Genomic DNA, 72,089 nt, shown 5'->3' on the forward strand with positions numbered 1-72,089 from the left:
AAATCAATTCAATAAAAAATGCGATATGCACCTTCAAATGCATCCATTATCTGTCATCAGTAGTGGTCTGTTGAGGAACAGAGTTAGTGAGTGAATTGATTTTAACGCCTCTTTGAACATTATATCAGTTATATCATGGTGTGGCCGCCTCCGCGTTTTAGTGGTAGAGCGTCCGCCCGGAGAGCGGAAGGTCCGGGGTTGGATCCCCGGCCGCGTCATACCAAAAGACGTTAAAAGATGGTACTTGTTGTTGCCCTGTCTGGCGCTCGGCATTAGGAGGTTAAAACAAGGACTGGTCGGCTCGGAGTCAGTATACTGTGTCTGAGTGGGGTATCCAAGTTAAACTGCGGCATGGTATCTCAGTGAGCTAGCACTATAAATCGGCGTCAGTCTGGACTAGTACAAGCAGCCACGCAAACACGAACACGTACATGCACGTCGCTATATATATAAGTGCAATAATCTTGGACGCGCCGTCAAACCCCATTTCACCTATATCATATGATATGGGAGGAAAGCACGACGTGAGGTGAAATTGGGTTAGCGCCCCGTGCGTGCGTGTGCGTGCGTGTGCGTGCGTGCGGGCGGGCGTGCGGGCGTGCGGGCGTGTGCGTGTGAGAGAGACTACTTGTACTAGTCTAGAACGGGATTAGGGATGTGGCCTGTATAAGGGACGTAACTATGGAAGAACTAGTAAATGTGTTGGTGTTATATAGCGACGTGCATGCAACTCTCTCTCCCCCCCCCCCCCCTATCTCTCTCTCCCGCTCTCTCTTTCTGTGCTTGCACTAGTCTGAATTCACGCCGAGTTTATTGTTTAAAATGATACCCCACTCAGACACAGTATACTGACTCCGATCAGACCATTTCTTATTGTAGCCTCTCAATGAAGAGCGCCAGGCAGCGCTACAAGAAGTACCATCTTTTGACGTCTTTTGGTATGACACACCCGGAGGTCGTATCCCGAACCTATCTCTCTGACCTATATCACAGCTGACATCAGACGTCGCTGCTTAGGGTGTAGCGTCCTCATTCATGTCGGATACATACACAGGTATGTTGTGTGGGGAGAAACTATGTGCTGAAGGAGTATAATGGACGTTTACCTTGATCGCTGATTTATTTGTTCCTTGTCATTCTGGAAACAAATAATTAGCTTTGATTCATTTGGTATCATGTGGGTATTAACCATGAATACTTGTTTGCATATTGTAACAGGAAATGTCATAACCTCTCTGGCCAATATCCACATGGTCACGATAAAACTGATTTCGTGTAACAATGCATCTTTATTACATTGAACAGTTATGCATTTGTAATTTGCATCCGTTTACATAATGTCAAGGTAAGGCGTAATACTAGGTAGAAACCGTTGGCATGGTTACAGAACACAAAAATTGCCCGCCCACTGGGTGATAGTAATCTAAATTAGAAAGACATGTTTGTTAAATGATATTCAATACATTGAATGCCGATTCTTGGCCAGATATAATTAGTGGTTTTCAAGAAAAGTTCATTGTTCCCTTCCATTTATTTTATCTCTGTAATCAAAGAGTGAGCGTGGTTTTACGGCGTTTTTAGCAATATTCCAGCAAATGTCATTGTACCAATGTGGGGAATCGAACCCGGGAACCCACTACATATATAAAATGACGAACAAAAGAAACACAGTGACTGGCCAATCACAAATGAAGTATTTATGCAATAAGATTGAAAGGTGACTATGAAGACATATGTTTCAGTGTGAGTTGGCAGTTGATGATTTCTCAATTTTCCTGTGTGAATGTCGGAATGCTATACAAAGACTGCCTTATGTCAGTACTTCTCTGAGAATATTAAAAGAATAGTTGGAAAACTACCCTCCCAGTCAATATCAGAAGTTCAGGGGTCTTATACAGATCTTGGGGGAGAGGGCAACAGCTGTGAATTTTAAAGGGGGCTTTTTGAAGAAAGAGACAGAAAAGCGCATGACCCCATGTTTGGACAAAAAAACTATCAGAAAAGACGAGAACACGGGAAGCGCACTATCTGCGAACAAGACTAAGTTTACCTTGATCAGGTTAATACACATGAAACAGGGGATCAGACAGAGTGGCAGGTTGGAGTTTTTACGTCTATTATACCAGATCATTGCGAAAACCTTGTTTGTATTTGTGATCCCATGTGCATAATGACAAATGTCTTCTGACTTGCAGCATTATGAGAAGGTATAATTTCTACAGTTTTCTTGTTGTTAGAAAAATATTTTCTCTGCTAAGAACAACACAACAGCTTCTTTATTCTGTTTATTTCAACAGAAAACGAATATATTTATAAAGTGATTCATTGCAAATATAATTTGAATGATTCATGATTTACTGTACTGTGTTCTGTGTATTTCATATATTATAGTATTTGAGCGTGGCGCACAGCAATTCACATATGACGTTGTATTGGGAGCATTGTATTTGTTATTCCAATAGTGTTTTGTCACAATAAACTTTCACATCTGCTGACTGCTCACCATAGATCTGAGAAACTGTGTCACAGTGTACGAGATTCGCGTGTCACGTGATCACATACATTCTCCCCGATGGCTTGAACTTGTCACGTGATCATCAGTGCAAGCTGAGGCAACAACCAGGAAGTGAGAAACAGTCTTCCCCTGGTGCTCGTCCAAGTTGCGGTATCTGTGAAGGTAACACACTAGATCTCTGTTGGAATACAATTGGAATATGTTTTTTTCGGATTCATTGCACACAGACTCGTGTTAAAACCACTCATATATTTGAAATATAGTCGACATCAAGGTAAATTGAAGCTCAATAACGAAAGTAGCTTGAAAATTCCTCGAGTCCTGCCTTGCAGGCTGAAATAAGTGTAACATGTTAACATATGTTGAATGTACTGTGAGGTGTCTTCAAAACGACGCAGCCATATATCGCACGTGTTTGTGAGATCTAGAATCCAAGTGTGAACACAGTCATGCAGTGGTGACAGTTTATACTAACGTCGCACATTTGTACATGAATATTCGAGTTATGTCCCTTTATCAGTAGACCATTGTACTGGACACAGGACCCGTAGCTGAACATGGAATCAAAATGGTGTGTGTGTGTCTCTGTGTGTATATCTATATGTATTTATAAATGTATGTATGTATGTATGTATGTATGTATGTATGTATGTATGTATGTATGTATGTATGTATGTATGTATGTATGTATGTATGTATGTATGTATGTATGTATGTATGTACGTACGTACGTGTGTGTATGAGAGTATGTATGTGTGTGTATGTTTGATTATGCATGTATGTGTGTGTGTATGTGTGTGTTTTATTATGATCACTGCAAGAATAGATCATTGGAGATACTTAGCACCATGAAATATATTTTCATAAACTCGTACTGAAGACATAGCTAAGTCGGACTATTTCTCACCATCAGAAATGGCCACCGCAAAGAAATTGACGGACAACCATCTAACCTGTGTCATCTGTACAGAAGTGTTCACAGACCCTGCCACACTTCAGTGCAATCACACTTTCTGTAAGTCCTGTTTGCTGAAATACACCAAGACACAGCCTAAAGCAATTCAAGCCAAGTCTATTCCATGTCCCTCCTGTCGACATCTGACGAAGGTGGCCAACCCTGACAGTCCAGTAGAGAAGTGGGTCAGTCATCTGAAACCAAGCCACGTCATCCAGGGGCTGATGGACGATTTGGGGGAATCGTCAGGTAGGGAATTTTGAAACGTTTTCATGTCTTGCACGACAAGGTATTGGAAATGCAGTTTTTATATTTATTAAAGTGAGAAGGATTGAGTTCGAAGTGAGCTGGTTTGTATTGACATTTATACACCTAACAACTATGGCTCGTAAACATACAGTACGTATTAAAAGTTGTAGTATGTGGTTGTGTGTTCTAGAAATTGTATTTTTTGTAACACGCTGTGCTTTATGTTTAGATACGTGTAGCGTGTGCAAAGGAGATGGGGAGACAACTCCAGGAACAATGTACTGCACCATTTGTGACGATGTCTTTTGTGATGGGTGTCTCAAGTTACACAAGAAGATGCCCCTGTCACGTGACCATGAAGTGATTGACTTACGTATCCATAGTAACGAGAAACCAAAGGCACAGCGCTTTATGTGCAGAATTCACAAGGATGAGAAGATAAAACTGTTTTGTAAAGATTGCAGGATGGCAATTTGTACTGTATGCTGCAGTATCAAACACAGGAAGTGTGATGATGTTGAAACCATAGATACAATGACACCTCTTGTAAAAGAAAGTCTGATAACTGAAACTAGAAACCAAGAGAAAAAAATAAAAATTTACACTGATAATATTTCTTCAACAAATTCGAAAATTGAAAAGCTATCGACGAACACACAGGAGATGAAAGACCAAGTTCAGAAAGTACGCATGGCAGCTGTAGACGTTCTTCTGAGAAAAGAAAAGAAACTGCTGGATCGTATCGACCAACTCACTGAGACACGTGTAGAAGAATTGAAAGCCCACAGAAAGTCCCAGGAAATTGACCTCCAGATGCATCAGCAGCGGCATGAGTTCATAGACAAAGCCGTGAAGGCAAGCTGTGTAGCAGACATGTATGATATATATGAGACTGTTGCTGTAGCATCCAGAGATAAGGACACAAAAGAGAACAAGAGACCAATACCATCCACCATTGTCTTCACACATGACACAGATAAACTGAGGACATCTTTGGATGAGGTGCAGCTGGGAGAGGTCAAGGTTGTTCAGGGTGTGAGTGACCGGACGTCTTCTCCTGTTCTCCTGCAAACAATAGACTGTCGCAGACAGGGAGACACCTTCACCTTTCTCGATGGTTTATTTGATGTTGCAGTATTAGTTGTTGATGGTATCAAGGTAACTGTTGTGATAGATAGGTTTAATAGTAGACTTCATGCATGTTATACTTCAAACACAACACACATCCAGAAATGTCTCAAATTTCCCACTGGTCCAAGTCGAGTAGCTAAGGTGGGTGGAGCTCAGGCAGCTGTTACTCTGCCATACACACGACAAATAGCTTTCATCAACTTTGACCCTAAGCCTAAATTACTCTCAACTGTGAAGACAAAGAGGATGTATTATGGGTTAGCCTGTCTGAACTCTTCACAACTGGTAGCAGGTGGTGACGACAGTCGTGCCTCTGTTGACGTGCTGGATATGAAAGGGAATATACTGAAATCTATCAACACAGGTGTGATAAAGAACCCATCTTATATTCATGTCACGAGAAATAACAACTTGATAGTCAGTGATGAGGAAGTAAAATCCCTGGTATCTGTGACCAGTGATGGCGAAGTTGTTTTCACCTACACCCCTACAGGAGACAAAGCTCTGAAATATCCTCGGGGTGTCACAACAACCAGCACAGGAGACATCCTGCTTGTAGACAGAGACACCAAAAGGGTGATTCAGCTAACAGAGTCGGGGCAGTTTGTCAGAGATGTTCTCACACAACATGATGGCCTTGAGTGTCCTCGTGGTATCTGTGTGGATGATGATGGCTTGCTTTACGTTACATGCGATGAACATGTGAATATATTCACCTTTTGAAAGGATTGACTGAAATAGATAGACATGACTCTGTCATGTAGAAGCCAGCTGTGAGCCACACATACGCTGTATACAAGACCTAACTGATTGCAAATCGCCAAACTGGTTGTAAAACTGTGCTGAATGAACCGGACATGGGAGTGAAATACTTTTGGGGAAAACGACTGTGTGTTTGACGTGCGTTTAGATGGGTTGAGAACACACAGGGAGTGGTGGACAGGTACACTTGCATCTGATTGTTTCAACATCGCTTCACCCGATCCCTACATATAACTCCTGCGATAGGACTGCATCCGTGGTCTAGTGGTAGAGTGACCGTCCGGAGAGCGGAAGGTCCGGGATTCGATTCCCGGCCGCGTTATACCAAACGACGTCATAAGATAGTACTTCTTGTTACCCTGTCTGGCGCTCGACATTAAGGGGCGAAATATACAACAAGGACTGATCGGCTCTGAGTCAGTATACTGTGTCTGAGTGGAGCATTCATGTTTAACTGCGGCATGGTAACTCAGTGAGCTATCACTATAAATCGGCATCAGTCCGGACCAGTACAAGCAGACACACACATACGTGCATGTACGTTGCTATATTGCCTGCGATAGTTATTCAATCTGTCCAGAGGTTCGCATTTGGAAGACAAAATCACACTTGAAAGTGATGAAATGGTTGTAATGATATGTTATTTTGAAGAATTGAGAGTAAAAAGCGTCAACGCTGTATACTTTGGCGTACGCTCATCTGGGACAAAAGAAGGTATACCGATCGGTTTTTTTTTTGTAATTGAAAATGTAAAGAACTGTTGTTAATTTTGATCATTTCTATTTAACCATCACTCATTCCTGCAAAAGTGTGTGAAACGTCATCTGTGTCTGGGTAAATGTGTGTAAACAAATTCAGTGAAGACTGACGCAAGAAATGAATTTACAACCACATGTTTGAAATATTGTAAACAAGTTTATTGTTTTTCAAAGATGAGATGTCCGAGATACTCATAACCTCTTGTGTATTATGCGATTTCTTTTTTCAATTTTTAATTTTATTTCAAAAGTTTTAAATCAAATTATATCTAACACCAAAAAACATGTAGAAGTATATACTAGGTTGCTATTGCTCCTCAGTTCCGATGGCTAGTGCATGTATCGCTCCCACTATAAGTTGTTAGAAATTTCCTGTTATGCCAGTTATAGTTTAAATAGAAATTGATCAACATTTACATGAATTTCGAATGACATGGCCATGACTTGGAATACATGAACTTTGTTGTTTGCATTTGTAACTTTCGGTATTAATGACAATTAATCAATCAATTTAGAGACATTTGAGTATGATGGAACTACTTGTAAATAAACAAACCATTTATAAGTATTTTAAAATGTTTAAAGAGTCTTTTCAATCCTGTCTTTCCTTGTTATTTAAAATATGCGAGATATAAGTTTATAAATTTATTGCGACGCCTGTGTTTATTTAAGTGGACTCAGAAAGATATATTTCTGCATTTGATTAACAACATGCACGTATTTGTCCTTTTCATGTGTTTAGTTTACTCATGTAACACTTGATCAATTCCCGTGTGGTTACTAACTACCACTGCAAACATGAAGATGTCCTTTCTAGTGGTCATTGGACGAAATATGAAAATCAATTCAATAAAAAATGCAATAAGCATCTTCAAATGCATACATTATCGGTCATCAGTAGTGGCAGAGATTACTGTCTTGTTGAGGAACAGAGTTAGTGAGTTAATTGATTTTAACGCCTCTTTGAACATTATGTCAGTTATATCATGGTGGGACCGCCTCCGTGGTCTAGTGGTAGAGCATCCGCCCGGAGAGCGGAAGGTCCGGGGTTCGATCCCCGGCTGCGTCATACCAAAAGACGTTAAAAGATGGTACTTGTTGTTACCCTGTCTTGCGCTCGGCATTAAGGGGCTAAAACAAGGACTGGTCGGCTCGGAGTCAGTATACCCTGTTTGAGTGCGGCATGGTATCTCAGTGAGCTAGCACTATAAATCGGCATCAGTCTGGACTAGTACAAGCAGCCACACACACACACACACACACACACACACACACACTGCTATATAAGTGTAATAATCGTGAACGCGACGCTAAACCCAATTTCACCTCACCTCGTGCTTTCCTCCCATATCAAGCTGACTTACCATGATATAGGTGAAATGGAGTTTTAAGATTATTGCACTTATATAGCGACGTGCATGTACGTGTGTGTGTGTGTGTGTGTGTGTGTGTGTGTGTGTGTGTGTGTGTGTGTGTGTGTGTGGCTGCTTGTACTAGTCCATACTGATGCCGATTTATAGTGCTAGCTCACTGAGATAACATGCCGCAGTGAGGAAAGCACGAAATGAGACTGGAGAACTGATATCGTGCTGACAAACCGAGACAAGATATCAGGACGAACCGGGATTAGGGATGTGGCCTGTATAAGGGACGTAACTATGGAAGAACTAGTCAATGTGTTGGTGCTGACATGATGTGATGTGATGGAGTTTAAAACTGGTTATTGCAAATACAAGCTGTCTTCCTTTTTCCTAAGCATATTTTATGCGACACACACACTTTCATGATGTACCTGATTGTATTCAGCTGTTACCATAAAGCACTGTTGATTGTCTAGTCAGCAAGAACAGCTGATTATGTCGGTGTCGGTGTCATTCAGTGTAAAAGTGTTTACGAGTTGAGGTCAGGTGAAATTGGGTTCAACGTCGCGTTCAAGAATATTGCACTTATATTGCGACATGCGTGCAACTCTCCCCCCCTCTCTCTCTCTCCATCTCTCTCTCTCTCTGTGCTTGCACTAGTCTGAATTCAAGCCGAGTTTATAGTTTAAAATGAATATCCCACTCAGACACAGTATACCGACTCCGAGCAGACCATTACTTATTGTAGCCTCTCAATGCAGAGCGCCAGGCAGGGCAACAATAGGCACCATCCTTTGACGTCTTTTGGTATGACACATCCGGAGGTCGTATCCCGAACCTATCTCTCTAACCTATATAACAGCTGACATCAGACGTCGCTGCTTAAGGTGTAGCGTCTTCATTCATGTCGGATACATGCACAGGTATATTGTGTGGGGAGAAAATATGTGCTGAAGGAGTATAATGGACGTTTACCTTGATCGCTGAATTTATTTGTTCCTTGTTATTCTGGAAACAAATAATTGGCTTTGATTATTTTGGTATCATGTGGGTATTAACATTGAATACTTGTTGGCATATTGTAGCAGAAAATGGTATAACCTCTCTGGCCAATATACACATGGTCACGATAAAACTGATTTCGTGTAACAATGCATCTGTATTGTATTGAACAGTTATGCATTTGTAATTTGCATCCGTTCACATAATGTCAAGGTAAGGCGTAATATTAGGTACACCTATTATACACCTAACAACTATGGCTCATAAACATACAGTATGTATTAAAAGTTGTACATGTTTCTGGGGGAAAAAAGTTAGTAGTTAGTGAAGTAACAGTAAAATCAATTGTGTCAGTGACCAGAAAAGGCAAAACTGTTTTCACCTACACTCCCACAAGAGACAGAGCTCTGACATACCCGCAAGCTATCACAACAATCAGGACAGGAGACATCCTTCTTGTGGACAGAGATACCCACAGGGTGATTCAACTGACAAAGTCGGGGCAGTTTGTCAGAGATGTCCTCACACAAAAGGATGGCATGCATTATCCCCATAGTATCTGTCTGGATGATGACAGTGTGTTGTATGTAAATAACAGTCGCTACGTAAGAGTATACGGTTTTGAAAAACATTGAATTCATCAATATGAAAATTACTTTGATGAACAGTCTCTGTGTGGATCATGTGTACAAGACTGAAATAATGAGAACTGATCGCATAACCGCTACATATGAAATGTAACGAGAATAGGGTCTTCATAACTATTCAGCTTAATGTTCCTATTAGCAGCGATGGAAATAAACATATAGTTATACACAGTTTCCTGAAATTACGTGATTATGTGATTGGGTGTCCCCTATGACATTACATTGTCCAGACATGGACATTTACCGGCACTTTCGGAAACCGGTGTTTCCTTCAAGTCACTCAGTCACAGACTATTAAAAAAAGGGTTATTTCTCCCAGACATTAGACAGTGTTTTTTATCCGAAATAAATGGTGAACGTTTCATCCCCTTTCTTGATCATTGACTGAGCTTATGGTAGAAAGCTCTGATATCGAAGATTCATTCTGATGTTATTTGAAACGAGTCAAATATTCTACATCCATTAACTGGACGAGTCAGTTGGCGTAAACCATTCCATTATGAGTCGTCAATAGCAAGAGTCGCATTGAATGAATGGTAGATATATACAAGACCATTGAAGTGTGACGTCATGTGTTGTGACGGTGACTTAAGAGTACCCTGGAGCCTTCTGGTTAGCCACACACAGTGATACCATAAACTACGCAATCATGCATGTGTACATGTAGCTGCAATGATGGTAATCCAAATGCTGGACATCTTGATGTTGCTAACACACCGGATCAGTCAGTGATGGTTTTGTCGTTCAGTTTCTGTATTTTGGAAACAATTTGTCGGATGCCTCCGGTGGAGCAGGATATGCTGTACTTTTCACTGACACCTTGGATCATCACTATTTGATGGAGATTCATAAACGTATGCTTATGATATAGTGGATATGGTACAAGGGACTCTTTTGTCTTCTGTTCCCATGCATCAATACAGTCAGTTAGCCAAGCAGACTAGTGAAGGCTAATAAGAAACGATACAATGATGTCCAGACCAATTTATTCATGTATTAAATATTACAGTAACCTACAGTTGAGTGTAATATTTGTTTTTGTACCAGCATCAGTGATATCAGTGTGTTGAAAAACGCCAAAGCCACGTGGAAAAGCAACAACTAGGTCTCTTAACTACCAGTCAGAGGATCAACGGACAAATATGTACATGACAATATCACATGGTAAGTGAGATACCCTATATCTCTCAAGTACCGTTATCTGATAAAGCATAACTATCTGGTAAATGGTGGTATGCATCACCACGCTGATATTATCTGGACACAATATTAACCAATCTAGGGTGCATTACGTTGTGGCAATATTATAATCTTGTGTGAAAGCATATGCTGTTAGTTAAAAAATTCGATGTAATTCTCCTTGACAGAGCAAATGATGTCATAGTTTTGAAAGATTTTCCTTAACCGAGGCCTCTGACTGTATAAATATGTTGTCCGGTCGGTTTACTTTCCCAGCATACAGTAATAAATGATCGAGTTGTTTGAACATAAACTGTGGCATAAAAAACAACACTTTATCCACCATGGCCTGGCTGATATTGAAACACTATTCATGTTTATGCAAAAGGAAAGGGTTATACAACATAATAAGTTAACGTTGGTTGATAAATTCATTGGGTCTTTCTGGTCAAGAACATGCGAGCATACGTTGATTTCGCCTTAAGACTCAACTTATAAAAACATCCCTGAACTACCTATGTTCAAGTGCTATGTTAAAATAATTTTACCTAATCGTGTAAAACTAATTGTGGAAATGCAGTGGAGTTTGCTTTAGTCTGCTGGTTTCCGTGTGAACCTACTGTATTCTCTAACATTGGGAATACTGGCGGAGTGTGATAACATGATGCATATTGGTATAAAACTACTCAGAATATTAGTCAATGCACAAGGGGTAAAGAAATCAACAGCAATACTGTATGTCATGTATATTGGCAGTACCGAGAAAGGGTAATTGGTAAGCTGTAGTTGGAATACAGATTTGACATAATCGCTACACATCTTGCTTGCACTCATGAAACAATCACCAGGTTTCTGTCACGATAATGACAGACAGGGCCGACAGACCAAGGACAGACCGACCACGTGTCACTACACCCAATGACCTGTTAGCCTATGCTTCATTTGAGGAATCAACGTTTGGCTGTGACGTCATCAGCATGAACTGCCCGACGACATATCAGCTGTTTCACGGTATCCAGGCGTCCGCGTCACTGTGGCCTATCGAATTTTATGATGGTCATTGTTGACACGTAATAATCGACGTCAAAGACGTGTGCGTGCTCTGCACAACGATGACAGAACAGGAAGTGATTTTGTGTGTGAGCAGAGCAGGTTCCAGCTTCCCAGAGCATGTGGTAGAGCACATCTGTATCTTCATCGGGAAGAATTCCTGGCTCAGTGTTGTGGCAGCGGCAAGAATTTTAGCTTGGATTTGTGTTCAGAAAAAGTCTCAATTTGCTGTGTTCAATGCTAATCTCACAGCACAACATTACATCAAGCACGAGACATTGGGTCCCTTCCTACAACTAATATAAACACACGGATACTGTTCAACATGGCAACACAAGATCACAAACACCACCATCTGCTATTCAATAACGTCATTTCAACGTTTTGCCTTGGTCAGCTCGCCTCCTTGACGTGTCGCCACTTGAACACCACTGGGACTACATTGATCATTAGATTAGAACACGACCTGTCATCCTGCAAACTGACGTAGCTTAACACGGATGAAATAACTCGACGTCTGACGAGCTCTGTGCGGACGTGTCTTGAAGCCAACGGAGACACACGATATTGATAAATACAGATAACGAATTACTGTTAGGTGAGTAACTACAATTATATCTCATATGATTGTCATTGTTATACGACTGTCACTAAGGAGGAGGCATTATCTAGTCCTTGTGCTTGCTATTTTAATATATAAGTCATATAGTAAAACGTAAGTAAAAGGTAGTTTGAATCATGTATATTCCACACCAACTGAATAAATAGGTACAAAAGCCAGAATTCACAGTAGGGTTGTAACCAGTTTTGTTTTATTTGTTTGTTGTTTAACGCCGCACGCAAAATTCCAGCTATGTATGACGTCGGTCAGTACATAATCGAACCTGGACCAGACAATCCATGATGATATGCATCAAACAAGTCAGCAAGCCTGACGTCGTCGCCTTTTACAAGAAGAACGGCTTGCTGAAGACATATTCTCTACCCGGATCTTCACGAAGGATTGCAGTCAGTACTCCTACTATCTCACTCAGAGTAGGACAGTAGACTTATCACTTTAGGGCAGCTTTATAACATGTATGATATTTGATGTTTGTTTTATCATGGGCTTAAAATTCGCCTTTCGCCTTTCTGGACATAAATTATTTTCATTTTGCTGCATTAACATGAACGTAACATGTATCCCAGTATATGTATAGTTATTATTAATCACAGGAGTATTCTGAAGATTTCATCTAAAAAAAATATTTTCAGCAAAATGTCATGTAAGTCAATTCCATTATCGAATCCCTTCACTGTTATAGAACTTAGTTTGGGCATAAAGGTGTGACCGAGTTCCTTTCTCACAAAGCAACTATAACACAGTCTGTAGAAAATCGAATCTGAACCAAGCAAACGAGGGGTTAATATCATGAGCTACGATATACGTAGTCGGTGAACCGTTGCACAAAATTATCAACAACCAATCACCATTTAATCAGTTACGAGTACACCTGGGACCTATTTTACGTTGAAATTTCCACGGGTGTGTCAGACATGATTATCACTAACACGGGTCTCCCCGTAAACCCCCATGTATGTATCAATTTTAGTTCACGGCTATTGTTGCAGTGCTTGTGTGATTACTGTTCAAAATAACTTTATGAAACGTCAACCTAACTAAGGCATAAAAAGTCATTTAAATGATCCTCTGTCTCTGTCGATGTTGATATCCACATGCCAGTTGACAGTAGACAGGCGGCATTATAATCAGGCGTTGTAATAAGAGCAGCAAAATTCTATCCATTGTACGATAAGTATGTGTTTATTAATCACTATTAAGTAGTGCTGATACCAGGTGTTTGTGAAAAGATGAGCGTATCCTGCCCTACCTGTGTCACCCGTCACAAACACATACGAAGACATGTCAATTATTCGAAGACATTCAATTATTCCGACAGAGCACCTGTGGGATAAATTGGATAGACGGCTACGCCAACGTCAGCCACAACCTCTAGAGGTTGCAGCAGTTGGCTTTTGCGTTGAAGGCCGAGTGGGCTACCATTCCCAAGGATGTGATTCGCATACTCGTCTCTTCCATGGGTAGGAGATGTCAGGCCGCTATCGATTCCAACGGTGAACGTACGCGTTATTGATGGAAGCTGACCTTCACCTTTGACTTTCCCTATGTACCGATAACTGAGATGACTACAATCACCAAGTGTTCTCTCCACAACATTTTGGCTAAACACCCTGTACGGTTCCTCGTATAAATGTATTTTCCTACCTAACACAAATCTGGCTTGCATTTCCCTTTTGGAAGAGTCTTTTTTATTCAGGTTGACCGAAACATATGTCCATGTATTTGACAAACTGAATGAAAATGATTAAGATGGGCTTTTAATCATTACAATAGACAAATTGTGCAATGATTAGAAGCCAGAAGACACTGGGTGGTGAGATTATAATATAATAAATGGATCGATATTTCAATCAGTTTGGAAAAGTACTGAAATATTAAGACAGATTGTAAATTGCCTAGATGAAAATCTTAGTCATTTTACACATTGACTGTAACATCCATACCTAAGGGAGGTGAAATGGAGTTTAACGTCGGATCCACGATTACTGCACTAAAATAGCGACGTGCATGCACGTATGTTTGTGTATGTGTGGCTGCTTGTACAAGTCCGGATTAATGCCGATTTTATGTGCTAGCCCACAATGCCTGGGTTTAACATGAATACCCACACAGACACAGTATGCTGACTCAGAGCTTACCAGCCCCTGTCCCTTAATGCCGAGCGACAGGCATCGTAACAACAAGTACCATATTTTGACATGTTTTGGTATGACGCGGCCGTGGATCGAACCCCCGACCATCCGCTCTCCGAGTGGACGCTCTACCACTAGACTGCTAGACTACGGAGACGGTCCCATACATTTTGTCAATGATTCACATCCTTATGTAAAGGGTTTCAAATATATGAAAAAGACCAACTTATCCTCCATGCACAAGCTTATGGGTCAAGTTTGAACAAACTAGGCATCATTCACCGTTGGTTTGCAATGGAATCTACTTTTCGTTATATTATTGGTATGTAAACTAAGCGGCAAAAGAAAGTATAGGTTGGCAATTTGTAATTTTCCTAAAAACAGCGACAACTAGTGAAAAGAGGATATTGGGAAAATGACTGCCCAGGAACAGGTACCCAAAAAAACACTTCACCCGAACGCGCCACCTTGGACGGCGCTCATGCGGTGACACCTTGAGCTTACATTACCAGTGATTGCACAATTTTATTCAAACTGTGGTTGATCAATCATTTGTTACCCCTCCCTAGATTACATTATAATTCACAACAAAAACTCTTCTTGTTATTTTCTGTATCGATCATGGAACTCGACCTATACCTTCTTTTGCCGTCCAGTTTATTTAAATTTACAATAACTTTAATTATATTAGTTCGTTTGTTCGCGCTTTAGCTTAGATTTCGGTGTATCGCGAGTCGATCGTGATTTTTTATGGGTCTTGCACATAACAATATGATTTAGAATTGACCATTGCATAACATTTACCACCACCAACACACTATATCACTCGTGGCTATGGAGGATCAGCTTCTACAGATGTAATCTGAAGTACGCCCTCCATAATATCCAGCTGTGTTCATATCATGTGAACTGTAATCTTTGAGTCTTGATCGTCCGACTGTTGTGGTGAAGGTGGCGTTCTCTAGATCTAAGTAAGTAGAACATAGTTTGAATCATGCGTATGCCCTATCCAAATTCACAGATAGTTCAACATGTAGGACTCACAGTGAGGATGGAGTTAGTTCCAGACTGAGCGATACTCACATGGTCTCTCTTCAACATCAACACTGGCGTTTAAAACATGTATAGTATTTATATAAGTGTATAATTTTAAATAACATCAACTGATATATTGGTCATATAAACAGCCTGTTTTAGCTGTGGTATAGGCAATCTGGTGAAAAGGAATTAGGGGTTGTAGCCTGACGAGTCGTTTTGACGAAATTTTGATGACAATGCCCTTATTTGATTTAGTGCGACAGTACCTACATTGTCATATGAATGATAACTGATCTCCTTTCATGTCTTGTTGTTATGCACACAGGCAACACGACGAAATCCTTTACACAATCTAACTATTTCTATCCATAAAAAATGCGGACTGCTTATTAGTGACATTTATACAGACTCTTGTATCTATGTATATATACATGCTGCTAGCGCTTTGAACATATCCTAATTTCTGTGAGTTTAAGCGGTGTATACATGTCATTGTTATTGTTATTATTATTGACAGATTAAAATAAAAAATGCGGCAAAGAGGGTTTGGGTGATCCTGGCACAGTCAGACTGGTTAGGCTCAACATCAGCTCAGGGCCCTTGCCCCCTCTACACGAGCCCAGAAAGCGAATGGGACTTCTCCCAGGAAGCGCTGCCTAGTCAAACCCACCCAGAACTTTTCGGAGAATGTGAAGACTCCCCAACACTGCAGCCTTCTGCATTACCCAGATTATCAGAAGGGCTGTATTCCTGGTAGCGAATCCGCGTACTCTCCCAATGTCAGTCAACAGATTGGGAGGTACCAAACCTAAGGCACCGAGAACAATGGGGAGTCGGACAACTTGGTACTTGGGATGCAAGCGTGACATTTCGAAACATATTTGCCATGTTTTTCCTCAATCTTGTCAATCACATTAATGTCAAAGGGGACAGAAAATTTAATGATATAAATGATTTCATTGGATTTTAAAAAAAACCCAAGAAGATCAGGTTTTGAGGCTGTGTACAGGCATATTCCAAAGAATTTTGTATTTATCATTTTCCATGACGCCCTCTACATATTCCGGGTCGAACCATGGGTGGACCTCCATATCAAAATCACAAGCATGGCGAAGACGGTAATAAAATGATCGAGCTACACCATTATGTCGTTTAAGATACTGTGTTTGTGCCAAAGCTGGGCATCCACTGACAATGTGTTGGACAGTCTCATTAAATTCATTACATAATCTACATTTCATATTTACTTTTTGATGCAAAATCACCCATTGACGGTTTCGAGTGGGAAGTGACTGGTCCTGAGCAGCAAACACATAGCCTTCTGTTTCACTTTTCAGGCCATCCGACCTCATCCAAACTCTGTAGAGTTTCTGACCACCATCTCAACATACTGCACAAAAACTCGGTACAGTGGTCGTTGAAAAACTGAGTCTGGGCTGATTTGATATGGCACTTTGCTAGGTTGATACTCATTTCGGTACCGTCCAGCAGTAGAGAACCATCAACATAATCAACACTGACATTGAGATTATGTCCCACATCCTTGGCTCGTTTTAGAAAACTATGGAATGCCTTGTTTCCATCATAAGCTTGACATACTTCACAAGAGGATCATCAGACAAGTAAATGTGTGCAAAAGTGCACAAAACGATTCGATTCATTAAGAGCCTCCTCATTAATCAAACCACGCCCTCCCATCAAAATTGGTAAATATAAGCGATTGAGGGAAGAGCGAGAGTGGTTGGATCCATTATCTGCCGTGATTCTTCGTGTGAGGGTGTCAATACCCTGAATTTCTTGTTGCGTCCAATTAACAATACCAAAAGAATACGAAAGGACGGGCACAGCATAAGTATTTGTGGCTTTGACTTTATTGCGAGCGTTCAGCTCTGAACTCTCAGATTTTCTTAAGTCTGCATTTGTACTCTGCCCGAAGTTTTTCCTTGATATGGGCATTCTGAAGTTTTTTCCCCTAATCTACATCCCTAAGTACGTATAGGCCTGACCTTCAAAGAGATAACTCCTCCTCCAAGTAAACTGACTGTAATGATAATAATAATATTAATTATTAATTAATTAATTATTATTATCATTATTATTATTATCAGTAGTAGTAGTAGTAGTAGTAGTAGTAGTAGTAGTAGTAGTAGTTGTAGTAGTATTGAACCCATATCGTATTGAACCCATAACTTAATCAGACGACTTGCCATCACAAATGGACCCCACTGGACATACATGTTCAATTTGTATTTTTCATGTTCAGATATTTTGTACGTTATTCCAAAGAAGTATATGGTTAATGTTAACAATTATAACTGAAAAGGTAGTTTTCAGAGAAACGCGCGCGTTGTGTTCATATGAGAAGGTTTGTAAAGATAAATGTTTGTTTGCCAGTTATTGTGTTCTTTGACACATGTTTGAATTGCAGATGTTTGGTCACAAGTCCTTTCAAAGTTGTATAGTAGTCTATTTTTTCCAGCAGGAAATGAATATCTGGTGGTAAAAAACGGGGCATTGCTAATGTGTCTGATGACATCTCACAGCTTATCTGAGTATCGTGTCACGTGATCATCAGTGTGGGAGGCGTCAACCAGGCAGAGAGACGTTGTCTGTCCCCGGTGGTCGTGCATGAAGCAGTATCTAAAGGTAAAACGCTAATTCTCTGTTGAAAAATAACCTGAATCTTTTGTTGTCGTAATCATTCTTCCAAACACCGAATCATTCTTGACAAACACTCACAGATTTGCGAGATTGATATGATAGTCGACATGACGTCAATTGTACTTCATGTTCAAGTCGTGGCTTTGTTGAAATACATGTAAATGTTGAAATAAGTGTGAATGTTGAAATAAGTCTGCTGTGTGAAATGTACAAGTTTCTCTTTGGAAAACATCGTAACGATACTGTTGAATATCTCACGTGCTAGTGACGCCTTAAATCCGCATGTGAACAGTGTCTGCAGTGATGCTGGTGTTTATATTTGGGTTGTGGAGTATTTAATCTGTATTTCAGTATTTAGTCTGTATTTTACATGGCTTTCTCAGCTGTTTGCTGCATTCAAAACTCGCTCGCTTTGCGCGAGGTCTAAAAGCAGATGTCGCAACACGTTCTTTGTGAGGGCTTTTCAAACTTATTTACTTAACAATTAAAAGTTATTCAATCGAAATCTTAGTTATGTGAGTTGACTAGCATGTTTCAGGTCGATTGTATCTAACAAAGGTAGGCTTTGTAAACAAATGTATATTTTTGGTGAAGTTTAATATATTAATATTGTGATAGTATTACAATATAATATAATTTACTGCAGTCAATCTATAACAAGTATGACTCTTACAACTGTAACATAGACTCTGAACTGAACTTTGATCTCATGTGCATAATGACAATTTGATGATTTGGGGTATGATGAGAAGATACAATTACAGTCTGGCTATTTTATCTGCTAAGAAGAACAAATATAGCAATTGTACCCAAACATGAGTAATGATGAAAGAAAACATAGGAGAGATGATGACGATTTCATGAGTACTGATGGTCGAGCAGAGGCTATGATTAGAAAGGGGGCAGAGAAAGGCCTTCAGTACGGCACGGATTCGAAAGAAGACAATATACATGTACGTGGTAGTAGTTAAAGCTGGTAGAAGAACATACAGATTCTCTGTGTGGTGAAGATGATTACACTTAGGTAGAAAGTGCACAGAGAGTCTGGCCATTTACAAATGAAGTATTTATGCAATCGAAGGGTGACTATGAAGACATATGTTTCAGTGTGAGTTGGCACTTGATGATTTCTCAATTTTCCTGTGTGAATGTCAGAATGCTATACAAAGAATGCCTTAAGTTAGAGAACTTCTCTGAGAATATTAACAGAATAGTTGGAAAACTACCCTCCCAGTCAATATCAGAAGTTCAGGGGTCTATACAGACCTTGGGGGAGAGGAAGACAGGTGTGAATTTTGACAGTCTAGTGGACGTTGTGAATAAAGAGACCAGAAAAGCGCATGTCCCCTTGTTTGGACAAGAAGCTCTCAGAAATGACGAGAACACGGGAAAGTGCACTATCTGCGAACAAGACTAATTTTACCTTTGCTGCTGATCAGGTTAATACAATTTAAACAAGGGATCAAACAGAGTGACAGGTTGGAGTTTTTACCTCTATTATACCAGATCATTGCCAAAATCTTGTTTGTATTTGTGATCCCATGTGCATTATGACAAATGTCTTCTGACTTGGAGCGCGCATTATAAGAAGGTATAATTTCTACAGTTTTCTTGTTGTTAGAATTGACATTTTCTCTGCTAAGAACAACGCAACAGATTGTTTATTCTTTTTATTTCAACAGAAAACAAATATTTATCATATGATTCATTGCAAATATAATTTGAATGATTCATGATTGATTGTTCTGTGTATTTCATATATTATAGTATTTGAACATTGCGCACAATACTTCACATATGACATTGTATTGGGACCATTGTATTTGTTTTTCCAAAATGTTTCGTCACAATAAACACTCACAACATGATATATCTGCTGACAGCTCACAATCGATCTGAGAAACCGTAACACAGTTTACAGGTATCGCGTGTAACGTGATCACATACATTCTCCCCGATGGCTTGAACATGTCAAGTGATCATCAGTGTGGCTGAGGCAACGACCAGGAAGTGAAAAACAGTCTACCCCGGGTGCTCGACCAAGTTGCGTATCGGTGAAGATAACACGATAGATGTCTGTTAAAATGTAACTGGAGTATGTTGCTTTCGGATTCATTGCACACAGGCTCCTGTTAAAACCACCCATATATTTGAAATATAGTCGACATCAAGGTAAATTGAAGTTCAATAACGAAAGTAGCTTGAACATTCCTCGAGTCCTGAATTGCAGGTTAAAATAAATGTAACATTTTAACATATGTTGAATGTACTGTTAAGTGTCTTCAAAACGACGTAACCATATGTCGCACGTGTTTGTGAGATCTAGATTCCAAGTGTGAACAGATTTATGTATGTATGTATGTATGTATGTATGTATGTATGTATGTATGTATGTATGTATGTATGTATGTATGTATGTATGTACGTACGTGTGTGTGTAATTATGCACGTATGTGTGTGTTTGTGTGTGTGTTTTATTATGATCACTGCAAGAATAGATCATTGGAGATACTTAGCTCCATGAAATATATTTTCATAAACTCGTACTGAAGACATAGCTAAGTCGGACTATTTCTTTCCATCAGAAATGGCCACCGCAAAGAAATTGACGGACAACCATCTGACCTGTGTCATCTGTACAGAAGTGTTCACAGACCCTGCCACACTTCAGTGCAATCACACTTTATGTAAGTCGTGTCTGCTGAAATACACCAAAACACAGCCTAAAGCAATTCAAGCTAGGTCTATTCCATGTGCCTACTGTCGACAACTGACGAAGGTGACCAACCCTGACAGTCCAGTAGAGAAGTGGGTCAGTCAACTGAAACCAAGCCACGTCATCCAGGGGCTGATGGACGATTTGGGGGAATCGTCAGGTAGGGAATTTTGAAACGTTTTCATGTCTTGCACACCAAGGTATTGAAAATGCAGTTTTTATATTTATTAAAGTGAGAAGGATTGAGTTCGAAGTGAGCTGGTTTATATTGACATTTATACACCTAACAACTATGGCGCGTAAACATACAGTATGTATTAAAAGTTGTGGAATGTGGTTGTGTGTTCTAGAAATTGTATTTTTTGTAACATGCTGTACTTTATGTTCAGATACCTGTAGCGTGTGCAAAGAAGATGGGGAGACAACTCCAGGTACAGTGTGGTGCACCATTTGTGACGATGTCTTCTGTGATGGATGTCTCAAGTTACACAAGAAGATGCCCCTGTCACGTGACCATGAAGTGATTGACTTACGTATCCATAGTAACGAGAAACCAAAGGCACATCGCTTTATGTGCAGAATTCACAAGGATGAGAAGATAAAACTGTTTTGTTAAGATTGCAGGATGGCAATTTGTACTGTGTGCTGCAGTATCAAACACAGGAAGTGTGATGATGTTGAAACCATAGATGCAATGACGCCTCTTGTAAAAGAAAGTCTGATAACTGAAACTAGAAACCATGAGAAAAAAATTAAAACTTACACTGATAATATTTCTTCAACAAATTCGAAAATTGAAAAGCTATCGACGAACGCACAGGAGATGAAAGACCAAGTTCAGAAAGTACGCATGGCAGCTGTAGACGTTCTTCTGAGAAAAGAAAAGAAACTGCTGGATCGTATCGACCAACTCACTGAGACACGTGTACAAGAATTGAAAGCCCACAGAAAGTCCCAGGAGATTGAGCTCCAGATGCATCAGCAGCGGCGTGAGTTCATAGACAAAGCCGTGACGTCACACTGTGTAGCAGACATGTATGATATATATGAGACTGTGACCGTAGCACCCAGAGATAAGGACACAAGTAAGGACAAGAGACCAATACAATCCACCATCGTCTTCACACATGACACAGATAAACTGAGGAGATATGTAGCTGAGGTGCAGCTGGGAGAGGTCAAGGTTGTTCAGGGTGTGAGTGATCGGACGTCTTCTCCTGTTCTCTTCCAAACGATAGTATGTCGCAGACAGGGAGACATCTTTGCCTTTCTCTATAGTTTATTTGATGTTGCAGTATTAGTTGTTGATGGTATCAAGGTAACTGTTGTGATAGATATGTTTAATAGTAGATTTCATGCATGTTATACTTCAAACACAACACTCATCCAGAAATGTCTCCAGCTTCCTACTCGTCCAAGCCGACTGGCTAAGGTGGGCAGAGCTCGGGCAGCTGTTACTCTGCCAGACACAAAACAAATAGCTTTCATCAACTTTAACCCTGAACCTTCTTTACTGTCAACTGTGAAGACAAAGAGGATGTATTATGGGTTAGCCTGTCTGAACTCTTCACAACTGGTAGCAGGTGGTACTGAGAGTCGTGCCTCTGTTGACGTGCTTGATATGAAAGGGAATGTTCTGAAATCTATCAACACAGGTGTGATAAAGAACCCATCCTATATTCATGTCACGAGAAAAAACAACTTGATAGTCAGTGATGAGGCAGTAAAATCCCTGGTATCTGTTACCAGTGATGGCGAAGTTGTTTTCACCTACACCCCTACAGGAGACAAAGCTCTGGTATATCCTCGGGGTGTCACAACAACCAGCACAGGAGACATCCTGCTTGTAGACAGATGCAGGGTGATTCAGCTGACAGAGTCGGGGCAGTTTGTCAGAGATGTTCTCACACAACATGATGGCCTTGAGTGGCCTCGTGGTATCTGTCTGGATGATGATGGTTTGCTTTACGTTTCCAGCCTTCATCATGTGACAGTATTCACCTTTGTAAAGGACTGACTGAAATAGATAGACATTACTCTGTCGTGTAGAAGCTAGCTGTGAGCCATACATACGCTGTATACAAGACCTAATTGAATGCAAATAGCCAAACTGCTTGTAAAACTGTGCTGAATGAACCGGACATGGGAGTGAAATACTTTTGGGGAAAACGACTGTGTGTTTGACGTGCGTTTAGATGGGTTGAGAACACACAGGGAGTGGTGGACAGGTACACTTGAAACTGATTGTTTCAACATCGCTTCATCCGATCCCTACATATAACTCTTGCGATAGGACCGCATCCGTGGTCTAGTGGTAGAGTGACCGCCCGGAAAGCGGAAGGTCCGTTGTTCGATCCCCGGCCGTGTTATACCAAACGACGTCAAAAGATGGTACCTCTTATTACCCTGTCTGGCGCTCGACATTAAGGGGCTAAATATAAAACAAGGACTGGTCGGGTCGGAGTCAGTATATTGTGTCTGAGTGGGGTATTCATGTTAAACTGTGGAATGGTATCTCAGTGAACTAGCACTATAAATCAGCATCAGTCTAGACTAGTACAAGCAGACACACACGTACGTGCATGTACGTTGCTATATTGCCTGCGATAGTTGTCCAATCTGTCCAGAGGTTCGCATTTGGAAGACAAAATCACACTTGAAAGTGATGAAATGGTTGTTATGATATGTTATTTTGAAGAATTGAGGGTAAAAAGCGTCAACGCTGTATACTTTGGTGTACGCTTAGCTGGGATGAATAATAATCACAGGGACAAAAGAAGGTATACCGATCGGGGTTGTTTTGTAATTGAAAATGTAAAGAACTGTTGTTAATTTTGATCATTTCTATTTAACCATCACTCATTCCTGCAAAAGTGTGTGAAACGTCATCTGTGTCTGGGTAAATGTGTGTAAACAAATTCAGTGAAGACTGACGCAAGAAATGAATTTGCAACCACATGGCCCCTACCATGTTTGAAATGTTGTAAACAAATTTATTGTTTTTCAAAGATGAGATGTCCGAGATACTCATAACCTCTTGTGTATTATGCGATTTCATTTTTCAATTTTTTATTTCATTTTAAAAGTTTTAAATCATATTATATTTAATACCAAAACACATGTAGACGTATATAATAGGTTTCTATTGCTCCTCAGTTCAGATGGCTTCTGCATGTATCGCTCCCACTACAAATTTCCTTTAATGCCAGTGCTTATAGTTCAAATAGAAACTGATCAACATTTACATGAATTTCGAATGACATGGCCATGACTTGGAATACATGAACTTCGTTGTTTGCATTTGTAACTTTCGGTATTAATGACAATTAATCAATCAATTTAGAGACATGTGAGTATGATGGAACTACTTGTAAATAAACGAACCATTTATAAGTAATTTAAAATGTTTAATGAGATTTTTTAATCCTGTCTTTCCTTGTTAATTAAAATGTCTAAGTTTAAACATTTATTGCGACGCCTGTGTTTATTTAAGTGGACCCAGAAATATATACTTCTGCATTTGATTAACAACATGCACGTATTTGTCCTTTTCATGTGTTTAGTTTACTCATGTAACACTTGATCAATTCCCGTGTGGTTACTGACTAAAGTACTCACGGAAATGGAAAAAAACCTGTTTTTTCGACCTCAGATCTTAAATAATTGCAGTTAATATACAAAATATGTAAATATTCAAACAACTAAATTAGTACAAGTTTTATTTTTGAATGTTGAAAGTGCCGACAAATTACCTCCTGTAAAGTACATTTTGTATTGTTCACTGAGATCAAACTAGCAAATCCAGACTAGTACTTTTCGAGTTGTTTTGTTATTTCGTATTTACAGCTACATAACACTTTGTGTCGATTTTTAAATTGAGAAAAACAGTTTTTTTTCATTTCCGTGAGTACTTTACCACTGCAAACAGGAAGACGTCGTTTGTGGTGGTCATTGGACGAAACGTGAAAATCAATTCAATAAAAAATGCAATACGCATCGTCAAATGCATCCATTATCTCTCATCAGTAGTGTTCTGTTGAGCAACAGAGTTAGTGAGTGAATTGATTTTAACGCCACTTTGAACATTATGTCAGTTATATCATGGTGGGACCGCCTCCGCGTTCTAGTGGTAGAGCGTCCGCCCGGAGAGCGGAAGGTCCGGGGTTGGATCCCCGGCCGCGTCATACCAAAAGACGTTAAAAGATGGTACTTGTTGTTGCCCTGTCTGGCGCTCGGCATTAGGAGGTTAAAACAAGGACTGGTCGGCTCGGAGTCAGTATACTGTGTCTGAGTGGGGTATCCAAGTTAAACTGCGGCATGGTATCTCAGTGAGCTATCACTATAAATCGGCGTCAGTCTGGACTAGTACAAGCAGCCACACAAACACACACACGTACATGCACGTCGCTATATATATAAGTGCAATAATCTTGGACGCGCCGTCAAACCCCATTTCACCTATATCATATGATATGGGAGGAAAGCACGAGGTGAGGTGAAATTGGGTTAGCGCCCCGTGCGTGCGTGCGTGCGTGCGGGCGTGCGGGCGTGCGGGCGTGCGGGCGTGTGTGTGTGAGACAGACTACTTGTACTAGTCTAGAACGGGATTAGGGATGTGGCCTGCATAAGGGACGTAACTATGGAAGAACTAGTAAATGTGTTGTTGTTTACATGAGAAATGTAAGGGAGTTTAAAACTGATTATTCCAAATAACAGGGTAGTTTCTTTGTTCTACAATTCCAAGCTGTCTTCCTTCTTTCTAAGCATATTTTACGCGACACACACACATTCATGATGTAACCATAACGGCACTGTGTTTGTCTGGTCAGTATTAATTCAACGTCCGTGCATTAACAGCTGATATGTCGGTGTCGGTGTCATTCAGTGTGAAAGTGTTTATGAGTTTCGGTCAGGTGAAATGGGGTTCAACGTCGAGTTCAAGATTATTGCACTTATATGCAACTCTCTCTTCCCCCCCCCCCCCCTCTCTCTCCATCTCTCTTTCTCTCTCTCTCTGTGTGCTTGTGCTAGTCTGAATTCATGCCGAGTTTATAGTTTAACATGAATACCCCACTTAGACACAGCATACTGACTCCGTGCAGACCAGTCCGCTTTGTAGCCGCTCAATGCAGAGCGCCAGGCAGGGCAACAAGAATTGCCATCTTTTGACGTCTTTAAGTATGACACATCCGGAGGTCGTATCCCGAACCTATCTCTCTGACCTATATCACAGCTGACATCAGACGTTGCTGCTTAGGGTGTGGCGTCTTCATTCATGTCGGATACATACACATGTATATTGTGTGGGGAGAAACTATGTGCTGAAGGAGTATAATGGACGTTTACCTTGATCGCTGAATTTATTTGTTCCTTGTCATTCTGGAAACAAATAATTAGCTTTGATTCTTTTGGTATCATGTGGGTTTTAACCTTGAATACTTGTTTGCATATTGTAACAGAAAATGTCATAACCTCTCTGGCCAATATACACATGGTCACGATAAAACTGATTTCGTGTAACAATGCATCTTTATTATATTGAACATATAACTAATGTTATATTTGGGATAACACTTTCTTAGTAAAGTACAGATTCTAGTACTTTTTTGTGGCATTGTGTATTTATATTTAACAGTTATGCATTTGTAATTTGCATCCATTTACATAATGTCAAGGTAAGGCGTAATATTAGGTAGAAACCGTTGGCATGGTTACAGAACACAAAAATTGCACGCCCACTGGGTGATAGTAATCTAAATTAGAAAGACATGTTTGTTAAATGATATTCAATATATTGAATGCCGATTCTTGGTCAGATTTAATTAACAAAACGGTATCGGGGAATTTGGTGGTTTTCAAGAAAAGTTCATTGTTCCCTTCCATTTAATGTAGCTCTGTTATCAAAGAGTGAGTGTTGTTTAACGCCGTTTTTAGCAATATTCCAGCAATGTCACGGCTTGGGACAACAGGAATGGGCTAAACACAGTGTACCAATGTGGGGAATCGAACCCGGGAACCACTACATATATATAATGACGAACAAAAGAAACCAAGTATCATCTAAAATGGCAAAAAATGAAGCAAAACACAGATGATAACATTGTACAGTATATTTGAACAATAATCTAAATATTGTGTGAGAACGTGATTAAGAAAACAACCAAGATGATGTTACATACAGAAACGTCCAAGGCACGTAAACAACTGAGGGGTCAAAAAGTGAATTTACATGCGAAATAATCTAGCGAGTTCATAAATCCTAGAGTGGATAGATCAAACCAAACTACAAAATATGGTCTCAGGCAAACATCCACCGTCTCATTGCTGACATTTGTCTCCTGGTGACGCCATTTTGGATCTGGCTTCACTTTACCACTGGGACACGTTCAAGCTCAGTCAGAGCTGTGGGATGCTGGAGCTATTCTCTGATCTGCCTGTCAAAGGGATCCAAGAGATGTTCAATTGACGATGGATCCGATGGAGTGGACTGGCCAAGTAAAAACCGGTTACGATCCACGATCGTGATTACCAGGAATCTTGCGTCAGATGGGCAGTATGGCCTTAGCATGATATTGCTGGAACAAACACCCTGAGACTGCTGGCGGAGAAGGGGGGGTGAGAACAGGTTGAAGGATTTCATCCCTACCTCTGGGCTTTTAAGTTTCCATGGATAACACGACATGTTTTCATATCACTGCATATCTCCCCAAACCATAATGCTTCCCCCACTAAAGGGCTGTTCCTCCTGGACGCATCCTGTAGCTGATCTCTCTCCTCTTCGTCGGTTCGCCCGGATTCTTCCATCTGCATTGAACGGGTGGATCTGACTCATCATTGACGAGCACCCGTTGCCAATGACGTCGCTACCATCGACTGGGTCGGGGTCATGCCACCGTAAGGTCTGTAGGCCCGAATCCCAGCAGCACGTTGTCTTCTTGTCACAGTGTATTGGCTGATGCTGCGGCCTAAAACTCACCGTCAGGAAACGGTTGCGAAGATACAAAGGTCACAGATAGCGGTCATCTCGGGGGATCATGACACATGGTCTACCACTCCTTGGCCTGTCCCCGGTGTGTCCTCCCTGGTTGTACCGATGCATGAGTCCTGCCACTGTCATCGGATGGACGCCAAATGTTGGCCCTGCGAAGCGCCCATATTCGCCATTCCAATGTCTCTCGGCATTTGCGTCTCTTCGGGGCCGAAATATTATTGGGTTGATGTTACGCTATGTACTTCCTTTAGGATATTCCCTGAAAACAGTTTGTTTACACATTTAGAATGGGTGATCGGTTCTTTATCATCCAAAACTGGCTCCCACAGGAGATATCGCTTGGATCAAGCGATATCTACACTGCAATAAAATTACATCACAATGCTTTGCAGACCATTGTGACGTCACTGGTTACCATGACGTCACAATCAAATGACATCACTAATGGCTCTGCTACTGAAGCTCTTTTCAGTACTTTTTACAATGAAGACACTGCTAATTACTGTCTACAAATTGAAAAAGTTGAAAGAATGATGTTGGATGATAAATAAAATCTCACCCTCGCGTCTTTTGATTTCAAATATATCAACACTCGTTGATAAAAGTGGCAAAAATTCTCGGCAAGCCTCGGAATTTTTCCACTTTTATCAACTCGTGTTGATATATTTGATATCAAAAGACGTGAGTTGATATAAGTGGCAAAAATCCTCGACAAGCCTCGGAATTTTTCCACTTTTATCAACTCGTGTTGATATATTTGATATCAAAAGACACTCGGGTGAGATTCTCTATATGTATCATGTGGTTTCAGGGTAAGTTGTTCAAGTATCCGGTCTATCTTGCTCTTTTCAGAAAATCAATAATTTTACTGTATCCTCTTGTCAATAAAGTGGTTCCTTGATACTACTGGTGACTTACAAGTTAACTGAACTTAGCATACCCACTCAGTACTCATTTCCCGTATCGCGAGATGATGATCACTCCACCATTTACATCTGTTTGACAGAGAAACTCGAGTGAGTGAGTGAGTGAGTGAGTGAGTGAGTGAGTGAGTGAGTGAGTGAGTGGGTGAGTGGGTGAGTGAGTGAGTGAGTGAGTGAGTGAGTGAGTGAGTGAGTGAGTGGGTGAGTGGGTGAGTGAGTGAGTGAGTGAGTGAGTGAGTGAGTGAGTGAGTGAGTGAGTGGGTGAGTGAGTGGGTGAGTGAGTGGGTGAGTGGGTGAGTGAGTGAGTGAGTGAGTGAGTGAGTGAGTGAGTGAGTGGGTGAGTGAGTGGGTGAGTGAGTGAGTGAGTGAGTGGGTGAGTGAGTGAGTGAGTGAGTGAGTGAGTGAGTGAGTGGGTGAGTGGGTGAGTGGGTGAGTGAGTGAGTTATGGGTTTACAAAAAGGATATCACGGCTATATCATAGCAACAACAACAAAATCAAATAATAATCCATTTGTATGCAGATGGCCACCTCCAGACCCCCGCCCTCTGGATCATCCACAAAATCTACACCTTTCGTCTGTTTTACTTTAAAGGACCCCCATTTAAGTATCTACCATTTTTATATTATTGCTTTACTTTCTATCTGTGCTCACGTGACATCATGATCTGACAACTTTCACATTTGTTGTCTTATGTTTAGCTGTCGTTTAGATACATCTTAAACGCACATTGTAGATCAAAGGTTTACACTCCTACATTCAATATGAATAATCTACCGTAGGGTGACAACGCTATTGACAGGTCTTAACTGATAACGTCAGGTTACATGTGTCACGTGATCACATACCTCTTCCCCTTTAGAAACTCCGTGTTGCGTGATCATGATCAGTGTTGGGTGGCCTCAACCAGGAAGTGAGTCCCTGTATACCCCGTGTGCTCACTCATGTTGCAGTAAAGGTAAAACGCGAGATCACTGTCGAAAAATATCTTAAATATTTTTATTTCGCATTCAATCTACAATGAATCGTGTTGAGAATTTCATAGATTTGAAATATAGTCCACGTCAAGGCAAATTGCCCTTCATAAGCCGTGACTTGAATGTTGAAGTAAGTGTGACATGTGAAACATATTAAACTGCAGGGTAAGCATGCACTAATGATTGATGACGGCTAAACGGGAAACAAACAAGAAAGAATTATTCGATGGTGATTTGTTTGATACGGGTGTCACAGTTGTGTTTTCGACCTTAAGTTTGCAGTGTTTAGTCGTCTGTTTTCAGCCTATTAACATTCTGATAATCCATTGTTTTTCATATGTAAATTTTCTTTTGCCTGGCCGTTTATCAGGTCTTTTCAAAACATTTAAACAACATTGTTGTATGTTTGGCATTGTTGTGTACCCTAAAACCACTTGAACAGAGATACAATGTATGCAGTGGCCGTGCATGTAGTGTTATTACTGGGGTCGCGGACTTAGCAGATCAATATTAGAGTTATGTCCCTTTATTTGTTCCACATAACATCACATAGGACACAAGAACTCGTATATGTATTTAAATGTAAAATGCTCTACGTATAAGCATGTCTGAAAATGTTCTTTGAAAATATAATCAGGTGCTTTCTTTCAGTTGATATATTAAATCCAGCATTTCAGCGACACAATTATTTAGTACCAATGACAGCAAGAGGCAATGATATATTGCACAAAATACACTGACATATTGTAAATTCTTTTTTATGTATTCACAAGTATAACTTAACACACAGAAAGACAGATAGATAGACAGACAGACAGGCAGACGCTTTAAGCAGCATGCAAAATTAGATTGGGTTGTAAATACAGACGAGGAACGGTGTCACTCACTGAGGTAACGTCACACGTTGACAACATGATGTGATGTTCTTTTGGTATGATCACAGCAAGCATAAAACTTTAAACATGGTGGTTCCTGAGTATCAAAAGTCAGAATTAACAGATACTTAAGTAGAGCATAGAAAAGAGAATAAATAAGGGTTTATTTTCTCATCAACAAAGTTTAATGTGACAAACTCGTATTGAAACCAAAACTTAATCATATGATGTCTTTTCATTAGAAATTGCCACCGCTAAGAAGTTAACAGACAACCACCTGACCTGTGTTTTTGTCCGCAGAGATGTTCAATGATCCATCCTACCACATACATTCTGTAAGGCCTCTGAGGAGCAATTCAAACCAAGTCCGTCCCATGTCCCCCCTGTAGACAACTGACGAAAGTTACCATCCCTGACAGTCCAGTAGAGGAGTGGATGAGCCAGCTGAAACCACGCCGAGTAATACAGGGGCTGATGGACATTTTAGAGTCATCGCCAGGTAGGAAATAATGAAACGGTTTAATGTCCTGTCACTGATATAAAATGCAGTTTTCTATATAAGTGTTGGATTGAATAATCTTGCAACTATACATAGTACATATACAAAATGAATGTCTAATAGTAATAGTAAGTGAGTATGTTTTCTGGCAATTGCATTATTTGTAAGACTCCGTGCTTTATGTTCAGATCTTGAGGCTTGTAGCGTGTGCAAAGAAGATGGGGAGACAACTCCAGGAACAATGTACTGCACCATTTGTGACGATGTCTTCTGTGATGGATGTCTCAAGATGCACAAGAAGATGCCGCTGTTGCGTGATCATGAAGTGATCGATGTACGTACTCATAGTAAAAGGAAACCAAAGGCATCAAGCTTTATGTGCCGAATTCACAAAGACGAAAAAGTAAAACTGTTTTGTAAAGATTGCAGGATGGCAATTTGTACTGTATGCTGCAGTATCAAACATAGGAAGTGTGATGATGTTGAAACCATAGATGTCATGACGCCTCTTGTAAAGGAAACTCTGATCAATGAAACTAGGACGCAAAAGAATAAAATTAAATCTTACAATGATGTAATTTCATCAACAAACTCTGAAATTGAAAAGCTATCGAAGAATGCACAAGTGATGAAAGACCAAGTTCAGAAAGTATGCATGGCTGCTACAGATGTTCTTCTGAGAAAAGAAAAGAAACTGCTGGAGCGCATCGACAAACTAACAGAAAAACGTGTAGAAGAACTGAAAGCCTTCAGAAAGTCCCAGGAGATTGACCTCCAGCTGCATCAGCAGCGGCATGAGTTCACAAACAAAGCCGTAGAGGGAAACTGTGTAGAAGACATGTATGGTATGTATGGGTCTGTGGATGTATCCAGAATTGAAGACACAAGTGAGGACAAGACACCAATAACTTCCAGTATTATCTTCACACATGACACAGACAAGCTATTGAGATATGTAGCTGAGGTGCAGCTGGGGGAGGTCAAGGTTGTTCAGGGCCTGAGTGACCGGACGTCTTCTCCTGTTCTCCTGCAAACACTAGACTGTAGCAGACAGGGATACACAGACTGTGACTTGAGTGACGTTTCAGTGATGACTGTTGATGGTATCAAGGTAACAATGGTGTTAGACTATGATAGACTTAGTGTATTTTATACTTCAAACAAACTATCCTTTAAAAAATGTCTCCAGCTACCTTCTGCTCTAATTCAAATAGCTAAGCTGGATGGAGCTCAGGCAGCTGTTACTTTGCCAGACACACGACAAATAGCTTTCATCAAGTTTGACCCAGAACCTACATTACTGTCAACTGTGAAAACAAAGACGGAATATTATGGGTTAGCCTGTCTGAACTCTTCACAACTTCTGGCAGGTGGTATTGAGAGTCGTGCCTCTGTTGACATACTGGATAGGAAAGGGAATGTTCTGAAATCCATCAAAACAGGTGTTATAATGAACCCATTATATATTCATGTCATGAGGAATAACAATGTGGTAGTAAGTGAAGGAGAAGTAAAGTCATTGGTATCTGTGACAAGGGATGGCAAAACTGTTTTCACATACACTCCCACGGGAATAAGAGCTCTGACATGGCCTCGAGGTATCACAACAACCAAGAAAGGAGACATCCTGCTTGTAGACAATGGCTCCAACAAGGTGATTCAGCTGACAGAGTCGGGAAAGTTTGTCAGAGATATTCTCACAGCACGGGATGGTCTATTTTGTCCTGGTGGCATCTGTCTGGATGATGACGGCTTGCTGTATGTCAGCTGCTCTGAATCCGTGAAAGTATTTACCTTTGAATAAAGTATAAATATATAAAGCACTTTAGTATAATATTGATTAATGGAAGATGTAAATTACTGTAATGTATAACTTGCTTTTGAACCATACTGACCTATGAGCTCAAAGAAACCATTGGTAACAGTTTGTTAAATGAAAGGGATAGTTTAACAACGCATCCAGAGAGAACTCCACACAAGCAGTCATTGTCAGCCTTCATTCACCACCACATGGACGGTGACGTTGATGTGAAAATGCGTCACATACGTAAATGTAAATTGAGGACCGTCAGATAATATTCGTTGCTTTAAGACACAGATTCAGTTCATAATTAAATGAATGTTGAGTTTAGGACAATCGCTTGCAGGTGATTAAATGGTGAAAAGTTGGCAATCGTGTTTGCAAGCTACAGGATGAAAACGTCATCGGACAGTGATTAGCATCAAGATAACTGCAGATGACAAACATTTAATGTGCGGTCAGCAAGTGATTCCAGCTATATGATGGCTCTTGGTATAAAGATCATGTGTATGGATCCATGGAGTTTGGAACCATGAGAAGCGGTCCACCAAGTCACCGAGCCTGACCACCCGATCCAATATGTCACTTCTCACAACAATCATAGGTTGGTGGGGATGAATTCTTACCCCAAAATGCCTACGTTGAAGAACTTAGTGGGTACGGCTTCATGACTTTGTGCATTGGCGAATCGGGGTGATTCTCGATTTTACAAATTGCTGAGTCAAACCAACAGTGTAGCATAGACAGTGAAACCTGGTGGATTAGTATGGATGGCACCACCTACAGCCACAGGACAGACCTCATCCGTTGTGTGGCAAGGGGTTCTTTATCGTACCTGGGTACTGCCTTAGCCAACTAAAAGTTCGGATCTTAGCTTCATGGATCATATATATATATATATATATATATATATATATATATATATATATATATATATATATATATATATATAACCAGTCAGTGAGTAGGTATAGCCGGTTAATTGCCTAATACAATGGCTATATATCGCTTATAAATGTGGCATTATAATATAAACATCCACTCTAGATCGTCCACGATTTTCGGGCATGAAGTTGTAGTACCACTAACAGCATAAAGTCTTACTTAATTTCAGGATCCAAATTACAATCACAAATGGTGAAACTGTTATTTCTATGCTTAAAGCTATGTTAAATTAACCATATACCTTGGTCTGAATACAATCCTGGAACCTGTAAATCATATATTGAACTTTGAGTACTGTTTATCTCTGATTGGTTCACATTTTTATAATTAAACGTCGTGATGTTGTGAAAGTATTGTTGTGGGAAATTGTTGTAACCTCAGTCTTCTAAATAAATATTGGTTGTAAATTAATGTAACCAGAGAGTTCGAAAGCCTTATATAGGCTCCATGGTGAAACCTAATGCAACTCACTTAGTCGCGTAGCTGTATCCAGATCGTAATTACTATTCGGTACATGCGAAGTATACCATGTATATATTCACCATTTTGGAGGAAACGGGTGGCCCAGTTGTCAAAGGCGCCGTAATTCGCTGAATAGAGTTGCGTCCCTTGGGCACGCCTGAAACCTATGATCGTGGATTCGGATCTCGGTTTGTCTCGATTCTGTTTCTTGGTTTGTCAGCACCAGGTACCCGTGCTCGTTGTTTTCAACGAGTTAAACCCAACTCAATCACTCATTCATCACTTATGTTAATATTGTTATACAATTATGATATTATATCAAGACAATTGCGCATTCCAACAGTGTTACAAGTAAGATCAGTCGGACCTGCTCGACAAATCAGAGAGCACTTTGAACCCGCAGTTTCACGACGGCGACAAGGGACACTCTGAAGCCAAGCAAATAAGAAACGGACCATATGCAGTCGACACGTAAAACAATACAGACAAATACAGGTTTGGTTTTCCAAACTTTGCAGCACAAACATATTATGAAGTTATGGCACCACCTGTATATACATACACATTTATTCAGGTTCAGGGGGCACGGATGGCCCAGTCATCTAAGGCGCCGCGATTCGCTCTGCATAGTTGTGTCCCTTAGGGGCGCCAGAAACTCATGATTGTGGGTTCGAATCCCGGTTCGTCCCGATTATGTTTCTAGGTTTGTCAGCACCTTATTCCTGCTCGTGGGTTTCACTGAGACCTGCATCACTTCGGGCTTTCCTCCCACATTAAGCTGACACGCCGTGATATAACTGGAATTCTGTTAAAAACGGCGTTAAACCCAACTCACTCACTCACTATTCAGGTTCAAGTGACAGGAATCAGGCCTAGCTGCGAAATCGTAAACTAGGTATTCGATCGATAATGTCCGACATCACTACTGCCACTGCTTACATAGTGTATTGTCACAAATACATCGTATCGAAAAAGTAACGTTCTTATAAAGTATGATGCTAATTAGCACTGGATACTATAAGCTCAGCCGGAGCGAACACTGAAGAGGTGAAACTGGGTTTTACATCAGACCAGACCTTGTGTTATCCCCTGAATGCCGAGTGCCAGGTGATCGAACCACCCTACTCGGGCAGACGCTCTATCCTCTTGTCCACAGAGGCGGTTATTAGGACCCCACAAATTGTGAAATGAAGAAAGCGATCATGAGTCATATCTCATCAAACATGGTCAACATTGTACAATGTTATCTTCACTTAGAGCTACTGCTTGTCACACAAAAGACCGACTTCCATTCCCCAAATGTGTGCTTTCTGTTATTGACATAAACTAACAAGCGGTGAATAACGTGGATAATGATGACACACAATCAGATTCAATGCGTCAAGTGATCACACCCACTCCGACTCCCACACCCACACCCCTAAATAACTCCAAATAGCCTCATGTAGATCAGTTTAGTTTACAACTATCTATAATTTCAATATAGATACAGTTATGCTGGGTGAGAACACTGTTGGCAGAACCCAGCTGTTAACGTCAGATTTCATGCGTTACGTGATCACACAAACACACCCCAAACAACACCAAATAACCTCATATAGATAAGTTTAGTTGTACAACTTTGTATATATTCAATATAGATACAGTTATGCTGGGTGAGAACACTGTTGACGGATCCCAGCTGTTAACGTCAGATTTCATGCGTCAGGTGATCACACACCTCCTCCTCGCATAGCAACTTTGTATCACGTGATCATCAGTGACAGGTGACCACAACCAGGAGTTCACTGTCTACCCAAGGGGTCACTGGCGGAAATAATCATCATTTGTGACAATGTCATCTACAGTTGAAGCACGTATTTAGTTATTCTTTAAAAGGCGATGTTCCTTAATTAAAGATCAGTGTTTATTTGTCAGTTATGTATTTAGTTCAACATAGGTTAAACATATACAGAGGTATGGTCACAAGTCCTGTCTAAACTGTGTGATGTAAAGTTTGTAGTCTATGTATTTCAGCAGGAAACGAGTATTTTGCATGTGTTATATAATGGAGCATTGCAAATAGAATTTGAATTTGACATGATTTATTGTACTGAGTAATGTGTAGTTGTGGGAAGTGTATTGTTTACAGTGCTGCAAACATTGGCATAGTGTTATCAGAGTTATGTCCCTTTATCGGTATTTCACCATGTCATATTGCATAACTCCAAGCAGTTACACTGCTGTTTAAAATGAAAATATTGTATATTGGTTTGTTTGTTGTCGTTGTTGTTTAACGTGGCGCCCAGCAATATTACGTCGGTTTATAAATAATCGCGTCTGGACCAGACAATACAGCGATTGACATCATGAGCATCGATCTACGTAATTGGGATACGATGGCATCTAATTACTCGCCTCTTTCAAACAGCCTGCTGCTGGGGACCTATTTTAACTCAGAATGTCCGCGGTTTAAGTGATGATTGTGAGATTAACATTCAAATGGTGATTTATCATCCAAAAATGGCTCTCACAGGAGATATCGTTTGGATGAGATCAAGCGATATCTACACTGTAGATATCGCTGCAATTTAATTGCATCATAATGCTTTGCAGACCATTGTAACTTCATTGGTTTCCATGACATCACACTCAAATGACACCCTAATCTCTCTGCCACTCTAACTGGTTAGCTGTACCGTTTAACCAAACACACTAAATATAACTGTTGACAGACTTGAAAAGAAAAGAGGAAAGGATTGTTTGGTTTCTATGCATTGCATTCATAAGTTCAGTTTAACGGACACGACAGTATCAGTTTCCAGCTTCACTCGCAGTCAGATATATCAACACCTACCGTCGGTTTCATTTTAAAGGGCCCCCGTTACAGTTTGTCCATTACTTTACTCTCACGATCAGAATGACGTCAGGGCGTAAGGGCATGGCCCTGCTTCGGCTTGTACGTCGTCAACCATTTGCAACATCTCAATAGACGGATGTCAACGAGAACCTCGAGGAATCGACTTAAATCGGTGGGAATGAAGTCCAGAAGGTTATCAAGCGTCCCTATCTTTCCTGTCTTCATCAGAGAATTCGTTAAGCATGGAGTTTGGCCCAGAGAGCTTGGAATCTGAGGACTCCATTGTCCAAGAGGTCACATTGCAACCACCCGATACTCATTTGCAACCGGGGACTTATTGTTGATCTGTCTCGGAATGACCACTGGATATGGTAGACCAAAATAGTATAGTGATCGTTGAAAACATTTAAGATAACAGCAGGCATAAAAATTAAGCCATGGAATATCATAACTTTTGACGTCACAGTTAACTTTAAAACAGCATCCCGCAAGGCGTTTGGCCCGGAGAGCTTGGAATCTGAGGAATCTGAGGACTCCATTGGTCAGATGAGAGCAGATTCCTACTCCATGTCACGGATGGCCTTTAGATAGTTTTGAGGCATAAAAATAGGGCCTTCACTTCCAGGAACATAAGACCTACGACTCCGTATGGTCGAGGTTGGGGAATAATTTGGGGTTGCCCGTCACACGATTGAGAGCTTGATCTTGTCACCATCCAAGGAAACCTCAATGGAGATCGGTAATTCGTCACGTCATGCAACCAGTTGTTGTGCCGCTTTTCGACAACCACCTACTCGACACCCGACCTGTGTACATGGATGACAATGCTTGGCCACATCGTTCCCGAGCAGTAACAGCTTCTCTCCAGAATGACGCTGTGGAGACACTGCCGTGGCCTACCATAAGTCCCGACCTGAACCCAATGGAGCATATTTGGGACATCTTGGGGCGTCGGGTACATGCTCTAGACTCACTGTTACAGACTCTGGTCCAATTGGAGGCATCTCTTCATCGGGAATTGCTGCAATGGTCCATTCAACAGATCAGACGACTTACTGGAGTGATAAGACGAAGACTGGAAGCTGTCATGACGATTTTTGTCATGAATGTCATCTATTGAAATAAAATGATTTTACACCAATCATGATGTGGAATTGTTTCTGACTCTGCACCCCCAATTTTATTGTGGCTACTGTTTTTGCACAATTACAGTGCTTCTGAGTCTCTGAAAGATTCATGAATAAAATCTTACAAGAGGCGTCATGGCAATTATGGATTCAACATCATCACACTTCCTGTGTTTGATACTGCAGCATACAGTACAAATTGCCACCCTGCAATCTTGACAAAACAGTTTTATCTTCTCATCCTTGTGAATTCTGCGCATAAAGCTTGGTACCTTTGGTTTCCTGTTACTATGGATACGTAAGTCAATTACTTTATGGTCACGTAACAGCGGCATCTTCTGGTGCGTCTTGAGACATCCATTACAGAAAACATCGTCTGGGATGCTGCACATCGTCTGGAGGTTTTTACAGAAAACATCGTCTGGAGGTGTCCATAGAAATCTATGAATTTACTTCAGTATCTGTTCGGCACATCTTTAGAACCACCTTTGAAAGACCAACTGATCAAAGATCACAGAAACCTTATCGACTCAGGTTTATTGACAACTTCGGACATCTCTCCGTCCGATCGGGTCGGACAGTTAGACATACTGTACTTGAGGTAAATGTAATACGACATCCGTCGTAAATTCATAGATTGCTGTCTCACTATTCTCAGTATCTCTTTGGTGCATTTGTTCATTTGGGTCACGAAGCAAGGATATTCGACCACAGGAATGCAGTTAAGTATTCTGACGTTAGCCATCCTGTACTTGCAGTGAATGTAATACGACAGATCACTGTAAATTCATAGATTGCAAGGATATTCAATCACAGTTAAGCACTCTGGCGTTTTCGAATGTATGCAAAAGACGTTGAGTTCAAGATTAAAGTGTCTAAATGAACGGAAACAACGCTTCTGCATTTATACATGTTAGGAATTTTCAGGATTTCCACAGAAATATTATAGCTGTCTCAGCGTTTACATCATTTTAAAAACTCAAACTCATTAAAAAATGTATGGGCGTCAAGACATATCAGATATATCATATGTGCTTATTTGCTTTGTATTTTTCTTCAGCAAACCATGCTTGCCGTGAAAGGTGACTATGCTTGTCGTAAGAGTCGACTAAAGAACGCGGGTAGTCGGGCTCGCTGACTTGGTTGATGCATGTCATCGTATCCCAATTACGTGGATCGATTCTCATGATGGAATATTGCTGGTGCGGCAAACAAATAAATAAACAAACATCAACAGTTGAAAGACATTATTCACATCCAAAGTAAAAGAATGTCATCCCCATTGCGTCGATCGATGTTCATGATATAAATCACCATGTCCTTTCACCTTCAAATGTCACATTTATACTTACACAGTGGGTCTTCCGGTACGTGTTTGTTTGTGTGTGAATGTGTGTGTGTAAGTGTGTGTAAGTGTCAGTGTCTGTCTGTGTGATAGTGCCTATGTGTCTGTATGTGTGTCTGTGTATGCGTGAGTATCTGTGTCAATGTGTGTGTGTCTGTATGTATGCCTGTGTATTTGTGTGTGTTTAACGCAGCACTTAGCAACATTTCAGCTCCATGACGGCTTTGCAGGTAAGGGCCCATGTTTGTCGTTAGAGGCGTCTTGGTAGATCGGGTGGTCGCACTCAGTGATTTGGTGGGTAGCGCGTTACCGTACCCCGTCGGCGTGGAAGGTTGTTCACAATATCAATCACTGGGTAGTTTATACCAGTCCAGATTAAAAACAGGCCACCGTCATACAGCTGTAATATTGCTGACGAACAAACAAACAAACAGTACACTCAGATATCAGTGTACGAATAAAAAAGTATATATTTACTTTAACGTACACAGGTTGAAATTACAGATTTATAGTCATAAAGTGTCCATTATGAAGTTAGTGGGAAACGTAAATAATATGTAAGAAAATTGCACGTAGCTGATTAAATTTGAATTATACATAATATATTGTATTGTCTTGTGTGTATTTCATACATGGTATGTGAGCATTAACCACAGTGGACTTCACTGATTAGGTGTAGAGAAGCATTGTACGTGCCATTCCAATTATACTTCTTCAAACTAAACTCTCTCAATATGATATAACAGCTGACAGCTCACAGCTGCTCTGAGAAAGTATGTCACAGTGATGGAGTATCGCGTGTCACGTGATCGCATACATTAACGCCGAGCAGGTATAACCACGTGATCATCAGTGAAGCGTCAGCCAGGAAGTGCGACGTTGTTTACCTCGAGTGCCCGCTATGTTGCAGTACCTGTAAAGGTAAAACACTTGGTCACTGTTGATCTATAACACACGACTCGTCTTAAAAGCACTCACAGATTTGAAGTATAGTCGACATCAAGGTAAATTGCAATTCGATAACAAAAGAAAGCTTGAAAATTCAGTCTCAAATGTCTTGACTTGAAGGTTGAAACAAATGTGACATGTGACTTCTAAGACAATGCAATCATTATGTTGTATATATCACGTATTTGTGACACCAAACAGTCATATCTGAACAGAGTTATGAAGTGGTGGTAGTGTTTATACTTATTTATCTGTTATCCGTGAAGATCCGGGTTAGAAAATGTCTTCAGCAACTCATGCATGTCGAATATACTTGTCGCAAGAGGCGACAAACGGGATAGGGTTGTCAGGATCGCTGACTTGGGTGATGCATGTCATCGTATCACTATTGCGTAGATCGATGCTCATGATGTCAATCACTGGATTGTCCAGTCCAGACTCGATTATTTAGTGTGTTCAATGTATGTGTGTGTGTGTGTGTGTGTGTGTGTGTGTGTGTTGCACATAGGACACATGAAATGCAACATGATTTATCTGTTTGTATGACTGGACATGTTTTACAGAAATATTATCAAGTGCTATATTTCTTTTACAATGACAAACAATGATCATATATTCAATCCAACATTTGAACTACCAGTAAGTTAGTACAAATGACACCAAGACACAATGAACTGCTGCACAAGATGAATTATAATGATATAATTTAACTGACAACAAGAATTTAATACAGTGTGACATTTACACTTTATGTATGCAATGTATGCATGTATGTATGTATGTGTTTGTTTGTGTGTGTGTGTGTATTTGTGTGTGTTTGTGTGTGTGTGTGTTATGCTTTTCAAATATGCAAAATAGATGCTTGTGTCCAGTAAACTCAATGGAGTCACAGCCAAACAGTTGTTTATAGCATGAATAAAACCCATGTCGCTAGTGAACGATGCCACACTCTCAATGAAGGTGACACATTGCAGCCCCCTCATTTAAATCATCTTGTGACAAGCATCGGATATTGGGGACCTGTCCTTGATCTGCCTCGGAATACCCTCAAACACCGGTGTCATTACTGATTGTTAGTGATACATTCATAGAATGTATCACCGCTATTTTGCCTTTTATGTCCAATGGAATCTGGTTCGTCTTAACGCTTTATATTAATGTTTCCATTAGATATGGCCGTCGCTAAAAGGATAACAGACAACCATCTGACCTGTGTCATCTGTAGAGAGGTGTTCACAGACCCTGCCACACTTCAGTGCAATCACACATTCTGTAAGTCGTGTCTGCTGAAATACACCAAAACACAGCCAGGAGCAATACAGGCCAGATCCATTCCATGTCCCTCTTGCAGACAACTGACGAGGGTGGCCACTCCTGACAGATCAGTAGATGACTGGGTCAATTGTCTGAAACCAAGCCACGTCATACAGGGCCTGATAGACGATTTGGTGGGATCGCAAGGTATTTAATTATTATACGCTTTTAAGAAACGTTTTAAAGGGCAGATTGCCCTGGTGTCATCACTGGTTCTCAGTGATCCGTTCATGTGTTGTTCACTGTTTATTTTTTGAGACCAATAGAATAGGCTTCGGCGAAAAATCGAGACATTTTATAATTATTATGTTCTGTCTCTTGAGTCTGGTGCTTACAAACTATATATTTATGTGGACGTGTTTGAATTGAATAAATAATCAGTAAATCGTGTTTTATGTTCAGATCTTGATGTCTGTGGTGTGTGCAAACGAGATGGGGACACAACTCCAGCCACCATGTTGTGCACAATTTGTGACGATGTTTTCTGTGATGGGTGTGTCATGAAGCACAATAGGGTGCCAAGGTTACGTGACCATAAAGTGATTGACTTACGGAATAGGAAACCAAAGGTTCCAAGCTCTATGTGCAGAATTCACAAGGACGAGAAGATAAAACTGTTTTGCAAAGATTGCTGGATGGCAATTTGTACTGTATGCTGCAGCATCAACCACAGAAAGTGTTATGATGTTGAAACCATTGATGTCATGACGCCTCTTGTAAAAGAAACTCGGATCAATCAAACAAGGAACCAATTGAGGGAGAGTAAAACTTACACCGAAAAGATGTCATCAATACGATCGGATTTTGAAAGCATTTTGACCATCGAACTCCCCAAGCTGAGGAGATCTTTGGATGAGCTGAAGATCGGAATTGCTCGGCGTCCCCTGCAAACAATTGACTGCAGCAGGCAGGGACACACGTACGGTGCATTGAATGATGTTGCAGTTTTGACTGTTCATGGTATCAAGGTAACTGTTGTGACAGATAATTCAATCAGTAGACTTCATGCATGTTATACTTCAAACAAAACATTCTTCCAGAAATGTCTCGATCTTCCCACTGGTCCAAGTCGAGTAGCTAAGGTGGGTGGAGCTTTGGCGGCTGTTACTCTGCCAGCCTCACGACAAATAGCTTTCATCAACTTTGATCCTGAGCCTTCATTACTCTCAACTGTGAAGACAAAGAAGATGTATTATGGGTTAGCCTGTCTGAACTCTTCACAACTGGTAGCAGGTGGTAACGACAGTCGTGCTTCTGTTGACGTGCTGGATATGAAAGGGAATGTTCTTAAATCTATCAACACAGGTGTGATAAAGAACCCCTTCTATATTCACGTTACGAGGAATAACAACTTGTTAGTTAGTGAATGGACAGTAAAATCCCTGGTATCTGTGACCAGTGAAGGCAAAATTGTTTTCACCTACACTCCCACAGGAAACAAAGCTCTGAAATATCCCGGAGGTATCACATCAACCAGCACAGGCGACATCCTGCTTGTAGACAGTGGCTCCAACAGGGTGATTCAGCTGACAGAGTCGGGGCAGTTTGTCAGAGATGTTTTCAAACCACTGTATTGCCCTGAGTATCCTGTTGGCATCTATCTGGATGATGATGGTCTGCTGTATGTTTCCAGCTATACGTACGTGAAAGTTTTCAGATTTGAATAGTATGTGAATAAACACACGGATAATGTTTAACATTGATTAATGGAACATGGAAATTAATGTACTGCACCATACCGACTGTATACAAGACTTCGTCAGGCAGTTATGACAAACGGCCACGGGAAACAACTGGTGGTACAGAAGTGTGTAAAATGACGCACCCTTTGCAAATTGTAATCAAGCAGTTGATCTTTGGAACAGATTTAATTCATCAATGCTTGATATCTTGCTTTTAACGAACATTACAGAAAGCTCGTCTACTCTCTTCGGCCAGAATGATCAACTGTTTGAGATTGAAGACACAGAGAAAGTTATGATAGAATTTATTGACACAAAACTATCTAAACAGTGGGAATGTGCAATGTATTTTATATATGTGTGTGTGTGTGTGTGTGTGTGTGTGTGTGTGTGTGTGTGTGTGTGTGTGTCACATAGGACACATGAAATGCAACATGATTTATCTGTTTGTATGACTGGACATGTTTTACAGAAATATTATCAAGTGCTATCTTTTTTTACAATGACAAACAATGATCATATATTGAATCCAACATTTGAACTACCAGTAAGTTAGTACAAATGACACCAGGACACAATGAACTGCTGCACAAGATGAATTATCCTGATATAATTTAACTGACAAGATAGAATATTGAAACAGTGGGAACTTTACATTTTATGCATGCAATGTATTCAATGTATGTATGTATGTATGTATGTATGTATGTATGTATGTGTGTGTGACTCATAGGACACATGAAATTCAACATGACTTACCTGTTTGTATGACTGGACATGTTTTACAAAAATGTTATCAAGTACTATCTTTCTTTTACGATGAGAAACAATGATCATATATTCAATCCAACATTTGAACTACCAATAAGTTAGTACAAATGACACCAGGACACAATGAACTGCTGCACAAGATGAATTATCCTGATATAATTTAACTGACAAGATAGAATATTGAAACAGTGGGAACTTTACATTTTATGCATGCAATGTATTCAATGTATGTATGTATGTATGTATGTATGTATGTATGTATGTATGTATGTATGTATGTGTGTGTGACTCATAGGACACATGAAATTCAACATGACTTACCTGTTTGTATGACTGGACATGTTTTACAAAAATGTTATCAAGTACTATCTTTCTTTTACGATGAGAAACAATGATCATATATTCAATCCAACATTTGAACTACCAATAAGTTAGTACAAATGACTCCAAGACACAATGAACTGCTGCACAAGATGAATTGTCCTGATATAATTTAACTGACAAGAATATAATACTTTGGGACATTTACACTTTATGTATGCAATGCATTGTATGTATGTATGTATGTATGTATGTATGTATGTATGTATGTATGCATGTATGTATGTACGTATGGAAGATATGTTCCATATGGTATGTTTGTTAATTTATTTTTTAAATTGTTATCAACAATACTCCAACTAAACTAGCGTCCAAAAGAAACTGTACTATATTTTTAAATCACTAGCATCCGATATTGGCATGCCAGTTGCTAACTACCTATATGACACTATATAGTGTCACAGATCGTGGTATTTAAAGCAAACACGTTGCTCAAAGTGAAGCAATTTTTTCCCTCAACATTCTCAACATATTTATATCAAAAATATTTCGTCTGTCTTCGGCCCAACTTGGCCCGGGCTGTCAAAATCAACCTTAACGTCACAAATGTATCATAAAATGTATTTACATCTATAGAATCGCATTATATCTACCTATGTCTACCTTTGTTGTTTTGAGTCCATCTCACTCTTGAAAATATCACAAAAGTCCTTGTATGGCATGTCTATATCGTTCGGTGATTTTTCACTTGATTCAATATTGGTGATAAGATCTTGAAGTTTATTTAACATGTCATTTCCGATCATAAAAGTTGAGGGAATCTTATCAACAGAGAATCTGACATACTCTAAAGGATGTCGCCTTTATCTCCATATATCTTTTTATTACGTGCGGTAACCTTGGCATCCCTTGGGAACATTGATTATTTGCTCTCCCAATTTGTTGATGATACTACATGCGTCTTAGGTAGTACAGAAAATGTTTGGTTGCTATTATGAAGGTACTCACACTTTATGTCCCATTCACAGGTTTAAAAGGGGGCAGGGCACGGCACGGGTGGCCCAGTCGTCTAAGGCGCCGCGATTCGCTGTGCAGAGTTGTGTCCCTTGGGCACGCCAGAAACCTATGATTGTGGGTTCGAACCGGGTTCGCCCAGATTATGTTTCTAGGTTTGTCAGCACCATACCCGTGCTCGTGGGTTTTACCGCAGTGGTAAACGTCTGAGACCTGCATCACTTCGGGCTTTCCTCCCACATTAAGCTGACACGCCGTGATATAACTGTAATACTGTAACACACACACACACACACACACACACACACACACACACAGAGATTAATAAGGATGGGCTCGAGAAAGGGATCGAAAATAAAACTTTGCCCACTATTGAATCTTAACTGGAATCAAGCGTCTTTCGAACTACTTTGCATAAAACTCGAGGAGAAATTATTGAACTAAACGTTTATGAAGTGACGCAGTTCGAAAATTGGTTAAAAGTAAAGCAAACTAGTGTCGATTACTCGAGACAATATTGATACCAAGATGTAAGCAGTGTCATCTACGAAGATGGTGACCCGTGAAGATCCGGGCTAGAATAGGTCTTCAGCAACCCATGCTTCCCGTAAAAGCCGACAATGCCTGTCGTAAGAGGCGACTAACGGGATCGGGTGGTCAGGCTCGCTGACTTGGTTGATGCATTTCATCGGTCCCAATTGCGTGGATCGATTGTCATGATGTAAATCACTGGATTGTCTGGTCCAGACTCGATTATTTACAGACCGCCGTCATATAGCTGGAATATTGCTGAGTATGTCGTTAAACAACAAACCAACCAACTACGAAGATGATGCTTTCATCTACGTAGATCATATTTTACAGCCTGTGGCTATTTTTTGGGGGAGATATTCGAGGACAAGAGGAGAAATATTTTCTCTAAATCGATTCGTTTTAGTAACATGGAACTTTCACCACATAATAGCTTCTCTATTGATGGCAATGCCCACATATACTGACCACACAAGTTAGAGATAATTAATATTTTTGGGGATATTATATTAAAATTGTGTGTTTTGTCTTCACTATAAAAGGGGCGGTCGGGTAGCCTAGTGGTTAAAGCGTCCGCTCCTCACGCCGAAGACCCGGGTTCGAATCCCGACATGGGTACAATGTGTGAAGCCCATTTCTGGTGTCCCCCGCCGTGAAATTGCTGTAATATTGCTTAAAGCGGCGTAAAACCATACTCACTTCACTATAAAAAAAAATGTCCCTAAAACTATTCATGATATCTAAGCATTTTTTCTTCAGTATATAATAACGCTGTTCTGATTGGTTGGTTCGTTGTTCAACGCCGCACTCAGCAATATTCCAGCTCGATGACGACGGTTTGTAAGTCATCGAGTCTGGACCAGACATTCTAGTGATTGACATCATGAGCATCGATCCACGCAATTGGTTGGTTGGTTGGTTTGATGTTTAACGCCGCACTCAGCAATATTACAGCTATATGAAGGCGGTCTGTAAATAATCGAGTCTGGACCAGACAATCCAGTGATTGATATCATGAGCATCGATCCACGCAATTGGGATCGATGACATGCATCAACCAAGTCAGCGAGCCTGACCACCCGATATCGTTAGTCACCTCTTACGACAAGCATAGTCACCTTTTACGGCATGCATGGGTTGCTGAAGACCTATTCTACCCCGGAATCTTCACGGGTCCCACGCAATTGGGATACGATGACATGCATTAACCAAGTCAGCGAGCCTGACCACCCGATATCGTTAGTCGCCTCTTACGACAAGCATGGGTTCCTGAAGACCTATTCCACTCCGAATCTTCCCGAAGACATGTCGATTCACAATACCACCTGACAAATACATGTACATGTACCCTGTTTGCCCTTATAAGCAGCCCGCTCAAAATACGCCCCATGACTTTACTTCTGATTCACACATTATACACACACAATCGCACGGAAGGATTTTTGTTAAATTATTCAGTTTTCGTTGGTAACCACGGAAAAAGCAAAAAGACAGGTTGATTATAAAATATGAAATTGATCAATAAACTCAGTTCTATCATGAGACGAATATCCCAAAATGCCGGCTTCCAAAACAGGGAACACACTAACCATTATTCAGCAAGAAATTTCCTTGTCCAAAATCTGTCTGATGAAAATATTCCTCCCACGCATATTTTGCAAATTTCAGGTCATCGTAACATGCAGAGTATCAACAACTACAGTCACATTTCATCCCGACATCGAAACATCACTAGCATCCTTAGCGGCGGTGTCGGGCTGCGGGAACACAAGCAGGCTTTGGCGACGGAGAGTAGTCTCCCTTTGACAGTGAACATAACCTCCGCAATGTCACATTCAAGCACCGGGGTTATTACACTCAATGAAAAACTCTCCTCAATATTTTCGGCTCGAAACTAGGAGGGGGCACATTTATCATTAACTTTTACACAAGTGCAGATCCCCCATGTGCAAAGAAATCCAAACAATCCTCCTCCTCCGACGACGACTCAAATCGAATGAGCGGCACCAGCACATGTCCTGAACGATACTAATGGCGTCACACTTTTAAATTTGTTTCACTTGTTTCATTTGATTCATCTACATCTGCGTTGCAATTTTGTGGTTTTAGAATGTTTAATAAATATTCTTTGTTTTTATCTAGTTTGCATTATCGTTATGGCCTTGATTATGCCCAGATATGGCTGAAACTATTTTGTGGAGGGTCACATTTGGTATGAAGTGTAAGCTGTAGGCCGACTGACGTCACACGTTCTGCTATGGATTAATGCGCCGTTGAGATGAGAATAGACGAAATATGCATCGATTCGATTCTAAATTGGTGCTACTTTAGGGTATGTAAGTGAGTGAGTTGGGTTTAACGCCGCTTTTAACAGTATTCCAGTTATATCACGGCGTGTCAGCTTAATGTGGGAGGAAAGCCCGAAGTGATGCAGGTCTCAGACGTTTACCACTTCGGTGAAACCCACGAGCACGGGTATGTTGCTGACAAACCTAGACACATAATTGGGGCCAACCGGGATTCGAACCCACAATCATAGGTTTCTGGCGTGCCTGAGGGACGCAACTCTGCACAGCGAATCGCGGCGCCTTAGACGACTGGGCCACCCGTGCCTCCTAGGGTATGTAAGAAACAGTTTACTACACTCGTGTCTGTTAGATACCCTTTATCTCACAACGAGTTGTTTCAAAACGTAACGAGCGAAAGCGAGTTAGATAGTTTTGAAATAACGAGTTGTAGGATAAAGGGTATCTGACAGACACGAGTGTAGTAATCTCTATTTATCTACATTAGGATCGCATATATAATAATACATGTTTCGCAGTTGTTCAATATACGATAAACAGTTTGAAAACACACTTATACGTAGAAGCCGTTCCATATAGGTTTTATTTACGTAATTATTCACAATTAATTCTCTTAATCACTCATACCATAACTCTTAAAGTTGTTGAAACAATTATATAGCCTGTATTTGCATGACGGTGTGTTTTCAGAAATAGCCATAATTTTTGTATGTTTGTTGTTTAACGCCGCACTCAGCAATATTCCAGCTATATGACGGCGGTCTGTAAAATAATCGAGTCTGGACCAGACAATCCAGTGATTGACATCATGAACATCGATCAACGCAATTGGGATTGATGACATGTATCAACCAAGTAAGCGAGCCTGACCACCCGATCCCGTTAGTCACCTTTAACGGCAAGTATTGGTTGCCGAAGACCTAATCTACCCCGGAATCTTCACGGGTCTGAAATAGCCATAACCCATGATGATAAGAAACGGCTTGCAACAATTATCAACCATACCAGTCATGGAAATTACCGTCTCTTCTCTGCGAAGATTTGGTTTGGTTTTTTGTTTAACGCCGCACTCAGCAATATTCCAGCTATATGACGGCGGTCTGTAAATAACCGAGTCGGGACCAGACAATCCAGTGATTAATATCATGAGCATCGATCCACGCAATTGGGATCGATGACACGCATCAACCAAGTCAGCGAGCCTGACCACCCGATCCCGTTAGTCGCCTTTTACGACAAGCATAGTCACCTTTTTCGGCAAGCATGGGTTGCTGAAGACCTAATCTACCCCGGAATCTTCACGGGTCGTATCAACCAAATCTGCGAGCCTGACCACCTGATCCCGTTAGTCGCCTTTTACGACGAGCATAGTCACATTTTACGACAAATGTATAGCTGGAGTATTGCCGAGTGTCACAACAAACAAACAAATTAGCAAGCGTTTGGCCTGGCTGCTCGGACTTTTTTTTTTTTTTAAAGGGCGAAGGCTTATAAGCATTTGCCCTTTAGGGCCCGTTGGGGGCTTTCTTTCTTACCCTCCTAGCTTTTACCGATTTTCCTGTTCCACAATGGTACCGGAGTTTTGCCGGTTTTGTGGGCGTTTCTGGAACTGATATTTCAGTTGCGGCGATAAAGGCGGAGATCTTGGCTTAAAAAACTCCGGATTATCCGAGGCAATATCTGCGTGAGTAACTGGAAATTTTACGTGCGCTTTACGATATTTGCGTATTTCGCACACGGGCCCGCCAGGCCATTTTGCAGGTTTGCCAAGTGTATTTCCGAAAAGTTGAGGCATCCTTGGGGACGTTAGGGTTGCTTACTTAAATTTTGAAGTTTGGCCAGAGATTGAGGAACTAAAGGAGGGCGTGTTGTGTGGTATTGGGTTTGTGTTTAAAGGTTTTTAGATTCTGTTGTTTGCAGTGCGTGCAGTGTTGTGGTACGTGTTCTGATGTTTCTTCATGGTTGCCGTGTGGGCATTTACCTGTTCTTGTATGTCTTTATTTTTTTGTAGATGGAAGTGTAACTTTGTGAAATGTTTGTAGTTTGGTTATTGCCACGTCAATATTTTGGTATTTATGGTGTGTTTTTAATTATTTTTTTATGTGGCTTTTAGGAGCAGATGTTATATTTTAGTTTTTGTACTCGGTTTGGCACTTTTGGAAATGTCTTTCCTTAGCGATGCTTTTAAACTCGATGATGGTAAGTTTAGGCTTTTTTCTGGCAGTGGAAGAGCTACTTTGGCTGCTTGGTCAGCGTGTACGTACGTGTTCGTTTCCAAACACTCCGACGTGGGCAGGGATCCAAAGGAATTCTTTTCTTTTTTTTTGTATTGGGCTTTAATTTAGTATTTAGGTTTGCTGTTTAACGCCGCACTCAGCAATATTCCAGCCATGTGACGTCGGTCTGTAAATAATAGAGTCTGAACGAGACAATCCAGTGATTAATATCATGAGCATCGATCCACGGAATCGGGATCGATGACATGCATCAATCAAGTCAGCGAGCCTGACCACCCGATCCCGTTAGTCGCCTTTTACGACAAGCATAGTCGCTAGTTTGGGTTTTGTATTTTCTTTCTAATAGCTTGTAGTCCACTTAGCGAGTCCGTTGAAACCAGGATTATTTTTTTTTTAATTTCGGAGTTGTGTGGGGCTGTAGCCATCCCCATTAGTTCGGCCGTGAAGATTGATTGGTTATTTGGGAGCCAAAGGGATTTTGTTTCCTTTGTCGGTTCCGTAAAAGGCAACTTTGGTTGTCGTAAGAGGTGACTAACCTGATGGGGTGGTCAGGGTGGCTGACTTGGTTGATGCATGTCATCGATACCAATGCGTGGATCGATGATAATGACATCAACCACTTGATTGTCTGGTCAAGACTGCTTTAATATTCCTGAGTGCGGCGTTGAACAATAAACAAACAAACTACTAGACAGCCCCATCGCCCCTACAGTTACATTAGCATAGGTGGCATAAAAAGGTCTGTCATTTGCTTAATCTTCCTGCGTAGCTGTGAACGGTCGTACAAATTAAGCAATGTGTACCTTGTACGTCTGTCGCACTGAACCATGAGTTGTTACTTGTCTTGGTTGGATTCCTTCGTCTGCACATTGACATTTGCTCCTTTTTTCCTGCCGTTCTTCTGACTTTCTCCTTCTGTCTTCTATCCTTTTTCCTCTCCATGTTCTTCTCTTTTTCCTCCTCTTGCTCCGTCTTTGATTATAGGACCTCATCACTCGTCAAAAAGCGGTCAGACGTAATTTATTTTTTTGTCTTTATGCTCCGGGGAGTGACAACAGCAGGTAGGAATATTTCATTGACAGTAGTGTTCCATGATGATGTTTCAATTTCACCCCATACGAGTGACTGAAGAATCGTATGGACATCTAACAGCTTTGACAGCCTTATCGTGAGTGGCAGAAGTCACAACCTCAGCATCTGAAGGAAGCACTCGAACTACATCTAACGGCAGTTGTAGCACCTGTGAGAGAGCAGAGGGGTGCACTGAAGCCTCAGGAGCAGATGCCCGGGAGTCGCCTGGGCTGTTTTGTATGATTGAGATGGCATTAACGCATCTGTGGGCAAGGCATCTTTATTAAAAGGGAAAACACCACAAGCCCTGAATTAAGGCGCTTGTGGTGTTCCCAGGGGTAAGTGCTTCTTCATATGCGGACTTAAATATGGCAGGCCAGGTAGCTTTTGATGCGGTTTGTCCAGGGTTGTCGCTCATAAAGACGGAGCTAGGACACTTGATTGTAGTTGCTTTTCATCGTAGTTGATCTGAAGACACTCCTGTCCAGTGGCTGAAGGTGGTGTGTGCAGGAAAGGCTAACAGCGTAATTTTCTTCTTGGAGTCTGTCTCGAGAAGACCCAGCAGAAGCTGAGGCCTCTCCTCGCCTATGTTCTGTGTTGGGTAAGAACACTTTGGTAAAGCACTCCTGAGCAAGGTATCTTCCACTCGCATTATCAGTAACCGCTACTCTGACTGACACCCTGGAACTCCCTGGATTTGCTGCCTCTCTTTGCGATTACTGAACTCAGGTGTGCTCCATAATAATTCACGTCTCATCCACATTCCAGATACGTCCGGCTTGTCTAGTGTCTGCTTTAGAGCCTGAAAGTATTCAGTATTTAACGTGATCTCTTCATGTAGATTTAGGGATGCCACAGAGGGAAACAGCTTTAACATAACCAAGCATGCCAGACTTTATTGCAAAAACGTCAGCTTCCAGTTTGTCATGTCATGTTGCTTGTAAGTACCTTTCTTCTTGTAGGTACGCGGCACCTACAAATTGACAAAATATTTGTGAGGATTTTCTTTTATCATTAATTAGTGCCATTTAATTGCAATTGATTAATGATAATAACTATTTTATGCTTGTCATAAGAGGCGACTAACGGGATCGGGTGGTCAGGCTCGCTGATGCCAATTGTGTGGATGCGCATGATAATAGTCACTGAATTGCCTGGTCAACACGATTATTTACAGATCGCCGTCATATAGCTGGAATATTGCTGTGTGCAGCGTTAAACATCAAAACAACCACTATTTTATAATCAACTGTCTTTTTCTAGAGAAATCTTACGCTCATATACGCGTTAGGTTTACTAAAATATACCATACATGTTATGGAATTACAGCACGAAAGTAATATGTTTACATCTTTTCTTTCTGTCAGTGTTGGAATGTTAAAGTCAGTTTCCTGGCGTTGTCGGTAGCTGTCAAACCTCGGTTCCCGGCAATTGAGTGTCCCATGATATGAATCACTGGATTGTCTGGTTCAGACTCGATTATTTACAGACCGCTGTCATATAGCTGGAATATTGCTGAGTGCGGCGTTAAACAACAAACCAACCAACCAAATCGTAACGTTATTACAGGAATGGCCGACTGTCAACGTCTGACTTTGACCGTGACGTCTCATAGACTAGGGTAAGAGTAGCTTCCCTTTCATAAAGGCATAGGCTGTTACTCTATCGGATAGGCCGATGCAAGCTCCTCACAGCAATTTCGCCTCTCTATTCGACTTTCCGAAAAGTAAAGTTCAATGAAAGTTATCCGTCTTGAGTTGGAACTCGATCTTCAATTGGTTGGATGAACTTCCGCCGAGTACTGTCAACTTCCATAGAAAATAGCGCGCTGCTTCGAAGCTGTCAAAATGGGGGTAGCAATACTGCTGTATTTGTAGCAATTTTAGGGGAAAGATAGTCGGTGAAAGAAAAGTATCTCTACACGTCATTCCAGTAAGCAAGTCCCTACGACAAGCGTGGATAAGGCGACTTCGGTTAGTGAGAAAAGACCTCACAGTGACTAAGCACACGGAAATATGCTCAGAACATATCGTGGGTGGTAACGGTCCAGGCATAGGGCATGATGTTCCATCGAATTTTCCGAAGAAAAATTACAGTACTTGCACAGTCAAACTGTGCCAGTTGACTACAGCCATGCATGGAGCTAGGGCCTAATCGTGACCTATCGAACTACAGCCACGTGTCCTTATGTTTACGCACATGCCCTATTAATTGTTTCGTTTGTTTGTCATCAGGTAATTCTATTACTTTTACATTGTCTGGCAGGAAGTGTGTCGAGGATAATATCCTTGCAAAACTGTGTGTCCTCTTCGATGCCGAGACAGTTACTTTACTGCATGATCACCACGAAGCTGGTTTGTTTAGAAATTGTTTCATAAAAATAAATAACTTTATGAAATTTAAGGATGGATTGCAAACCAGCGTGAAGAAATATATTTGTAGAGACAACCAAATCAAAAGGCATTCAATATTGACGGATTGTTCCACACCTGTCAATAAGCGGCAATCGATTGCATGCGAGGTTGAGGATATTTCAGGTGAGCGTTCCCGTACATGGGGATCCTGATAGGTATAATGTACTGTGTCTAAATTATGTTAAGAAAATATGAAGACCTCCTTCTCATCAGCCAACCCGCCCCTATAAATACGTTGTTCCTTACCTTTACTTGTCATTCTAACCTGAAATCCCGGGGGTAGAATAGGTCTTCAGCAACCAATGCTTGCCGTACGAGGCGACTATGCCTGTCGTAAAAGGACTAACGGGATTGAGGCGTCAGGCTCGCTGACTTGGTTGATGCATGTCATCGATCCCAATTGCGTGGGACCCGTGAAGATTCCGGGGTAGAATAAGTCTTCAGCAACCCATGCTCGCCGTAAAAGGATACTAACGGGATCGGGTGGTCAGGATCGCTGACTTGGTTGATTCATGTCATCGATCCCAAATGCGTGGATTGATGCTCATGATATGAATCACTGGATTGTCTGGTCCAGACTCGGTTATTTACAGACCGCCGGCATGTAACTGGAATATTGCTGAGTGCGGCGTAAAACAACAAACCAACCAACCAAATCGTAACGTTATTACAGGTATGGCCGACTGTCAACGTCTGACTTTGGCCGTGACGTCTCATAGACTAGGGTAAGAGTAGCTTCCCAACCAACCAATTGCGTGGATCGATGGTCATGATGTAAATCACTGGATTGTCTGGTCCAGACTCGATTATTTACAGACCGTCGTCATATAACTGGAATATTGCTGAGTGCGGCGTAAAACAACAAACCAAACCAAATTATAAATCTAACCTGAAATGAGTAGACTAGCCTGTTGATGTAAGTAATAATAATATTTGTTTCTTCATTCATGGTTAAACTAATTGCTGTTAGGAGATCTTTTGGGACCCTTAAATAGATTTTCTTGCTTTATTGCATAATGTCACATTTTATAAATCAACTTTGAAACTTCAAACACACATTTGGAATTGTGATTCATCTGTTGCATAGAATTTTAACTAAGCATGAGGTAGATCCTAAAATATTTGCCAAAACATATTATAACATTGCTGGAGCTCAGCATCCTCTGATGGTTGAAGCAAGACTGAATGGTATTGCTTTCTTCGTCATATACACTTAAAGTGCCCTTTTATATTTGCATACATTTTCTTTTTAGAAAGTGTGGAATGTTCACACATTTCAGCAAGTGTGATGGGTTCACACATTTATTATTTCATACACAAGTGTGATGGGTTCACACATTTATTATTTCATACATAAGAGTGTAAGGTTCACACATTTATTATTGTGGAGCAGCAGAGGCCTTAAAAGTGGCCTAGTTTTTGAGATACCCAAACCAGCATAACCACATTGTCTAGTGTGGTTAGAGTTGATGCTCTATCACTACTTTTAATAAAAACACATGATGACATTCCCAAAAATGATGGCGTTTGAAGAAAATGCTACTTTCTTACCACTACCCCCAAGTAGGTTACGCGTTTACGTGGGTGTTCTGACATTAAACTATCTACAATTTAACATTGCTAATTATTCTTCCGCATCCAGAGGGGTTATACATGAATACTTCCTTTGATTTTGGAACATCAATAAGCATTATTGTATATTTTATGGTGATTTTATCCAGAAAAATGATAAAAATTGAATATTTTGCACATATTTCTATTTTCTAAAATCTGGTATTTTGTTGTTGTGACATATGGGCGTCTTTATTCTGCTAGATGTGCAAACTCAATGTATCTAAATTGTATAGAGCAAATAATAATGAAAATTAATTAGATTTTAGACAAATTATACATGTTTTCCTAGTATGTCTGCAGAACACAAAACGCAACCTGTAATGAGCAAAACATCACTAAGGCTCAAATTAGAACAGGGATTGAGTTATCTTGCACTTCTGCTTCATGAAAAAACCCAGTGGATGCTTTAAACAAGTGTACTTACAACTGATATGCCCGCCTAAAACACAGACAAAAGTAACCATAACCAGCTATGGGGTAGGGGTGAAAGAATTATTTTTTTTCGAAATGCCATCATTTCACAGAATGTCATCATGGGTGTTCAGAATCAGTAATAATAGGGCATCAAATTTTACCACACGAGAAAATGTGGTTATGCTGGTTTGGGTACCCCCCCCCCCCCTCAGCAGGTGGAACTAGAGGATAACTGTACATATCAATTTTACATTTTATATTATAAAGTTGTCATCTTGAAGAATATGTCTATATTTCACAGAATAATTTGACAATTTTAAGCTGTGATTTCAGTGGACTTATTGTACATATCTCTTGGTAGTGAGGAATTATTAATGCTAAAATGTACTCTATATTTAGGAGATACACATACTATGTTTTCAATGTAGAGCTAGGTTACCTGTAGATTATGGCACTAAATTGAAGTGGAACCCAATGCGCATCTCGACATTGAAAACACAGTTTGTTTATCTCGATTCTACAATGACTAAATAAAACGCGAACTCTTTGGTGTTAGCAAATATATTGAGTTAAGCAGCATGAGTTGAGTCCACTGTTTTGAGTGGGTTGGCGATCTGAATTGCGGAATCACCGAAAGATATGACGGCACATTCCAAACTCTCTGTTGTCCCCAAAACTAAAATACTTAATAATTCTTACCATTCTTCAACAACATGACTCTCACCAATGAACACTGCCTTTGTTCTTTGGTACAGAATTCAGGGTCTCTTAACTCATTCATCACGCTTAAGAGTCTCTCTGGATGACACATGATGATGTTAAAGTTTGATGTCAAGACATCAGCTATACAACTGTCTCCATCAACAGAGGGAAATATTTCTATATAGATTAACTTGAGCAACATCTTTATAATATCCTGTTATAAAATCTCATGTTATGCATTGCATGTAATAAGCTAAGAGACATCATATAGTTATGCGTGTACATCATGCTGTCATAATATTATACTCTCATGTCACTTCAAACAGACAAAATTACACAGTAAGCCACTTGTAATAAAAAAAACACAACCAAAAACATTCTGAACAGACGTTTTCTAAGACAAATGGCTGTAATGAGAAAAAACTCACCCAATTATACTTATGACATCTTTTTATTAAATATACCAACATAAAATTTGCTTCCTCGATATATATCACAACTACAGATAAAACATTATAAATACTAATTCATGCAACCTTACACTTTCTGTATTATCACATTCCAAAGTCACAACACCAATTGCCTAGCTTCATAATATTTTTAATGATAATTTACATGTTCCATCCAACAAATAAGACTTCAGAAGTATATAAACTTACAGTTTGTCAATATATTTTTACCATAGGTATTTTAACATCAACACCACTTATTAGAACTTTTTTTCACCAATCTGATGGTCACTTCGATGTATTTTTGTAAAATTAATTTTATTAAGAGATTGGTTGTTTGTTGTTATGGGGGGGGGGGGGGGGGGGGAGATACCAATTGGCAGGGTCGTCGTAGAATAATAACTTCACCAATCGCTATTTGAATTAATATCTTTCACAATAGACATTCACCTTGCCCTCTACGTCAATTCGGCAAACCTGTATGTTGAGTTTCAGCAGATGAAGTGCCTGATCATTTTGGATAATGTTCAGAGGACTGACTACGATTACAATAGCGGCAAGTATGTACGGTGCTAAATGGTAAAAAAGACTTTTACCATAGCCAACAGGTAAACTAGCAACAAGGTCTCTTTTATCTTTTGAAAAATTGGCAATTTTCTCCAATGCTTCTAGCTGTTTGGGTTTAAATTTGTCATGATTATTGCCAAAATAGAAAACACTCAAGGTGTACATAGCAGACGTAATTCGTGACTGCGTACTAGTAATATATTTTGTTCACAACACTGGTAAATACGTAAACAAAATAGTCCATAACACGGGGTATAAATTTTCTGCAAATGTGGTTTCTGTTTCGTGTTGTTTGCTCGATGTCCACTGTTAACAACTTTCATCGTTAATTTTTTTTTCAATATAGCTATTAACAAACATTGATTTCATACGACATCTCGAACTAATTATGCATCTGACAAATCTCGATATGTTTCAGTAATTTCTTACGAACAATATTACAAAATAAATCACTTGACTCGACACAAAGACACCACAAATATATATATTGAGTTCATTTGGGGTTAGAGTGCAAATTTCAAGATTCTTGTAATGGCCGCGCCCACACTGGTGGCAGCGATGTTATCGGGAGTGTAACGAAGGTGTCTCGCGCTGGGAAGGAGCTTGAGACCGTTGGATTGCCGCGAAAGGCAAGTAAAAACAATTTGTGAAGGCTTGGTTGGTTGGTTTGATGTTTAACGCCGCACCCAGCAATATTCCAGCTATATGACGGCGCTCTTTAAAATAAACGAGTCTGGATCAGACAATCCAGTGATTGATATCATGAGCATCGATCCACTCAATTGGGATCGATGGCATGCATCACACCAATTCCACCAAGCCTGACCACCCGATCCTGTTAGTCGCCTTTTATGACAAGCCTAGTCACCATTTACGGCAAGCATGGGTTGCTGAAGACCTATTCTACCCCGGAATCTTCACGGGTCTTGAAGGCAATTATTGTTGCAGTTACGCCATTGTATAAGAATCTGGCTATATTTCTACTGTCACTGTCTGACTAACACATTACCTAGCTACCCTCGAACGTAATTAATATATATATTAATGCGCACATTCCAGGCGCGAGTTGCAAGCTACGAATAGCTACGAGTGAGCAGCTCATTCCGCGGTCTGCATCAGGGGCGCTTTGCAAGCCATGAACGTAGGCAAATTAATCGCTCATCCGGGGTCTGCAACAGCTTGCACACTCTTCCAAAATGACGGCGTAACTACCGCTTTGTTGCTTTGTCCAAATGAAGAACGAAACAGAAGAGGCTCGATGACGAACAGATGAAATTTATGACTACTTTGAAGATGTGGACAGGACTGGGGATGATGAGTCAGCTGCTTTTGCTCATTTCCCAGTAGGTCCCAGTCAAGATTTCCTGTTCCTCTATCGAACTCAGACGCCATTTTGTTTTGAGAACGAAGCGACCTCAGTCAGGTATGATTGCAAGCGGCTGAAAGTTAGCGCCCCGTTGTATGGCAAATCGCTGTACATCGCTTACATTTTTTGTTGTGATTTGTTTGTTGTTTAACGCCGCGTTTAGCACTTTCCAAGCTATGTGACGGCGGTCTGTAAATAATCGAGTCTGGACCAGACAATCCAGTGATTGATATCATGAGCATCGATCCACGCATTTGGGAACGATGACATGCATCATGCAAGTCAGCGAGCCTGACCAACCGATCCCGTTACTCGCCTTTTACGACAGGCATAGTCGCCTTTTACGGCAAGCATGGGTTGCTAAAGACCTATTCTACCCCGTATCTTCCTAGGTAACATCGCTTGCAAGCGGCTCGCTAAAAACAATGTTTATTCCGAATTCAGGATATTTACCATCCCCAAACACACTCACACATTTGTGATATGTTGCTCAGAATACAACCCGGGTCGTCGAAGTTTAATCTATTAATCAAATGTTAACTGCGGCTTGTTGACAGTATGCATGTTATACCAGTTCTTCTCTACGGATGCGAAGTATGGGGATTTGAAAACATTTCAACTCTACGAAGGTGTCCATTTGCGTTTTCTAAAATTTATTTTATCTTTAAGAAAATGTACTCCAAATTTCATGGTAAATGGGGAACTTTGAAGACTTCATCTATCAAACATAGCCAAAATGAGAATAATAAGTTTTTGGGCAGAATAATTCCGGAAAATCATCTAAATTATCCTTATTGGAAACAATTAAGTTTTTATTTAATGACGACATATTTGGGAAATGTAAACATAAACGGATTACATATATCAAACGAACGTTTGATGAACTTGGACTTAGCTACATCTGGTTTTCACAAAGTTTAAAAAATCCGACTTATCTAAAACATTCAGTCCATGAAAAATTAAATGATATTAACCTACAATGTTGGACAAGTGCAAGATGTTTAGTGTCATAGAAAATGATTGCCGAAATTTTGAATTTTCTTTAAAACGTTTGGCGAGTCTTAAGTTTAGAACTTGTAACCATAATCTACCTATTGAAACGGGGAGATGGAGAAAAATACCTTTAACCGAAAGAAAATGTCCACTTTGGAAAACAATCTGACAGGTGATAATGCCATATTTGTTAAGGTGAATGACTGACACATTTGTGGAAGTAAATATGACTATATATATAATGATTGATGGACAGGTCATTATATACTATGTATATGCTTTGTATTATCCGTCATGTATATAATGTAAAACTCTTGGGTGTCTGACAAATGGGACATGACCCGTGGGACGACCCCCGTTGAAACATGGTGACCCAAATATTTATGCATTGAAGGTGTGCAAATTGTGATCGCCGAGCCAGTTTGAAGAAAATAACCAAACTGGTCGTTTTGTAAAAGGGGCACGGGTGGCAAAGTCATCTGAGGCGCCGCGATTCGCTGTGCAGAGTTGTGTCCCAGAAACCTGTGATTGTGGTTTCGAATCCCCGTGCTCGTGGGTTTCACCGAAGTGGTAAACGTCTGAGACCTGCATCACCACCAAGAAAAAAAAGTCACCTGAAATATTTGACCAAGAACATCTACATGTTCTAATTCTCTGGCTTCGTGAATGATTTCTGTCAGTGCATCTGAAACATTCTGGTACGTTTCTTTCCTGACAATACAGCAAGTAATTGCCATCAACAGACAGTCAGTTTTCCTCCTCAAGCATGGTGAACCCGAAATTTATTAATTTTGTTCTCCTGCCAAGTTCAGTATCTTCACCAGTTAGTTTAACATGCAGAATACTTTCAAGAAGCTTCTCTTTAGCCCCTGTCGTCAAAATGTGTGAAACACATTTACCTTCTATATCTTTAAGGGATTGCTGTACACCAAAACTAGTATCTGGAGTGTTAACTAGTTTGAAAGTATAATTGTATTCTTTTATCTTTTGAGACAAAAGATGTGACCTTGGTAAAAACGGTATTGTCATTGATAACTCAGGATATGCTTTGCTGAAAATATTTTGCGTATCTTTGACATGAATTTAAATGTCTATCTAAATTGGTGTCCATATTTTCCTTATAACTGGTTACAAATCCCTTTTCATTTGAAGAGGACCCGTGAAGATTCCGGGGTAGAATAGGTCTTCAGCAACCCATACTTGCCGTAAAAGGCGACTATGCTTGTTTTACTACGTAAAAGGCGACCAACGGGATCGGGTGGTCAGGCTCGCTGACTTGGTTGATACATGTCATCGATCCTAATTGCGTGGATCGATGTTCATGCTGTCAATCAGTGGATTGTCTTGTCCCGACTCAATTATTTACAGACCGCCGTCATATAGCTGGAATATTGCTGAGTGCGGCGTTCAACAACAAACAAACATCAATGTTCTTGAAAGTCTAGGCATTTTTACAGTCTTCTTCCAGCATGTGTTTTCGTTTGTAATGCTGTGATCTGGACGAAGTGTTTTCATTGGTCGACACTTTTAGTATTCGATACTTCTTCCCATCCAAACTTTGGGGGGGGGGGGGGGGAGGGGAACACGGTTTTGATTGCAGCCTTTTTTAGACTTTCTGATCACTGATTTATATTTGCGAAAATACTGATTTTTAAGTTTCTCTTTTATTCTAATTTAGAAAATATTGATGGCAAACAGTGTTCAGAAACAACAACTTTGAGATCATAGAATTCATTTTCCCAGGTTACAAGTAGGTGTTTAAATTGATTTCCCCTCTCCCTTAGTCTTATCATGCTTTGATACTAGTTTCTTTAAGTAAGGCTGTAGAACTGTGATACTTTGTCAAACAAAACAAATGAGCTATCAAGATGTTTGTTGCAGATAAAACCAATGACCCCATTACAAATATCTTTACTGAAGCTGTTCCCTGTAGGTGTAAGCCTCTTGTATTCTTCTATTAGTTTTAGTTTTTAACACTCTTAAGGTTATACTTAGTATATCCCCTTCACCCCCTAGAGCCATGAGTGGACTTTCCTGTGGGCATTTGGAGCTGCTAACAAATATCAAAATGGTCAAAGAAAAAAATGAACAGTTCATATTTGAGCTTTGTCACATGTTCCAAGTTCCAGTTCAAGACAGGCTACACCTACTACACGACTCCCAGTGTACACCTCAGAAGGTTGATATCCATCCTGTTCCCTTTCTCCCTCACAAACTGCATGAAGAAGATAAATCTGCGATGTACCAATTTTCGTTTCGTGTCAGTGGTGTACTCTGCACAGGGTTTTCTCTCATAAAATCCAAAACGGATAGGTTCCCTATTGATATAGCCGAAGTCACCAGCTGGGTTTATGATCCTGTACCACCAGTCCTGTCCAAAGAGGATGTCTGGTGAGTGTTCACCTAGGAAGGTGAATTCACTCCCGTACAGATGTCTAGTCTTCGATTGAAGTGTTTTGTTGACAGTTCCAACAGAGAGCTGGCAACCTCTGGGGATGAGATAGGAAAGCGAATGAAAACCAAAGAATCTACTCCCTTGAGCATGTGAGGTTGTCCTTGATTGAGTTCCAAAGTTGAAATATGAAAATGTCCTGTATGCCAGTCTTCTCCAGGCTTGACCTTGTTACAATGTTTGAGTCCTCAACCCATTGGTCATACTTGGAGGGCCAGCCAATGTAGTGAACTTTGTACTTTGTTACTGATCCTTCTTGTTTGGGCTCTATTATTCTGACATCAAAGAGCTGGCTTTTGCTCCATTTTATCTGTGGTTGTGAGTTAGCAAGGGACTGGCCTTCGTAGTTAGATCTGTTTGAAAGTCCAGCCTCTCGTCGACGCAATGTTGGAGGCATCCGTTATAGTTACAACACACCAAGACGAGTTGTCCGCCCCTCGGTCCTTTAGTCTGTCACTCAAATGCCAAGCCAAACCGTGCTCCTACTGCCCAAACAACGAGTAGGTGGGTGTGTTGTAAATGACTTGTAGCACGGGTTGCGACGGTCATTCCAAAATTGCGCGAATTTGTGTAAAATTTAGTGACGTTAAATATGACGCTCGCAACCCGCGCTACAATGTCTGATAAAAGAAATTTCATCAGGCACAATGAAACTAATGTGTTTGGTGAGAAAATGTTAGAATATTCATGTGATTTATCACAAAGTGACACAACTTATTCTGTCGAGTAAAATAGGTGTATTGGATCCTAAACAGTTGCGGGCATGGTACGAAACAAATTAGTGTACGGAGATTGATATTGTGCATTTCTTTATTAGTCTAAAACACCTACTATATAAAAAAATGTGTGTGTATGTGTGATCAACCAAACTTGAGTGAGTGATCATATGTTGAAATATTCGCGGTGATAGTATTCAAACGTTGTTTGAATTCCAGTATCTGTTTAACAAGATGACATCGTATTAAAAATATATCGTTGTAACAAACTGCATTACTTGATGTGGACTCATATAACGTAAACAAACGGGAGAATGAGAATTATCTCCCTTCCCTAAGTTACACCCCCATAGGCAACAAAGTGAATTCGTCCAAAATGTCCTCTACCGCTCGCACGCATCGAACATTTGAAGTGTTTTTTCTGCTTGTTATTAACGTGTGTTCTTGTCGTGATTATTGTGATGTGTAAAGTGCATACACGAAAATTAGAACGTATACCCACCATACAACGTCCTATCAGCGTTGACGGTAACTGAAGCGTCTTCTCCTCAGGATCGAAACAAGGCTTATTTTCCGTGGACGGTTTGATGTTAATAACCGTGTACGGCGTGTTTTTACAACCAATCGCAACAAGCGTTGAATATGACGTTTGTCGATTAATATAAACTGGTTTTCAAGGTTGTAACCACTCTCAATGACCATGAATCAAGGATTTTATTAACGCCTCCCAACATTCACATTATCATCTTACTTATCAGGAAGACGTAAGTCTTTGCGCTAGAAATTATGCAATTACGACACGAACATATCTTAAAATGTTCTCTCATCTTTAAATATACTTTTGTTTGTAGAATTAGAACATATTTTCAGAGTAACTGGTACATTTGAACTGACAGTACATCTCAATTACTCGAGATAGAAACTATGTTCTACTGCGACCATGTCATGTTTATATATTGAAAAGAGACTTATGTTTTGGTTTGAAAAGCGGCGTTAAACGCAACTCACTCACTCGTTGTGTACAATTTTACTGCAAGATATTAAATTCATGCTCTGTACGTAGTCAACAAATGTTTAACATAATTAAAGATCTTTGACTTCGGGAGTCCCTTAATTTCAATGTTTGATATGAGCCCCAGCGATGGTGATAATAATTATCCCCTGACTAGCTGCTTGACACTGAGGAAATCACCATGCGTGCATGTCATGGCTATATATACATCGTAACGGATTTCGTACTACATTGTTCGAGATCATTTTTTCATCTATCAATGTAACTGCTTCCCAGCTAACACGCCTACATCGGTCCGATGTTGGCTATGCATCGGCCACCGCCGGCAATATCGGAAACGGCGAACTGCAGCGGTCCAATGCTGGTGATTGGCACTGACACTATTGAACCTGTTATGTGATTTGATTTTGTGATCACATAACAAAAGAAGAATTTTTTGTTGTTGATTACAATGTGACGGGATTCGTCACATCTTACGATTCAGTTAGCATTCGGTCCGATGAAGTTTGCCGACGGTGGGACGATGATGTAGCCGACGTTGGGCCGATGATGTAGCCGACGTTGGGCCGATGATGGGCATGCTACCTGGGTTAAGACCACATTTCTCCCTGCTTATAATGCCACCTGCGTCCAGAGGAAAATATGGCATTATAACCAGGGAGGTGAAAACGTAACGTTATACTGATTATGACATGATGTACAAATGTGAGTGAGTGAGTGAGATTGGTTTTACGCCGCTTTTAGCAGTATTCCAGCAATATCACGGCGCGGGACACCAGAAATGAGCTTCATGCATTGTACCAAGGCGGGATTCGAACTCGGGTCTTCGGTGTGACGAGCGAACGCTTTAACCACTAGACTACCCGACCGGCCCTGATGTACCAAAGAGTAAATAAGAAGAAATTAATTAAGACACACCCTTTCAATCCGGGCTATGTATATTTATGTTTTGTTTGTTTGTTTGTTGTTGAACGACGCACTCAGCTATGTGACGGCGGTCTGTAAATAATCGAGTCTGGACCAGACAATCGTGATTGACATCATGAGCATCAATTTACGCAATTGGGATACGATGACATGCATCAACCAAGTCAGTAAGCCTGGCCTCCCGATCTCGTTTGTCGCCTCTTACGATAAGCATATAGTCGCCTCTTACGGCAAGCATGGATTGCTAAGAAGTCCTATATATATATATATATATATATAAAGCTCCGTTAAGATCCGGGGGTATAAATATATATATATACATGTAGGGGCGGTCGGGTAGCCTAGTGGTTAAAGCGTTCGCTTGTCACGCCGAAGACCCGGGTTCGATTCCCGACATGGGTACAATGTGTGAAGCTCATTTCTGGTGTCCCCGCCGTGTTGTTGCTGGAATATTGCTAAAAGCGGCGTAAAACCATACACACTCATTTAACGGAGCTGTATAATTATGTGTTTATTTGAATGAACATTTGGAACATTTTGGTTGAACGGTCGTGAAACTGTGAATTAACTATGAAAGGAAAATAATGTAACCGGTTAGACTTCCTTCTTTAACATAATAGAAGTAGCTCTAACTCGGCCGTCTATTCCGAGGTGAGGTGGCGGTCGGGTAGCCTAGTGGTTAAAGCGTTCGCTCGTCACGCCGAAGACCCGGGTTCGATTCCCGACATGAGTACAATGTGTGAAGCCCATTTCTGGTGTCCCCCGCCGTGATATTGCTGGAATATTGCTAAAAGCGGCGTAAAACCATATTCACTCACTCACTCACTCACTCCCGAAGTGAGGTTCTTGGTAAAATGAGGTGTATGTCGAGGGCCAGGCAGATGAACAACATTCCGTATATTCCAAAATTTGTGTACTTACTTATCTGTAATAAACTACTGAATTTATGTATCAAGTTATTGTCACCATACACGTGTTTGAAATATGTGAATTTAGTATATATATATGGTGAACAAGAAAACTGCGCATTTCAATCGCGTTACCAGTTAAGAACAGCTGTAAAATCCTCGACCAATCAGTGCGCAGTTCAGCAATAATTGCGCCGGAAGGTGTTTGATGTGAAAACTCAGACGCCAGCATATCAGAAACGGACCTCCTCAGCTGCTGTAGAAGGCAACACGTGGGACCATAGAGACAAATACAGGTTTTCTGAACTTTACAGTACAAACTTACCGTGTTTTGAAGTTATGACAATACCTGTGTATGCATATATATTCACTTTAAAGTGACAGTAAGCAGGACCCACTGCGGCATGGTAGGCAAAGAATATAGGCCTATAATATACAGCCGCGCTCTTCGTTTCCATGCTTGCTGTCAGACGTCTAGCTCAACTGGAGGCTGAGGGTAACATTCCAGTATCGTTTTATTTTGCTGAGTTTGCACAGGCTTCACTAGATTCACGAGGCCATATTGGTTGTGTGAATTTGAAGGCAAGCCACAAGGGCATTACTTTTTTATATATCCAAATTATCATGATTATAGAAGTTCATTGTAAAGTGATGACTGACTCGATCGCGTTCCTCGGCATTGTTTACACTTACCATGCGTGCAGCATGAACATTCCACATTGGTCAGTAAAGTAAAGTAAAGTATTTACCCCGTATTTGTAAGTGACTCTAGTATAAACACAGGAACTCGATATTAGTAAATAAATTATATAACTCCTATTTGTAAATAGAGAATTTCTCTACTTAAATATCGGGGGGGGGGGGGGTATATATACTGCAGCTAACAAACGACATTTTCTCTCACCGATTCAAGGGGCCCTCGGGTAGCCTAGTGGTTAAAGCGTTGTTTGTCACGCCGAAGACCCGGGTTTGATTCCCAACATGGGTACAATGTGTGAAGCCCATTCCTGGTGTCCCCCATCTGGATATTGCTGGAATATTGCTAAAAGCGGCGTAAAACGATACTCACTCACTCAAGATTCGATTTTTATTTCTTGTCGAAAGTGCATTGTTTTACATTCACAACATTCGTGTTGATGATTGCATGTTGAAATATAAAATAACACGTCTGACTTCTACATATTTTATTTTTTCCATAATAAGGGGCTTTTGTTAAAAACCTGCCTGTTTCCTGTTTTTTCACAAGTAGGCCCTGTTTGTCAAATCAATACAAGATGGTTATTTGTGCTGATATAGCAGCAAGATGGTATATCCACCACAGTCCGTTTGGGTTCCGGATGAGAACAATGAATTGCAAAATAACTCAGAATTGGGAATGGTCTATTAATTGCCAATATGGTACTTGACAGTGAATTCCCTGTACCCAACTATATCTGCTGTTTGTTATTTTTATTCCCATCACTGTTGTTAAAGATTAGAATCTGTCATGCTGTGTGTACAAGTTGACATCTCCAACGGTGGGAGGGACATCGCAATCATGCGCATGCCACACAAGGGTATAGGGGATGACAGCGTAAGACAGCGTGTCGTCTCATGATAATTTTAATCGCAATCTGACTCGCTCATGTCATAGCCTTCGTAGTTGCATACGCTTAGGAAAGAGGGGCATGGGTGGCCCTGTCATCGAACGCGACACGATTCGCAGTGCAGGGCATACCAGAAACCTATGATTGTGGGTTCGAATCCCAGTTCGCCCCATTTATGTTTCTAGGTTTGTCAGCACCATACCTGTGCTTGTGGGTTTCACCGAAGGGGTAAACATCTGAGACCAGAATCACTTCGGGCTTTCCTCCAACATTAAGCAGACACGCCGTGATATAAATGGAATACTGTTACAAGGGGCGTTAAACCAAACTTAAAAAAGTTTGGCCAGTACACACAACCTGCTGGTATTATTGTTTGGATGACCGACCAGTAGACATGGTAGATGTCAGATAGTAAAATAAAAGCAGAGCAGGACATACAGACTGATACAGCTACTATTTAGCGGCTAGCTGAGTATGACAGATTACCTGTTTTAATACCACGTTGAACATCAGTTGAATGTTGCTGATAATGCGGCATAAAGCAACAAATAGTTCTGCATTGTCAGACTTATTTTGTGTGGTTTTAAAGTGGGTTAGTCATGAATTAATTATGAAGGTAGTGATTTTCTACAATTACAAATTTGTTTTCCTCAGATGGCGACTGCGAAGAAGCTAAAAGAATACCACCTCACCTGTGCAATTTGTACAGAGGTATTCACAGACCCTGCCACACGTCAGTTTAATCACACATTCTGCAAGTCCTGTCTGGAGAAGTACACTGAAGCACAACCTGGAGCAATACAAGACAAGTCCATCCCATGTCCCTCCTCAAGAGAGCTGACAAGGTGACCACTCCTGACAGTCCAGTAGAGGGGTGGGTCAGCTGAAACCAAGCCATGTCATACAGGGGCTGATAGACGATTTCGGAGGAAATCAAGGTATGTGAATTGGGTAGATGATATGTGAGGCCTGCAATCTTTAGCTCACCTGACTAAGAGTCAAATGGGCTTGTGTTATTGCCTGTGTTACTGTCGTTCGTCGTAAACTTGCCCTTGTATGTATTTGTCAAACTCTGAATTATGAGACCATGTGAAATGAGGCTAAATCTAGCGAGTAGAACACTGATTAATCATATTTGATTATTGATCTCACAATCATTAAAAAACATGTATTCCTCAAAATGTCAGGAACAATAAACATGATAAATATTGTTTGTTTGTTGCTTAACACTGCACTTAGCAATATTCCAGCTACACGACGGTGGTCTGTAAATAATAGAGTCTGGGCCAGACAATCATTTTAGCTTAATTGATATCGCGGGGCATCAAGTTCCCTGTTAGGTTAGAATAGGTCTCCAGCAACCTATGCTTGCTGTAAATGGCGACAATGTTTGTCGTAATGGTCGACTAATGGGATCAGGAGGATATGCTCACTGACTGCGTGAATCTATGCACATGATATCAATCACTGGTTGTCTGTTCCAGACTCGATTATTTACAGACAGCTGTCATTTAGAGAGTGTGGCATTAACAAACAAACAATCAATCAATAGTTGCCTGTCGCGGCAAGCATGGGTTGCTGAAGACCTGTTCTAACCTGGCTCTTCGCATGATAAATAAGGATATGTTTGTCACCTCCTGTTGACAGCAATCTATGAGGGAAAAGTGAACAAGGAACATTCCGTATCCTGTGAATGTCAATTTTGCTATGCTATACAAAACCTTCACTTTGCATGCTTAGTAGAGATACAAGTGTCGTAGTGCCAGCCCACTGCGATACTATGCCTCGGTTTAACATTGATACCCTGCTAAGACACAGTACACCGACTCCTAGTCCTTGTTTCATATCTTTAATGTCAAGCGCCAGGTAGGGCAACAACATGTACAATTTTTGGACGTGTTAAAGTTTGATACAGTCGGGTATCAACCCTACAGCTCTCCGGACAAACGCTCTATGCACTGTAATTCTGAATCAGTTTAACTGTTTTCAATGCTTCAAATTTGCTACAATTGGAAAGGAATAAAAGTGTCAGGACAGGTAAATTTAGTTAACATTTTTGTCTTGTTGAAGCAACACTGGCTACATACTTCTCAAATAACATTTACACTAGCAGAGCTCCAGATAGCTTTTTGAGCAATTGAGTTTTCACTCAAGGGTTTCTATTTTAATTGGGTAACCAATATCTTTTCACTCATCTATTCATCACTCTATTGGGTTTTTCCCCAAATTAGTGAATATTTTAAGATTTAAAAAAAATGAGGCTTGACTCGGAATGTAAATTAGCTAGTAATTGTGTTTCTGAAATGAGCTCCTCCATCATGTTCATACACACGTATTTGGGGGCACGGGTGGTCCAGTCGTCTAAGGCGCCGCGATTCGCTGTGCAGAGTTGCGTCCCTTGGGCACGCCAGAAACCTATGGTTGTGGGTTCGAATCCCGGTTCGCCCCGATTATGTTTCTAGGTTTTTAAACACCATAACCCGTGTCCGTGGGTTTCACCGAACTGGTAAACGTCTGAGACCTGCATCACTTCGGGCTTTCCTCCCACATTAAGCTGACACGCCGTGATATAACTGGAATAATGTTAAAAGCTGCGTTAAACTTTACTAACACACTCATTGGGTATTTACGCAAGCGGTTTTTATAGTTTGGGTTTTTCATTCAATGCGTGCGTTTCTGTACACAAGTTAATTGAAAGTAATTGGGTTTTGAATATTTTTAGCATGTTTAGTGGATATTTTACGCAAATGCGCTGCTTATCTGTAGCTCTGGACTAGTCTCAAAGAAAACAAGAGAAGACGAACAAATGTCTGAGGCTGTATATGAATGAATTTAATGAAGTTTCATGCTTTCATTAGCTCACATTATCAATGACTGGATTGTCTGTCCCAGATGTATTGGTTTACAGTCCATCAGCAATAGCTGCAATATTGCTGAGTGGGGCGTTAAACAAGTCGGGAGAAAAAATCCCCATTTGACCTAAACATGGCTTTCATTTTTCTTCATGGTCACGTGAGCTAAGTGTATTTTAGGATCACATTTCAGTAAGAATCTAGAGTCCAGCTTTAAGGTATAATTGTTTCTTTCCTATTCAGATATCAACATCATCTGTGTGTGTAAAGATGAAGACAATCCAGCTCAAGCCACATCATGGTGCTGTGTACGGCTTCTGTTAGCAAGTGACTGTTGCTGCCATTGACGCCTTGGATCAGGAGTCAGGGGTTGTCATGAGATCCATCGGCATGGGGACCCTCCAAGCACCTAGCTATATCCATAAGCATGAGAACAGATTGAACCTGGTTCAGCGTTGTTCAAATTCCTTTGATATGACCATGGATGGGAACCATATTTTCACCTACAAAGGAGGGATATTCAAGTTTATCCCTTGAGGTATCACAACAACCAGCTCAGGAGACGTTCTGCTTGTTGACGATGGCGCCAACAAGGTCATTCAGCTGGCGAAGTTCGAGTGGTTTGTCCAAGACGTTGTCACGCCAAGCATGGCATACGCTCTCCTGGCATCTGTCTTGACGATGGTCTGTGGTATGTCACTGCAAATAATCACATTCAAGTATATGACAGTGGCTTGAAGTCTAGTAACTCTGATGTAACCAGTGAGAGCGCTAAAGGTGGAGCAGCCAGTGAGAGCTCAAAGCATGGAGCTACCAGTGAGAGCACAAAGCATCGAGCAGCCAGTGAGAGCACAAAGCATGGAGCAGCCAGTGAGAGCACAAAGCATGGAGCAGCCAGTGAGAGCACAAAGCATGGAGCAGCCAGTGAGAGCTCAAAGCATGGAGCAGCCAGTGAGAGCTCAAAGCATGGAGCAGCCAGTGAGAGCACAAAGCATGGAGCAGCCAGTGAGAGCACAAAGCATGGAGCAGCCAGTGAGAGCTCAAAGCATGGAGCAACCAGTGAGAGCTCAAAGCATGGAGCGGCCAGTGAGAGCACAAAGCATGGAGCAGCCAGTGAGAGCACAAAGCATGGAGCAGCCAGTGAGAGCACAAAGCATGGAGCAGCCAGTGAGAGCTCAAAGCATGGAGCAACCAGTGAGAGCACAAAGCATGGAGCGGCCAGTGAGAGCTCAAAGCATGGAGCAGCCAGTGAGAGCACAAAGCATGGAGCAGCCAGTGAGAGCACAAAGCATGGAGCAGCCAGTGAGAGCTCAAAGCATGGAGCAGCCAGTGAGAGCTCAAAGCATGGAGCAGCCAGTGAG

At 40.7% G+C, this 72,089-nt stretch overlaps 3 protein-coding genes and 2 pseudogenes across 5 annotated transcripts in view; all 5 read left to right on the plus strand.

Annotated features, from left to right (window-relative positions):
• The window catches only part of LOC139453725 (uncharacterized), a 9,291-nt pseudogene extending 3,718 nt beyond the window's left edge, over positions 1-5,573 (plus strand).
• Positions 5,574-17,990: 12,417 nt separating this feature from the next.
• On the plus strand, positions 17,991-24,748 carry LOC139454325 (protein wech-like; annotated as a pseudogene).
• A 4,843-nt stretch (positions 24,749-29,591) lies between these two features.
• LOC139449491 (E3 ubiquitin-protein ligase TRIM9-like) lies at positions 29,592-33,099 on the plus strand. Its single transcript, XM_071230915.1, has 3 exons — positions 29,592-29,649; positions 30,844-31,042; positions 31,231-33,099. The coding sequence occupies exons 2-3, from the start codon at positions 30,979-30,981 to the stop codon at positions 32,844-32,846; spliced, it is 1,680 nt and encodes a 559-aa protein (XP_071087016.1). The 5' UTR covers positions 29,592-29,649; positions 30,844-30,978; the 3' UTR covers positions 32,847-33,099.
• A 7,316-nt stretch (positions 33,100-40,415) lies between these two features.
• On the plus strand, positions 40,416-48,022 carry LOC139449499 (uncharacterized). 3 transcript variants are annotated; one of them, XR_011652183.1, is made up of 4 exons: positions 40,441-40,565; positions 41,680-41,970; positions 42,226-43,630; positions 47,811-48,022. XR_011652183.1 is itself a non-coding variant. In XM_071230933.1 (3 exons), exons 2-3 carry the CDS (start codon positions 41,682-41,684, stop codon positions 43,488-43,490), a joined length of 1,554 nt encoding a protein of 517 aa, XP_071087034.1. In that variant the 5' UTR covers positions 40,416-40,482; positions 41,680-41,681; the 3' UTR covers positions 43,491-44,487. The 3 variants fall into 3 exon arrangements, 2 of the variants coding, with proteins under 2 accessions (XP_071087034.1, XP_071087027.1); XM_071230933.1 differs by lacking the exon at positions 47,811-48,022 and having other exon boundaries at positions 40,416-40,482; positions 42,226-44,487; XM_071230926.1 differs by lacking the exon at positions 47,811-48,022 and having other exon boundaries at positions 42,226-44,487.
• Positions 48,023-67,827: 19,805 nt separating this feature from the next.
• LOC139453726 (dentin sialophosphoprotein-like) overlaps positions 67,828-72,089 on the plus strand; it is a 5,510-nt gene continuing 1,248 nt past the window's right edge. Inside the window, exons 1-3 of the mRNA XM_071235198.1 lie at positions 67,828-67,863; positions 68,531-68,721; positions 71,492-72,089. The exon at positions 71,492-72,089 is cut by the window's right edge and continues 1,248 nt beyond it. Coding sequence (XP_071091299.1) covers positions 67,828-67,863; positions 68,531-68,721; positions 71,492-72,089 — 825 coding nt within the window. The remainder of the gene's footprint in view (positions 67,864-68,530; positions 68,722-71,491) is intronic.

The sequence above is a fragment of the Haliotis cracherodii genome, unplaced genomic scaffold, assembly GCF_022045235.1.
Source record: "Haliotis cracherodii isolate W230 unplaced genomic scaffold, xgHalCrac1.p SCAF_10, whole genome shotgun sequence".
Lineage (NCBI taxonomy): Eukaryota > Metazoa > Mollusca > Gastropoda > Lepetellida > Haliotidae > Haliotis > Haliotis cracherodii.

Bases quoted from the DNA above. Each gene is read 5' to 3' on its own strand.
- LOC139449491 (XM_071230915.1), top strand. From the start codon at position 30,979: ATGAGCCAGCTGAAACCACGCCGAGTAATACAGGGGCTGATGGACATT. The intron at 31,043-31,230 runs GTAGGAAATAAT...CTTTATGTTCAG, and splicing joins CATTTTAGAGTCATCGCCAG to ATCTTGAGGCTTGTAGCGTG.
- LOC139449499 (XM_071230933.1), top strand. From the start codon at position 41,682: ATGGCCGTCGCTAAAAGGATAACAGACAACCATCTGACCTGTGTCATC. The intron at 41,971-42,225 runs GTATTTAATTAT...TTTTATGTTCAG, and splicing joins CGATTTGGTGGGATCGCAAG to ATCTTGATGTCTGTGGTGTG.